We start from the raw sequence: 72,089 nt of genomic DNA, 5'->3' as shown, positions 1-72,089 counted from the left end.
AATTAGAAAATTATTTTTTAAAAAGCAACAGAAAAACAAACACGAGGCAAACTAGTGTTTAGTATTCGTGGACAAATCCAGTGCCTTATTTACTTGTGTGAGACTGAAATAAACACTTGAAAATCAAGTTGTCTTTGAATAGTTTAATTCTTTGTAAAGTTCAGCAGTCATACAGAGTACATATCAGTCTGTAAAGTAAAAAGACATAAGGTTACACATGAGTCGAGTTGATCAAAAACTAGTTTGGATGGTATCAGTTCCCAGGAGAAACACCGGTTTACAATAGTTTGGTCATCATCATAGTGCAAAGTCACCCTGCTCTACTAAGGATAGGGAGGTAACCACAAGAAGGAATAACAGGAAATGACTTTGAAGAGGGAAAAACTGTTTACATAACGAGTTCAAGTAATAATCTAATGTATTTCTACTAACACACATGTATATCTCCTATATATCTTTTTTTATATTTCTCTATTTAATGTTTGTTTATTGTATATGAGTCCATGCTCTCCCACCTCATTAGTTTTCTACCTACATTTTAATTCCATTTACAGTCAACCACACAAACAATTAACGTCAAAGTTGGTTTGCTTTGGAATCAGTTTATCTGTCTTTAACCTTACATTGTTCAGATGGAGTCATAATCATTTGTTTTGTTTCTTGCCCTTTGAGTTACTGTGGTGGTTGGGTAGGTCTCCTCCTAGTGGAGCAAAAAGGCTGATGGCTCAGGGAGCCATCTCATTGGGCCAAACCATGTGCCACCATGTCATGGGGGTGATTTCGGTTTAGTTAGTTTTGCCTTGTATTTTGTTGTAGTTGGTTTTCACCTTGTTTAACCCTTGTGCACTATTTGGTTTGATCAAGCCAGTATATAGGCCTCCTGTGTCTTTTTGTGCTGTTTTTTTTTTCCTTTCAGGACATGTGGTCTCATCTGGTTGGTTTTAGCTGGTGTGGTTTTATTTCATTGACTTGTTTTGGAGGCCAAGTTATTAAATCATTTGGTATATTGAGGGTAAATGAACTCGCCTTTCATCTACAATTCCTGTTTCCTCATTGCCTTGTTGCTTGGTCCCAACAAATGGTGAACCTTGTAGGATTCCCCCCAACATTTAAAGAAATAAGAAATGCATTGTAGAGGTGAAAACATGGACATTACTAATAATTCCCCCAGAGAGGCAAGTCAGTGGTGAAAAGGGAACAAAATTGAGCTTCTGGAGCAGTAGTAAGGTGAGGAGCCGACCATTTTGGACCTGGTCCTCATATGGAGCAGCAGGAGGCCAGAGGGGTAAGTGTTGACAAGAACACTGTTTTAAAGCACTTCTACATCACTTTCAGCTTTTGCATTCTTTTTTTCACACACACACTTGTTGAATTTTAAATGATATTTGCAAGAAACAAGCAGAATTTTAAACTATGGCAATTTAATACAAGGTACTGAAAAAACACACTTTCATTTTTAATATCAATTTTTTTAGGCTAGAACATACTACAGTATGTCAGGTAGTAAGCTGGCTTTTCATGTTATGTTATTTGGTATACATCCCAAAAAAAACATTTTCAGACAAAGAGAATAAAACCTCACATGATCTTCTATCTAGTTAGGATCTAACTTGCAGATCCAGAACTGTTATCATCTGTATAGTTATGTCTGGGAGCAAGGAAACCTAACATAAACATAACAAGTCACACTGCAGTTTGGTTGGTGTTTGACAAAGCTATTTTGTCACGGAAGTACTTTAAAGAGATTAGAAGGGAATACTTAAAAATGCAAATACAACATTTTACATAGCAGGTGCTAAATGCACAGATAACCTACATAAACTGTGTATCTCCTCTTCAACCCTTTTTTTTTTTTGTACAAATTGTAATAGTTATCCTAACACACCATGCTGTTGCCTTTCGTATCGTGCTGTCTTCCAACCAGATAACACAAATTAATTATTCTTGTACCCCATTTTTAATAGGTAGTAACTGAGACAGCGGTTTAGTGATTGCTCCTATCACTGTCCCTCTCCTCAATGTTCCAGTTGCAGGTTTATTTATCAGTCTTAACCTGAGCTGCAGTTCCTGCAGATCCTCTGTAGTGAGCTCTGTAAAGAAGAAATCTTCATTAAACACAGGGCTGCGGCAGTTCCTGATGGTGGCACTCTGCTGTTGCTGCAGCTTCCCCGGAGTCAGACACAGAATAACTGCACAATTCAGGGTTCGTCGGTCAGTATCGTCCCACAGGCCTTCCACAGACACCACATGGACTTTGACTGTGGAAAAAGATGAGAGTGTGTTGGTGGAAAATGTGGTGTGCTCAGCGAAGAGGCGCACTTTACCACGGCCCTGCAAAGGGAGGACTTGCTCTTGTTGATGTCTATCCTGGCGCTGCAGTACATCAAGTGGGAAGAGGACAGGTGGGGCTAGGGTGAGTGAGCTTCCCTTTAAGCTTGGGGGGGAACTGGAAGAGGTTGTTAAACCCGAACTCTTCCACCTCCCTCTGTCCTCTTGGCTGTCAGTTAATGAGGGACAGGATGTTGCTCCTTTAAGGCGTCCACGGCCTGATGGGATGGAGGAGGAGAATTTAGCACTACAAGGGGAACTGAGGGGAGAGCAGTCACTAGAAGAAGGTGTTTCACTTTCTGTACTTTCTGTACTTCCTGTATCTGACAGACTCTTGCATATAAACAGAGGGAGAAACCCAGGTTTCTTTGGCAGGGTTGTCTGCTTTGCTAGCCTGCGTGCTGCAGGAATACGTCTCTCAATCATGTAAACGGAGCTCTTTGAGTGGAACAAAGACTCTTTCCGTCTAGTGTTGGGGCTCTCATATATACCTACAAGACCGTACCCCTCTGCAGAGAATGGCAAAGGTTTCTTTATAGCCTTCGAATCCACTGATGCATCGCCAGCCTCCACCTTCTCATCCTTCACTTTTACATGTGTAGTGTATGAAGGAGGGCTCCTCTTCTGACCGCACAGGTTAGGTACCATTGTCTCAGCTTCCAGCAGCGGGCTTTTCTTGCAAAGCCGTGGGGGTAGGCAGAACTCTGGGATCTTATCTGGGGTGAGGATGTTGATGTGCAGATTGTGAGAGAGACTGGCTTTAGAAGAGAAAAAGATATCCTCCTCACTCTTTCCCATGTAACGACTCAGCTCTAGAGGAATGCTCTCCATGCTCTCTCTGATCTTCCCAAGCACCCACATAGTTATCTTCTGATGATTTATTACGATGTGTAAAGTCTCTGCATAAATCTCTTTGGTAACAAAAATAAAAAAAAAAGATTTAGATGAATCAAACAATTAATCAAACAGAGCACACTGAAATTAAACTCAAATGGTGATATAGCAAATATTTTCTTCTCACCTGTTGAGGTCTTGATGTTTCCACCTCCGAAGAAAGATCTGTGTGACTGTGACTGATGTGCCAGTGACAGATTTTAAAGGTGAGTGTTTGGCTCTGCATCACTGCTCCGCTGCCCCCACCTGCGTCACAAAACAGGCTGTACACGTACATACACACACACACATCAAAAACATACACAACTGTCTGTTGGAGACTGCATGGATGGAAATCAGAAACAGGTGCGTCGGTGTGCATTTAGTTGTGCTACAAGGATGTGATGTCAGCTTTTCATTTGTTCAGATCAGTCGTTCCAATCCTTTTCCCTTAAAGAAACCCATTTTTTTTTATCATTGAGTAAACTAATAACATGGTAAAGTGACATATTTTATCAATGTTACATATTATATTCAGTGTTCATGAGTGTAACAGTACAGAACACCTGAAACTGTACAATTTACCCAGACGGTGACTGCAGGACGTTTGTGAATTGAATGAATTTTGAGCAGATTATTTCCGGTGAATCTTGCATCAGAGATGAGTTTTCCTGATATTTACTTTAAAAGTTTTAAACAATTTCTTGTCTGTAATGTGTATTTATTTGAAATTTAACAATGATACAAGCTTAATAGACTTGTAGTGTTTTCTTCTCCCTGATGCCTAACTGTTGTTCTGTCAGCTCTTTGGTTGTTTTTAAGTGCATATTTTTCTAATACAGAGAGTGAAGGCTCTGTGACTATAGCTGGTCTTTAGTTTGGCCTTATCCTGTGAGATTTTTTAAAGTTTATATCTGAAATTTTAATCAAAACTTCAGACCCTGTGTGAATCTTTGGCAACCTCCATAAGGGTCGGGATCCACAGGTTGGGAAGCAGTGATTTATATCATCACTAAAATGTGCTTTACTATTGTCCTGTAAATTATTGAGTATAACATGATGCTCTGAATTTCAATTTAACATACAGAGTGTTTAAATTTAGAACACAATTTAAAAATAATAATAATATAAATAATATTTAATGCATAAGGTAAAATATTTAAAATATTCCTAATACACTAACTAAATATTTAAGGCTAAAGTGTTCAATAGAATTTAATTCTGATTAAGACACAACAATATATCGAAGCATGTGTTGTTGTTGTAGTGGTGGTGGGCATGATGACATAACTATAATCTGCTTTTGAGAAGAGCTGACCTCTCATTCAAAGACAGGAGCACACCAGGCCCACCGACAACACCCACCACCTCAAAGACCCACTGACCTTTAAACAACCGGTATAGTCCAGACACACAACTGACCTGATGTAATCCAGGCAGCTCGTTTAGGTCAAACCCCATTAACTGTGTCAAAGCAATAATAATAGTCAAAATGTGAATGCATGCTGATAAACACAAACTGTTTGCAGATAGTTTAACAAGCAACTTTTTTGAAATTTCAGACACGACTAATGGCTGCTGACTTCTGGCCTGAATTATAGGCTTGCATACCTTATATGTTCTTTTAGTTTGACTGCCTTTATTGATTTTAATGCACTTGTCACAGTAAATGCCAACTCAACATATGAATTACTTAACATCTCTCTCTGCAGTATGAATTCATCCTCCTGTCATTCAGTCTCAGACATTTTCAGGGTGCAAATGATTACATGGTAGTGGAGAATTTTATATTGAATAATCGTGTTCCCTCCCTCCTTGGTTAATGTCCATATTTTTAATTGAATCATAATTATGCGTTAATAATGCTAATAATTTATACCACATTCTGTGGTTTCCTTTTTATCCAAGCTTTAGTCTAGATCATATTCACTTTCTGGGGGCTTCATGCCTCCCTGGAAATTTGTCAACTAATTCATAAGGCAGTGTCGTTTCTATCTAAGAACACTGAGTTGTTGGTACGATTCTTTCTGAACCTCATCATGTGGAGAAACTACATATATTTCATATTATGAAACATGGTTGTGTTGTACTCTTTACACAGATGGATGCCGAACCAGAAGTCCCTTTGAATCTTCTTCAACCACCAGAGGGCATACATGGTTTAGATTTACTGTTGGGCAACCTCTAACTTCCATTTTTCTTTGATAAGACATCAGTGGGATAAAGTTAATATTTTTGTACAGCATTATTATAAGAAACAAGAATCAAAGGGTTATTCAAATTTGTTCACACCGACAAAAACACACCCACACTCAAGACACCTGTGTGGTGGTTCATTAAAAAGATCCTCTCTTATTGTTCTAATTAAACAGTAAGTTAAATGAGAAACATCTCTGCCCATGTGTGTGTGTGTGCCGCCTGTGTGTGTGTGTGACAGAGAATGAATATGAAGATGATGAATCCATTCGGGAGGAGTCAGGGGCCTCTGGAGCGCCAAGGGGTCAGGAGGCTTTTTGTGGTAGTGAAGATCGACTTTATTACACCAATAAAAACCCAGAGTGCTCTCTGTAATGGAGAGATAAATGATTGGGAGTCAGAGGAGGACCTTGCCTTTAACCGCTGTCACAGCTGCAATTAACGCTAACGAGAGAACAGTGCATTGTTGCCAAATGCTCTAATGCGGTCGAGTGCATTAGTGTTAAAACCTTTTTGTTCTGGAACTCTACATTTTTAAAACAATAATTCATTTTTTTAATATTGTGGATTTCATTTTGGTAATTCACCGTTAACAAATCAACCAGAAAACCAAACGTCTTCTCAAATGTACCCATTGTATTTTATTCAGCCTATTCACTTTCTTGTAAAAACTCAAACTTAGAACCTTGTTAACAATAACTGTTTAATTCATTCCCATTTGAAAAACACTATTATCCTCTGAAGTAGAGTGCTGTGTAATTTAACACTCTCGCAGTTTCCCTCTTTATGCTGCTCACATACCTGCAACAAAGCCGTGCTTTTCAGTGCATTACCCAAAACAAGTTTGAAGACCTTGCATGTACACTTTATCGCACCATGAAAACACTGAAAGCATCTTACTGACTTGTGGCGGTTGCTTACAGTAATATTGACTGCCGCAGGGATGAACCAGCAGCCTCTGGTTAGCAAGAGAGAGAGTTAAACCAATAAGGACCTAAGCAAAACAGCCACTTTGTTAAAAACCACACTTCACCTCTGCGTTTGTGTACGTTATAATTGATGTATCGCATCTCTCTCCCCACTGCGGGCTGTAACTTCATCCCTTTAACCAACTGCCCAGAGCTAAAAGTGACCTGCTGGCCTTCCTTCATCACAAGAAAGATACAATGGAAACTTCAACTCCGTTTTCATGGAAGTTGATTCTTTCAAACTTGCTCAGTAAGAAGAATTACTCTCATAAGTGTTTGTGGTGATTCAATTCAGTGAAGTGAATAGGACAGGAAGGTGCTTAATGATCAAACATCAGTCAAACAAGTCTTTGTAGATTCTGTGTGGTTATTCTTTGCTTAAAGCATCCCTAGCTCCAATTTCAAAGGATAAATATATATATCATAGTAAGATACATGGAATACAATTTGACAGTTTATTATCCACTGCTGTGCAGAAAATAGACAAAATGATGACACAAAGAAATGAATTTGCATTTGTAATAGTGCTACATTACATTACAAGTATTTAAACTGTTTGATATTGTTTCAATAAAAAGATTGTTTTTTCCTTTAGGTTTCACATTTTAGAAATGTATCAGAACAATCACTGATCGCTGATCGATTTGAGGCGTTTGACTGGTGCCATAATAGAAAACGCCTGCACACATTTTCACTCTGTATCTCTGTGTAACCAAACACGTTCTGCCTAGATCCAAGGCAGTTTTAGTAAGCCAAACCTTTGTCATAAGGTTTTCTCTGTAACACTGCCAATTATTATGTTTTGACATTGTGTGATGTGATTTAAAATTCCAAGTACAAACTCCGAGCAGGAGAAGAGCTGATGATACACTTTGTTAATTTCCACTTCACTTTAATCTCTATTATTGAGGAGTCAAATGAGCCTATATGGGCACTCACCCTCTTGCAGAGCACTTAACCTCTTATGAAATTGCTGAAGTTTTGTGGTCAGAGAACTTCTTGGTCTGAAGTCCTAAGAGAAAGTGAGAAAGTCGGAGAGGAGAAACATTGGGAAGGAGGCCAGAATGGCTGAACCACTGACCTGTTTTGAATTGATAATAAAATGTAATAATGGCTAATAAGGTGTAATAATTTGGGCCAATAAAGCTAGATGGCAGATTAAAGATGAGCTGCGTCAGAAGACCTTACTTCGAGGACGACGCAGACAATACACTTCAGCCAGAGGGGGCAGATAAAATTCGACCCTAGATCAGTGAATCATTGTCTAATTATTAAGAGGGAAGGGAGGGAGAGTGGGTGAAGGAAGGGAAGGGGAGCTGGGGAAACAGTTTTGGGGTATAGGTCGAGAGTCACATCCTTTATTTCTGGAAGGATTAGATAAGCTACATTTTAAAACACAAAAGAGCGTTGAGGAAGATGGAGGGGAAAAAGTGAGAATAGGGTACAATATGGAGGAATGACAGAGAGGAAGAGTTATAGCAATGCGCGGTGGTCCGGAGTGACCTGTCGTTAGGACTCTCTCCCCTGACAGCTTCTTCCTGTCTCCAGGCCTGATGCCAATATGCTAATTCCCCTCAGATGGCCTTTTCATTGGCTGATGCTGACTCCTGTCGACACATGCCAGATGACTGTCCCCCTAGTCTTACTATTAAAGACCACAGCCGTGAATATGGCAAGGCGACCATTACCAAGATAAGAGCAGATCTAGCCGTATGTCGGCTGCCTGCTTGCTCTGAATCACATAGACCGTTACAATAAGTTATTGCGTGTACAAGAACTGCAGCCCACCATCACAGGTATTACAGTAAACAGAGACTGTGGTAGTGAAGACAGACATGTACTATAAAACACATGGTGTTTGTAGATATGGTGAAAAGTAATAGGACGACCCAAATAAGGATCAAGCTTGTGACTGGATTTAATCCCCAGGTCCAGTCCACAAACTGGCAGGATAAATGTAGTTGTGGCCACTGGGGTGAACTGCCTGCGCAGTGGTAAGCAGCTCAGACTGTGGTTATACTGGGTAGCTTCCAGGTGTGAATGTGTGTACTCAGCAACATCATTCCTAGTAAAACTTCCCCGAATAAAGAAATGATATACTGTTCCCTACACTGTAGTAGGTTTTTTGATAAATGGACTAAATATAGGGCATAGAAAAATGAATAAATGTTTTAAAGGCACGATCTTACAATTTGAAATTAGGTTCATTTGTAGGCCGAACAGATGATACATATTGCCTTGAAGAGTAAACACGCAGGGAAGTTAACAGAGAGCATTCATGACTTTTCTGCCGCTGTGTGTGTCTTAATTAAACCGCAGATGAAACTGAATTTGATGTTTTGTTAGTTTAGTGCAAAAAACACCAAATTAATTGTGAGATGAAACATAACTCGTAAACACTTTATCAAAATAGATTAACAAAGAATACACTTTCAATAACTTGTTGATCATTTAAAGACAGAATAATAGGATTATTAACCAGCTAATAATAGTTTAATAATTCTAATGATAATTTCCTTAAATGTGTAATTTAAATGTGAATATGATTAATCTCTTAATTAATCTCTCATATGTTTTATGTATTTCTATGTATTAACCAATTGATTACTTTTGAAAATGTGGAAAAATATCATCGTTACACTGATGCATGCAGGTGAAAGCAGAAGAAATATTGTAAGAAAATATAGACATATTATTTTACATGTACATTTTGCGATACAAACATCGATGTTATAGACAAAAAGACAACATCATTTTAGTTCTTTCTATACCAAAATGTGACTTCTATATCTCTTGTTATTTAAAAATATACTGTATTCTTGGATATACTTCACAAAAAACACTATGATGTATTCAGTGTGTAATGCAATTTGAGTTCCAACTTAAAAAAGAATTTTAACATCATGTCATATTGTAGTTATTGTCGCCGTCTGTTTCAGTTCAATTTACGGAATTGGTTATGATTTGTTTTTTGTATAATTAGGTGGTATAGTCATTCTCTTTTTTTTCTCTCTCTTTCTGTCTGTCTGTCTGTCTGTCTGTCCTCCCTCATGGTGACACATTTGGAGCAGGAAAAAAACCTCTTAAGAATATTACAGTTTCATTATAAGAGGACAAGAAGTCTCAGTGACCTTGTATGGCTGTACATCTACTTACAATTTTCTTTCTTTCTTTCTTTCTTTCTTTCTTTCTTTCTTTCTTTGCCTCCTTGGTCTTCTTTGTCACACTCTCGCTTTCATTTCTTTCTCTGCTTCTGTTCGTCGTCCCGCTTTTTGGTTTTAGCTCTTGTGGCTGTTCTTAGAAATATGAAAAAGCCTGAGATGATTTCCAGTAGAAGTGTTTCTCATGTATTCTGATTCTGCAAATTAAGAAACAATTTGATGCATTTAAACTTTCACAATGAGTTTATGAAGTCTGTGTGAAAGACAGACTTCTGTTCTCTGTTAAAATTGTTTAACAAAGTTAATAGTTGCTATAATGTAGATTTATGCCTCCATTTATTGTCCAAATGGCTCCACTGATATTTTTAATTTTTATCCAAGCTGTGACTGAACAAGGAATCCTTGTATAGCAATTATAGGTTTAAAAAAATTAGAACAAATTTCTGTTATATGATGTTGCCAGCGTTGAATAAAAGACTGCTGTCCGGAACAAAGAATAATATTTAAGGTTGATGTGAATGTGTATGTATGACGATGGATCAGATCAATGAATTAAGCTGCTCATTATGATGGCCTGCTCTTGCTGGTCATTAAGAAAAACGCATGTAGAATTTGCCACCCTGGCCCCTATGAAGTGTGGGTAATTACCACTAATGTATCATCGTCTATTCAAGACCGTAACGTTTCGATTCTGAGGGCTGAGAGTGAAACACCTCTGACCCAAATGTTTTATTCATTCATAGGACTCCTATTATTCATTTTAAACTCATATTTAATATGATGAACAGTTTTTTCCATGAATACAGAGTTCTCTCATATTAATATCTCATACACTTTTATCAGCGCTAACAGTTTTTCATATGCTGTAATATTATATTTGGGTTGTTTAAATGAAATATCATCATATCACTGTCAGCCTAAACCTACGATTACTACAATGGATTCATGAGAAGCTTGATAGAAAACCCAAATCAACTTACAAACAGACCCCAAACTGATTTTACGCGCTGGTACACAGATTACTCTGTTACTGAACATTTTCTTTGTCATAAGTCATATATGTTTTCAGTATTAATGATCAATTTTTATGTATACTTTGGAAGTCTTTAGTGACCCAACATAAGTAGTTTTGAAACTAATTTTAAACTGTCTTTGATTCCAGCTCAGTCTTTGAGCATTGTCTTTCATCAAAAGCTGCTGTGTTGATCTTATTTGTAACATATTTGGAGAAGAATCGGGATCATCTAATCGGTTCACGTTATTTTGAATGAAATCCTCATCATTGTTTTAAAAAGAGATAAGTAGACAACAAGACAACAATGTAATCACTTTATGGCAAACCTAACAAGTATCCAACAAGTCTTCTCTGTAGTTTTCATTTTGGAGTCAGACACAACACTGAAACAACCTCTGTATTAATTTTATTAATTTAATTATTCTAAGATGTTTTACATCATGTTGACCTTCAGCTCAGGATTTAAATTCTTCAAATTCACCCAGGTTACGCGTCGCTTTTATTTCAAATTGAAGAGAATCTTGCCGTGCGCATATTTGTCTGAATACAGAAAAAGATATAGATGATTTATTTAATTGATCTGAGCTCAAAAAGTTGTCCAAGAGTGCACCTCTTTATACCTCAATCCAAACACCAACACTACCTAAATCATGTTTCTCATCAACATGTATAACATAATGCATATTATATTGAAGCATCCAGAAACTCAAAACCAGTTATAGGATGAAATCTAGCACAGTAATCTGCATACCAACATGCCTACAAAAACAAGCGCATCTAAGATTGACGCCTTTTTTTTTCCCCCCCAACTTGCTCCGGAGACTTGTACTGAAAACCATTTAACATATGCTGTTAAATGATTTGACACAACCAGCACAGTGCCTACATTTATAAAAGAAAAAAAATAAATAAACTGCACATATACCTCCTATTAGCCTGTGCATAAACACATGTGCACATTAGGGAGACCTCATGTGGTATTATGATTCCAGAGGCATCTAACATCCACTGTTGTGAGGACAGAGGATCATGGAGGGTAATAATGGCTGCATTATTACTCCTCTTATTGTGTCTTAATTAGTAGCATTTAATTATACACTAATGCAGTGAGGGCTATTAAAGACATTGAGGCCTGCTGATCAGGGAATTAAAGCAACACGCACAGACACACACACACACACCTACAGGCAGGGGTACACACTTTTCACATAGACACTTTTGTCATGCCATTGAAATTGCAGTTCCCTTTAACTAGGAATCACAGACACCCTGCAGTGAAAGTGTGTGTGAAAATGTGTGTAGACAAGAGAAAGAAATAAAAGATAAAATGTAACCTTTGAAATCTAATTGCAACCAGAGTAAAACTAGAGACAGCAAACAAATAATTTTTTAAAAATACCTGTGTCTCAGAAGAAAAAATGAGAATCATGAAGATAGAGAAAACAGGATGATAAAATAATAACATTAGGATGAAGATGAAGAAGATAAGGGCAGTCACTATTATATGTATTAAAGCTCGTTAGCAATGACACCCAAATAGGTTTTAATTCTTCACTCCCATGCCTCTCCTCCACTGGTGCATCTCAATTATTTGTTCAGAGGCTGGTGTGACAATAGTGTCGGCTGTGGGAGCCTTTGGGATGCTAAACAGGGCACAGGAGGTTGAATATAAGTCATTTTCAGTGGGCTGAACCTGGCGCTTTGTGCTGCTGGAGAGGAGAAGCTTCAAAGCTACGTTTAAAGAGAGGAAACAAAAGAGCAAGAACTTGATCTGATCACCCTGCCTTGCTTTTGAAGTTGTGAAGCAGCAATGTCGGCTGCTCGTATCCATCTTATGAAGATCACACACACCTCTCCTGGACACAGCGTGCATCAGCACATATGGCCATTCCAGATGTGATTTCATGTCATGTTGCCCACATGTGCATGAATGTGTGCACATAATGATGAATTACAGGAGATGACCTCAATTTAAACATCTCTCTGAGAGGGCAACATTTGCTTTGCAAAGTTAGATTTTTTTTTTTTAATTCTTCCCTAAAGGTTATCTTTTGAATTTTGGGGAACGTATGTGTGAAATTCACACATCCTCCTGCTGCATTATTTAATATTCAATATTCACTTCCTCTTTGATGAGTTGGAGAGCTTCTTGAATTTGAGACTCCTAAAATCTTAATATCACTTTCATGTTATTATGTTTTCATTCAGAAAAAAGGAAAAATTCAGGCAAAACTGCTGCATGAACACACCTTTCACTCATCATTATCACTGCATGTCCAGCTGCATCCAAAATGCAGTTGAAATAAAAACCAGTCTTTCTCAGTTAAAAGTGGGTTTGTTGCGTCTGACAAAAAAAGTCAAATGAACGTATCATAATTTTTGAGCAACTGGTGTCAAGTGTGTACAGTAAGCTGCGCCGGTATCGGTGATGTGAGCACTGCTTATTGCAATATTTGAATAATTATGCGTAGTAATTATCCCACACGGTGAGATCAGTTAGTAAAAGTCAGAATGCGTTTGAAAAGGTGAGTTTTCTGCGTCAGATTAACTTGATTTCAGGGTAATTTACATAAAAGAATGCCGGAATGTAATTGAATTAATCTTTTTTTTCTTCAGATGTGCAAACGGTGATCCCCCCCTCCAAAAAAAAGTGCGGAAATCAAAATGAGTAAATAACTACAACAACAAAGAAGATTCGGTTTTAAGTTCTTTATAAATATCCTCAGATAAATAGTGTTATAATACAAGCATAACGTTTTCAATGCACCGCTAAGTAACACACGGAAAAAAAAGTGCAACAGGCCAATTAAACAACATGAAGGCCTATTTGTCTTTAAGCCAAAAGGCCTGCCAATAGATTCAAATAAAATAAATAGAATAAGAGCAAAAAATAGAAACAGAGTTGTTGGTTTGTCTCCCAAATCAGAGCTTTCTTTGGGTTCAGCGTATCTACTTGTCTGATTGTATTTATCAGTGCCACATTACAGTATGTGGTAAGTGCCCTCACAAACTGTGCAAATAAATTATGATTTCAATCAACATGGGTCTAATGAAATATTCATTACACAGCACAATGTTAACCTTACTTTTTACAACTCTCCTACAGCTGCACTGAACTTAAACTATGACGTTGCTGACAGGCCTATTCTGTCTTACTTTATGCAGTGACAATGCCCTTCATGTTTTCAAAAACAACCCGCAATTTACCCAGTTAGGACAGCAGGAGTGCCGGGTGTAGAGGGTTTCCTTTCCCCTCTAGCAGATCACTTTTCTCCATTACTGACGCTGGTGAGCAGAGCTGGGTCGGGCCGGACTGCAGCCCCGTCAGACCGGGCACGGGACCCAGGGATGGGGTGGGTTTTATTGGCACGGGGACGGCAGGCAGGGTTTGCCCGTTGGCATTGTGGTACAGGCCCTTTGCTGACATGCTGAAGGGCGCGTACTCTGATGATGCGGGCACGGGCACACCACCCATGGACTCCGACAGCATCCCGACGTGCGGCCACATGGAGTTGACCACGCTGCTGAGTTGCGGTGGCACCGGGTAACCCAGGTGGTGCATGACTGATGTGAGGGGGAGCCCGCTGGCCATCACACCTTTGTAGTCCCGACCTATAATGTTCTCGATTGCGAATGGGTGTTTAAACCCGCCGGGCTGTGCGCAAGTAATACCCCCGTAACCCTGAAAGTGAGGGAGCCGACCCACGGTGCTTGCCGGGCCAGCTGAGTGGTCGTGGTGGCTGGATGCCGTTCCCAGCTTGCCGCCTGGGTGGTGGTGGTGATGGTGAAAGTAGTGCATCATCGGGGAGCTCTTGCAGGCCATATGCTCAGCGCGCAGCACCTTGAAGCGCTTCCGTCTCCTCAGGAAACTTCCATTCTCAAACATGTCACCGCAGTCCGGGTGCAGAGCCCAGAAGCTGCCTTTCCCTGGCTGATCAGGCCGCCGAGGGATCTTGATGAAGCAGTCGTTAAAAGAGAGGTTGTGTCGCAGGGAATTCTGCCACCTTTGGGTATTCTCTCGATAATACGGAAAGCGGTCCATGATGAACTTATAAATGTCACTCAGAGGCAGCATCTTTTCGGTTGAGTTCTGGATAGCCATCGCTGTCAGTGATATGTAGGAGTATGGAGGCTTCTGGTCGCTGTAAGAGTTCTTCCCAGGACGAGGCATGACTGGTTACTGTTTTCTTCAAGTTTAAATAAATAAAACAAACCAAAAAAAAACAGCAAGTTAAAATTTTAAACGCTATATTTTAAGGAGATAACTTCATATCAGTCTCCATCTGACGGATCTGTTCCAAAGTTCTGAGCCATCAGATTTGAAGCTGGCAATTTTTCGTTATATCGATTAATACAGTGTAGCCTAAAGGCCCGCTGCTGTCAGGTAAGATCCTTGAGAGGCTCCTGCATCCCAGGAGAATTTCTTCTGAGGACTTCTCTCTGTCAAATTATGCTCTTGGCGTTATGCGTGAAAGCCAGTCTCTGTGCGTAAAAGTTGAGTTGATCCTCCTCAGTTTCCCCCTCAGCTTGCTTCGCTGTCTGTCTGTGTGTGGTGTGTGTATGTGTGTGCGCTCCTCTCCTCTTGTGCGATGCTCCCACTCGCCGAGCGCCGTTTTTGTAAGACCCCCGCAGGTCGCTGGCTCTATTATCTATTATCCAGACACTTAGGGGACACGTCAGGAGAGAGCAGAGGGCTGTGTGTGTGTGTGTGTGTGTGTGTGTGTGTGTGTGTGTGTGTGTGTGTGTGTGTGTGTGTGTGTGTGTGTGTGTGTGTGTGTGTGTGTGTGTGTGTGTGTGTGTGTGTGTGTGTGTGTGTGTGTGTGTGTGTGTGTGTGTGTGTGTGTGTGTGTGTGTGTGCGAGAGGGAGAATAGACCGAAAGATGTGGGTAAAGAAATGAATAAAAATGAGGGGTGGGTGGCGCGTTTAACACACGCCTTCGCTTCTAATCTCCTGTTTGCCAATCAACGAGTCCTGCGTAAAGTACACATGGACAGAAACTAACCGTAGTGATCGTTATTAACCACTAAACTGTGTTTAAAGGGGCCATTCTTTTAAATGCCTTTCAGCAAGTCGCTGAATCTCCCAACAGCTCCATGACTGCTCCTCTGAAGCTGACCCTGACCTTTGACCCCTGGGGTTGGAAAAAAGCAGTCAGTCATTTTAAACGGGATTCACTACGTGCTGCGTATAAAGTTTGCTGTGTCATAAACATTTCTAAAAAAAAAATGATAATATGATCAAAACGTGGATTTAATTTGCCTTCCTAGTCCACTTGAGGAAATAAATAGCAAAGAATGGAATATATGAATACAACCTCTTTTTTTTTAAATAAAATTTGCTCGACTGCACTTTCAGACTTTGCAAACAATAAATCATGTCTTCCTTTGCGCACAATCATCAGCGCGCTCCTTCTTCTGCTCGCAATTACGCGGGCGCGCACGCACACACACAAACACTCTCAGGAAGAGAGAGAGAGAGGGGCGCTGTTGTTGATTAATTGCTGAGAGGGGAGTCCGGCGGCTGTCTGTCTGTTCAAACACTCTCCGGTGAATCCTACAAGGATGTAAACAAACTTCATCCCCTGCTCAGAGAAACAAAAGCTGCTCCCCATCTTTACCGTGTGTTTTTTTTTTTTCCTCCAGCCAGGTGTCATGACTGGGTCCTTGACGGCTCCTGTCTTCCCCGGTGCCCCGATGGGCCCCCGAATACATTACAATAATTAAGCCTTCCGTGATTTAGCCTCCTAGGAGAGAAGTCCAACAATGTAATTAAGGGCAAGCTCGCTGTATTAGGTATGAATATTCAAAACTGTGTCAATTAATTAGCCGGTGTATCTCTCCCGTTATGTCTCAGTCCTTCAAGCCCACTCAAAAGGTCAACTGTGTCGACGGAGAGCATATTTTAAAGACATCATGTAATTGCAAGGAAATCACATTTTAGTGCCACTTTGCTTGAAAAGAAAGAAGAAGAAAAAAAGCCGAGTGAACAATTATATATTCAAAGCTAAATAAAGACAGTCGTTGTTTTGCTTGTGTTTTTTTGTTTTCTTTGCATAATTGTATTCCCGGTGCCTGAAAAATGAGTTTTGAAACTCTGAGGCCCTCAGAGGCCAACGCGGGTAAAAGCATCCTCTTTAAACGCCCGGGAAAGATCAATATTAAATCTGTTTTCACAAAGGGGGCCGTTAAATAGACACCGTGGCTGATCTGCATAACAAAATTAATTAGGTAGTCTACGGCAGTCTTCGCCTGCACCCAACTCCTGGACAAATAACTAGTTGTAAAGCACACCTTCTGGGCATACGGAACATATGCTGGAATTATCCTTAATTGACTAATTACATAAATTACTCATTAAGTTTACAGCACATCAATTATAAAAGATGTATCAATTAATTTTGCATAAATTACAAGCGGCACGCTGCACGAAGAGGGCGGCGGAGGGAATGAGGGTCGCCAGGAGGGGGTCTAGTCTAAGGTGGAGCGTGTGTGTGTGTGTGTGTGTGTGTGTGTGTGTGTGTGTGTGTGTGTGTGTGTGTGTGTGTGTGTGTGTGAGTGACGGTCGTCTGTTTGTTTCCTGTCTCTAATAATTATTTGTTCAGCTTAAGGGCAAAGATCTTCTTTTTCTGTCTGCCATTCGCAAAGGGAAAGTGTGGGGGTAATGGCAATTAGACTAATAATAATAATCTTAAAGACCTCTCTCCAAGTAATAAGGGGCGCATCGTCGCGGAGAGAGCCATTAAAATCAATTAGCGAGGCCTATTGTTTTCAATGGAAAATTAAACCAGTTCAGAAGTGTTGTGCAGACGCTGTAAGCCTTACTTGTGTAATGGGAAATTATTTAGAGGCGAAATACGACAGATCTTTCCGTTTCCCCTCATAAAAGAGCGAGCAGGCAGGAGCATTAATGGATCAAAGCTGCAGTGTGTCTGTGCCTGTTGCCTTCAAGAGTTATCTCAGTCAGCTCAGGTAAAACTACACCATCATTATTCATCACAGCGGCAAACTTAGTATACTGCATAATACTGCAGTATAAAGCTTTAGTCTTCAAACTCTCTGACCTTAAACTTACAGAAAAACAGGAGAACTATCATCAGAACAAATTGAATATTTATTGTTCATGAGATTTGTAATTGCTCCTTATTGTGCATTGCATGCAACATTCACACCACTGGCTGCATTATGCAGATGTTAATATAACTCTATAGCCTACTTATTTTTAGATTGTAATTTGTGGTGCTGTGTTGTTGGACTGCACTGTATTTTAAAATATTCTTTTAACTGGAAAACAATTTAAACAAATTTTACCACTTTTTCTAATTAGAATTTTGACTTTACTGGGTTAGCATTGGCTGAACTTTGAGCTGGGCAGGTTCAAGTTTATTGTCATATTGCAAATAAAGTATGATGTACATTCAAATGCAATGAAATAAACAAACATGTCTTGACTCTCTTAGCACTAAGTCTGAAATCTGCAGTCTGTCTTTCTCAACATTACCATAAATCCTTTTCTCTCACACACACACTCACACACCACACGAAGAAACCAAACCACTAATCAGGATTCTTGACCTACCATTTTGCATCTGTGTTGATGAGTACAATTAAAGCACCATTGCACAGAAATGTAGTGTTTTTGTGGTTTAACCCAGTTTCATAGTGCAATACCACTGTCAGAAATAGTAACAGACGTACACATGCATTACAATTATACTACTTCTGATCAAAAACTTGCAAGTCAACAACTTTGCTAACAGCCAAACATCAAGCAAATGTGACAACACCAGACATAACAGTTCATCTAATTGTCCATCAGGAAACTGTTGATGCGGATCAGCTGGGGGACATCAGATGGAAATTCAAGAAAACATTTTCTTCATAAAATATAACTAACCCAGTTTCACTAAAATCATTGAAATAGTTGTTGGTGTGTGTTACACACAGACATGGGACCAAGTCACACATGTGCAAGTCTCAAGTAAGTCCCAAGTCTTAACCTTCAAGTCCCAAGTATTTTTTTTCTTGGGCAAGTCAAGTCACAGGCTATGTCATGTCAGGTCAAGTTAGGTCACCTTTGGCGTATTGTTGTCATTTTAGCTGCAGAATCTGATCTTAATAAAGTGAAAGGCAATATATAAGTAAGTGTAAGTAAACATCACTGGCAAATGTGCCCAACCTGTTAAAAAATATTTGTATTGTAAATACTCATGTTCAGTAAAATACATCATGGAATCAAATAAAACAGTGATGTTTTTATTAGTTATAATAATAAATACATTTCATATTCACACTGAAAACATGATGTGAATAACACTCAAGTCCGTCAAGTCATCGTGTCTCAAGTCAAGTCAAGTCCTCATGTCTGGTTACACACTTCCTGCAGGTGATCATAGCCAGAGCATAAAGTTATAGTGCAACAACAGATGCACGGGGTGCCGAGTGGGAATGACAGTGAGAGACAAAATGTTGTTTTATGGTAGAAAAGTTACACAATGTTGCTTCAAGAGCAATTGATGAATGTAACTGGGAGATCTTTACATGCGCTCTGTTTTTTTTTCCTTTAGTGCTTTTAGTAAAGAAATAAAAGACTGTATAATCCGACTGTTGTATAGTTGTAAGGTTTCTTCATAGGGTATCCTTCTTAAGGAGTATCCATTTGACCAAATTATCCCTCTGAAATATACTGGAACTACACCGTACTGAGGACTATTCCTCCCCGTCAGCTGTGATTACAGGTCAGGTCAGGTGCTGTCAGCTGCTCTGTTCACAGCTGTCACTCATCTGGATTATAATGCAGACAGATGCTCACTTCAGATCTCAGAGGAAAACCTCAAACCTTAAAATCTTTAGGTACAGTATTTTGTTTTAATAAAAAATGCCAATGAGCTTTTTATTTTGAGATGTGCTTAATGTTTTTTACACTGAGGAATCACAGAGGAAAAGAAAGAGATAGAAATGTCTCATTAATTCATATTTAATATATCCCAGCTAAAGGGCGTATTATGTTTTATATCAGGAACATGACTCACTTGGAACTCACTTCTCTAATGGAAAATGTCTCACTCCTGTTAATGTCACTATTGCTTTCTGTGTTTGGGCTTATGTTGTCAGTTTTAGTTTAACAAGCTGGACTCATTTTTTAAAGTGGTGCATGAAAGGCATCGTGGGAAATAAATTACAAATAGAGGGAAAAAGTAACAAGTGATAATAATTAGTTATTCTGAATATGTGGAGTCATCTTTCAGAAAATATTACATTACATAACGATTCCTTTGTAAAAACAAATAAATAAACGAATAATAATAATAATAACGATATAGGTGTGCGTATATTCTCACTCTGTATTACTTAAAAAATCAATGTGGGTTTTATTTTGAAGATTGTGACCGGAAGTCGTATTGATTATGTCTTGCTTGACTCTGGTCTGAGAGTATAAAGACCTTTTGGCTCCCCACATTGATAGTGCACTAACTCAGCCTCCATTACTGTAAGGCCAGAATATCACTACCTTCACCACAAATGGGAAACCACAACATCCTTTATAGATGCTTATATTGCCTAATGCAGTAAAAAAAAAAGAGAGATAGGTGGAGTCTAGTGAGTGTGGTCCAGAACTAAAAGCCATACAGTTTGAGTGTTACTGTATGTGTAATGTATTAACATGTGCTCCGGTGTTACAACTTCACTGGTCCATTTATGACCTCTTATAAGAAAATAATCTGGGTTTTTTAAAATCATTTGTAACACTCAAAACTTGTCACACAAACAGTCAACATGGTTTTTTACCAACTTTTCACTTTTCAGTGACCATATATTCCAAATTTCATGAACTTTTCTCTCATTCAAACTCAACCACTACCATGAAAATTTGGTATATCACACAATTACTGTATACTAGAGTAACATTTTCTAGACTCTGATACATCGGCATCTCATCTTAGTATTAAAAAATGAAAATTAATTAATTATTTTTGGACATACAACACTATTTTCATGTTTTGTTGACCTCAGTGAAACACTTGAGCAAAATCTGGAAAGGGGATAACTGAGGCAGAACCCAGAACATTTTGTAATTTTATGGGACAATGTGGCATTTCACTGATCTCTCCCAGTCACAGAGTGGTTTACAGCTCATCCTCAACTTCACAGATTCTTTTCCTTATGGAGGTGGAAAGTTTATGACCATCAGCCATATGATCAGTCGTCCGTCTTGGACACAGTGAATGCTTTTTAGGTCATTGTGTAATGAGTGACAGAGTGTTAGTTTTGGTAAACTTTGACACATGTTGGATGTGAGACTAACTGTTGTCTGAACTGAACTGTGTGTTACCCAGGGGCGCCGTATAGAGGGGAAAAGTTAGGACAATTCCAATGGCCCACGACTGACAGGGGCCCCAAAAAATAGGTAAACACCAATATGAAATTATTAAACCAAATTTTGTCATGGGGCCCAAAATTCCTGGCGGCGCCCCTGGTGTTACCAATTGTAAAAAAATATGGATATTATTCTTTTTAGAACTGCTATTGTAGACTAGAGATCAGTCCAGAATGTGCATAGTTTCAGTTATGGTAGTCGAGTCCTATGACAACACTAGGCAACTGCCAAGATGGTCCAGAAGCTCCGGGTTCACTGAATCACAAATGTAGAGCTCATGTGACTTTCCCTGATGTGTCAGAACATAAATGTAATACCTCAGTTATTTGTAATTTATAATGTTTGCATGGCACAGTTCCTAAATTATGATTCTGTTCAATCAAATTTCCACAATGACTCATGAAAACCTTGGGGCCATGTAGCATGGTTGGTGGGATGATCAAGAGATAGATAGATAGATAGATAGAGAGAGAGACTAATATATAAAAAAGATAAATCCAGTGGCACCCTGACCCAGTGATAAACGACTTGTCCATTTTGAATATTAAAGTTTGACTGCTGGACGTGAGTGTGCAGGAGATGGACGAGCGTTCCTGTCTTTGCGTATTCTCCGTTTTTTCTGGTTGTTACTCACAGGCCATCTTTCAGATTAATTAAAGTGCTCCCTGTCTCTCTCTCTCTCTCTCTCTCACACACACACACACACACACACACACACACACACACACACACACACAATCAGAGTCACATACACACAAGGCATTGCAGTGCACTTTGATTCTGGCTGTGGTTTTGATCATATTGCGGCAAAATGGAACAGCGGCACACCGAGACGTGTTCTGTGCGCCAAAAGTGCACTGCCAATGTGAGTCTGCTGTCCGTGATGATGCCGGAGCACTGCCATTTATCATTCACTACGTGTTTTCATTGGTGGACGCTGAGGCTATGAAGGGATAGGATAGGATAGGTGTGTGTGTGTGTGCGTATGGGTGGAGGGACGGTTGGGGTTGCTCCCTACCGCAGGGAGCGCGGTTGAATCACCGAGCGCGCCTCCGTCGGATCTCCTCTTCCTGCCGTCACACCCACTGCTCGGTGTTGTGGGTTCACCCCTTAGAGAAGGGGAGGACCGACAGCACACACACACACACACACACACACACACACACACACACGCTCACACGCAGCATTAGAGAGTGCTGCAGTGCGAGCGCAGCGGGGGTACTCGGGAGCTGAGAGAAAAACACACACACACACACACATATACACACACACACACACATCAGCATCCTTATCGTCGAAACTTGGTCTATGGAGAGATCTGCAGCGACACCGTAACAACGCAGGCCGACATGGAAGAGTATTTGCGGAGGGTCCAGAGCAGACTCGGGGTGAGTTGAGAGCCTTCAGCGGCGTTCAAAGCAGCTTGTGGGGGTGTAAATGAATGAGACCATGATGGGGATGCTGATACCGCTGTGCTACAGGCTGTTTTCCTGTTGCTGGAAAGATGCAAAAAAAGCCTCTCACGTCCCTTCGGTCCCCCCTCGAAGCACCTGTAGATCGACTATACGACAGTACAGGGGGAGGCGGGTTTGGCCCCATACAATAAGCTCGTTGTGTTTACAGGAGCATCAGTGTGTGCATTTGAATGAGGAGCTGATTTCTAATGAGGGGGAGGCGTGACATCAACAAGTTTAGCCAGAGGCTCTCCTGCCCTGCTATCTGGTTGCTCTGCAGATAGTGACTCATAATTTGCATTTGATCCAGGACTGGATATCTGTTCACACATTCATGCAAGATACTAATTTATATAGACTAAATGACTGGAGCATTGGGGGGGGGGGGGGGGGGTACACACACTTGCATATTGTTATAGATTATAAATCTGTGGGTTGTCTGTATACTGTCTTGGCCTGTATACATTAAATCTGCCAGGAGAGCCCTGCAACACTTGCACAGACTGTCACATCAGGGAGCCTTTCATGGATGATAAACATGCCTCGAGGCTACGGAGCTCCGAAAAACTGCTCTTTCTACATGTGTTGTTCAAATAGCATGACCATGTTATCAGTTGCAGTGCATGGCCATGACAGTATCTTTCAAAGGGTTTGAGCAGTAAACATAGTCGTCTCACCTCCAAAGAGCATTTGTGATGACTCAGAGTCCAGTTGACATCAGCCCTGCTGTGTTTTATAGGCATCTTTTGCATCTATGTTTTAGCTTTTTATTTGATGTCTAGGCAGTGAATGTAACAGATTGATCGGGAATAATAACAGTAATGACTCTGATGTTTTGGTTACTACATCCACTTAATCTTGGGCAAAGATACACCCACAATTATTCACATGTTTGTATATTGACACATGATTTACAGATGGTATTTTCTACAATTTCATAATTCACATTCAGTTCGCCACTATCTGCAAGAAATATCTCATCTTAAACATAAACCAATCCAACCTTAACATCCACATAGTAGAGGTTCTGGAGCTTTTGTTACTATTACATGGTCTTCATCAGCAGATGGAGTTTGCCCAGTTGTTAGAGAATTGTAATTTTTTTTGGGCACTTTTAAGACAGAACTTTAATATTCAGTTATGCGCCTTGCAAACAGCAGTTCATCTTACATGATTCATCATTCCATCCGCAGATAAAGATTGTGTATGTGTAATCTGTATGTATCTTATACTGTTTGTCACACACAGGGTAAGGAACATATATAGTCTGTGTGTGTGTCCACAAAGCTCAGACAGATAATTCACTTTCTGTACATTAAACTACAGAAACTACAAACCGTTCACTCCCTGGTCATTTAGGTAATTAAAGATGTTGTCGTGTGTGCAAAAGCTGAATTATAGTGAATGCTTTTGAAGAAATTCTGAAGAGGAACAAAGACAATGTGCGTAACCATGAACAAAATGATTATTAGTTACCGGGACTATAGAGAAGATGCGTTGATATGTAGATCAACTGTTATATTGGCCATTACTGAATGATAACAAAGTGTCAGTGAGTTATGGGGCAGTGCTTTGAGAAGCATTTTTATCTAAAACACAAAAGAGACTAAATGTTATTCGTGATTGATTGACTATTTTTAAGCGGAGTCGATTTATACAGAGATGAATGGAAATCAATGGCTACCATGAACGTAGAAAACCAGTCTACAAACGTATGTTTTTTTTTTCTTCTTAAAATGATCAGCAGTAATGTGATATTTCATACATCACTAATAAGATGCTTGTATTTGCTGTATTCTCTTAATTAATTAGTATTTCAGCCATGCAGATTATTCAGTTGATTAATATACACAGGTGTTTGTCAGCACAGTACAAATATGAGCAGTCTGTCCGGAATGAAAATTTAAAGAGGATTTTCATCTTCACATAAACTAAGGGAAAGCCAAGGAGAAGAAAAGATCAGAGAAGCAAATCTTCAGATCAGAGCACAGCGGGGTAATTGAGTGATAAGGAGGGCAACTGATGAGTGTCATGGAGGTTGCAGATAGAGTCTAACACATGTCACGATCAGCAACCATTTCTCAGCCGTGCATACAGACACACCTTATCTCGCTCTCCAATATAAACTTTGGTTCTCTCTCTTTTGCTGACCACTCTCTACTCTCTGTCAATCTCGCTTTCTCTCTCGCTCTACTCTCTGGATGGCCACCATCCAGAACATCCATACCTCTAATTGGCTTGGCTCTTAGTGCTTACTGAAATCTTTTTTTCTTGCTCAGTTTTTCTCCATATAGCTCCAAAGCTCTCGCTCCTTCTCTCTCCCATATTTTGGCGCACAGCTCAAGCAATGTGCTGAGTGGACATCCAGCATCTCTCCTTCACACACCTAAAAAAGGTTTTTTAGACCATTTTGTTTCTGGCTTTGGCTTTGTGCTTAAAGATATAATTCGAAACCTGACTATATGGTGTGCTAACATTTGTTACTCTTCATCCCAATAAATGTTTACTACAGCAGATAATAGTTGAGACGTAAAACAAATTGTCCACAGACTTTCTAAAGCACTCCATCTGTTAAAAGGAAGTTTGGCTATGGAAAGTGCAATCAATTTAAAAGCATTTATTACCATCACTGAACTAAAAGTTAAAATATATATATTGATACCATCTTTCATAAGTTAATGGATTCCCCTTTTAAAATTTATTAAACCATTTACTATTTTGTATGTGCAAAGAACATGGTGATTGTTTCACTTTCACTTAAATCACTAAATGTTTTTATCTTTTTTCTCAATACAAGGTGTAAATTATACTGCAAGTCATTACATTAGATGAAATGAAAATGGAAAAATTCCCAAAAAGTGTAAATGTATAATATATTAATGTGATATTGTTGCTCAGTGGAGGAGAACTTGGCACTCATTCTCAGTCCAGGTCCTTCCTGTGTGGAGTTTTTGTGTGTTAACAAGGTTTTCTCTGGGTGTTTCACTTTTGTGACACGCACAGTCCAAAGACATGTAGTCCAGGTGATTTTGAGACCTCCGATTTGTAGATATGCCTGTGTGTGATGCACGGGTGACTTCAATTTTATGTGCTTGGACAGGCTCCAGTTGCTCCAATGATTGCAAACACCACACATGTAAACATTTGCTGATTGCTGCATTTGCAGAATACGTTTTTAAATGTTGTATTTAAATGCCCCACAGCTTTTATACGAGGAATGATTGCTGTATATCTCCTCATTTCAGAGTGATATTTGGCTGAAAATATACATTGAGGCAGCGGAGAGGAGAGGAGAGGAGAGGAGAGGAGTTGAATGTGGTGAGACAGGGAGATAGAGCTCAGAGGAAGAGCACTTAGATTGAAGGATATCAAATGGCCAATGCATGCTCGTGCACATATACACATACGCACACACCAGTGTTCTCCTGCTGCAGTATAACAGACACCGAGTGGCCTTTTCTCCTGCTAATGCATCGCTTCCTTTCTATCTAGTATTGATTTATTCTTCTCTCTCTCTCTTCCTCTCTCTCTCTCCTATGAAGGAAGTGGCTGCAGACCTCCTTCCCCCTCTCCTTCTCGCACACACCTCCTCTTTCCCTTCAATTCCCTCTACATAGTGTCCTTTCCTTCCTTTTCCACTCTGTTGCCTCACATTTTCACTCCCTCTTATCTAATTCCTTCCTCCGCCTTTCTTTCTTCTCCCTATCACATTTTTTCACCTGTCCATCCCCATGTTTTTCCTGTACCCCCCTCCCTTCCCGCTACCTCTTCTACATGTCTGACTTATCAACCTAGCTGCCCATAGCTCACTCCCTATATTTCAACCCCCTTTTTTAAACTCATTTCCCTCCTTTCTCCAAACCTCACTACACTCCTTTCTTTCTCATTCTCTGTCTAATCAACAGCCTCTAACCTCTCTCCTCCCCTCCCTTTCTGTGCTTTGGCCTCTAATTCCCTCTCCCTTCATTTCATTTATCCATCTGGCTTTAGCAGCAAGCCTTTATGAACAGAAACAAGACACTAACTACACTGTGTACGCTTTATTCATAGATCCCAGGCATTAAGCTCCCTTAAATCACCAGGGCTCCATTATATATTTGACATGTGAACAAATGTGCTAAGTGGAAGCTAAGATTCCAGTGTGATGATTTTAGAAAGCAGGTTTGCCTAGTTAAATTCAAATGTAAGAGTCTCAGCAGTTTGTGGGCCTCAAAAGATTGAACATTGACATTACCGCTGAGTTTGTAGACTGATTTTGCAGCCATTGACTTCCATTCATTTCTCTATAGTATGAAATCGATGTGCAGACTTAAAGTCTGCTTAAAAATAGTTAATCAGTTACAGATGGCATTTATAGAAAAGCATGAAAAGCATCTCATAGAGCTGGCATGTAACTCACTCACAGTTTGATGTGATTCAATAACATCCAATCAGCTGTAGATTGTCCACAAGGGAAATCTGTTCATCCATCCATCCATTTTCTATAACTGCTTATTGCAGAGGGATGGAGCCTTTTCCAGCTGACATTTTACAAATGGCGGGGTATAACCTGGATAAGTCGGCAGTTCATCACATCACATCAATTTAGACTCACCAATTAACTGACTGACTGCATGTCATTGGACTGTGGGAGGAAGTTGGAGTAGTCAGAGAGAACGCAAGCAGACACAGGGAGAACATGGAAAATCCACACAGAAAAGCCCACGAGCCAGGAACCGTCTTGCTGTGAGGTGACCGTGCTAACCACTGCAACCTGGAAATCTGTTCAGGCACTGGCAAATTTTAATCTGTGTTACTAAGAGGACAAGAAAGTAGCAGCTGTGGTAGTTTTTCACAGCTCCACATGCACATGCAATGAGTGTCTCCTGCATTTTTTGTAACTTCTTTTAAAATTCACATTATAATACTGAAATCAAACTGTTGATTTTGATTTTGAATTATAAAATACTATATATAGAAGGAGATGGTGAAGTGATGGGTTTGCAAATAGTAACTACACTGCTAGGTGCCACTAAATCCTACACACTACAAAACATTAAAAAAAACATTGGTTAGTTATTCTGCCTGTGTTAAGAGGGTTAAATGAGTGGTTGAACAGATTTTTTGCACCAATATCTGATTCCTGAATAACTTATGGAGTTGTATACTACTTCATATACCCACTCAAACAGTTCTGATGAACTTCTGTCAAATTCATTGTCCATAAAGCCAGCATATCCCATATTACATAAAGTTGGAAGATGCTTGGAGGATATACAACTGATCTTAAGGCCATAAAACTGCCATTTTGGGCTGAATCCAGCTAGACAACATGAATAGTCCAGGCTCTCTCTGTAAACTTGTTTCTTCCCACTCCACTGCTCCATTCTCTCTCATCAGAGCATCCTACAAGACCCATTAAGATAAGCTACAGATAGCCGGAATATTCATTGTATCCACATTTTGCTTCTTGATTAATGGTGCGGGCTACAGGGCAGTGAGTCAGCTTATCTGTTGTAGATAAAACATTACAGACTGACAGAGAACACCCGGTGCAAGCTGGTTGAGGGGTATTTTGTTCTCAATTATCAAACATTATAGCACTGTTTCCTTTGACTTTCAGTAAGTGTAATTAATGAGGATGCATGTCATTAAAGAGGAAGCCTTTGCTTACTTCTATTATGACGTTTTAAATTCCCAAAATGTTTTAATCGTTTTTTTCCCACAACAAATACAAATGTTACGTCCGGTGACCTGACCTGTAGATGTCTGTGCCCATATAACACAATGTAAACACCTGAATTTACATACCAATTCTGGCTATGCAAGTCAGGAATGATTTCATAAAATATCCACTGTATTAGAAAGCGAGAAACTTAATTTTCTGCCTTTTTTCACCCAGAAATGAATTTCTAATCTCACTAATGGAGCTGTCATTAATGTCCACTTAACCTAAATGAGGAGTGTTTGTCTGCATTGTTAAGTGAAATTAATGGAACTCATCACTCCTTTGATAAAGCGTTTTAGCAGTGGAAAAGTTTCTCTTGTTAATTTAGACCGTTTCTTCGCTCTTACGACTGATTTTGCCTCTGGTGTAGCACATGTTGAATAATATTCTCTTTCAAGTATGAGCTAAACCTTGCAGCACCATGATTGCATTATTAATGCATACAGTTACAAAATGCTGCAGTCATCTAACACAGTCATGCTGGCTCATGTTTCATGTGATACAGTTATATCAGCTATCAGATTAAACAGTAATCTACAAGACCGTCACCTGCTTCTGCTGTTGGAAAACCAAGAGTTGACTGAATGATGTCTTGTCAGGCATATTAAGGAATGAAAAAAGCCAAAAAAGCCACAGGCACAGTAACATTTTATGTTTGTGTTTGTGTGTTTTCAGGCAGATGCATTAGAGGGTCCCATACATGCTGTTTTAGGCGGACCAGAGCCAGATGTTGACACTGTGGCCGCAACACTGTGCTTAGCACTACACCTTAACCAGGTAACATAAATCCTGTCTTTTTGTGTGCGTCTGTTTACTGTGTTTTGTACCTAAAAACAGAACTTGCTATGTCTAGCATACTGTTTTATCAGTTAGTACACAAAAAAAATCATTATAATTTGTTGAATTTTTTCTCCACCCATGAGAAGCTCCTCGATTTTCTTTGTGCATTGCATTATGGAAGAGTGGTGTCCATTTATGGGACACTCAAAAATCAACCATATATTTATAATGCATACTTTAATGTTTTGAGTGTACTTTTATGGCTGTCAGTGGCACTTGCGTAATGTTATCTGATTTGTGTTAATGTTTCAGGTACAGTGGTAACTGTGGTAGCTTGGGCTGATATCAGATTTTCACTCCGTGGTTATCGTGGCCAAAAGAATTCACAATAAAAGTCTTATCGCAATGACTATAGAGAATTGATTACAGTCTGTAACCACACAGACACACTCAGAAAGAACCAAAAATCCTGAATAGAAAGAAACAGACATTGTTTAAGATGTGCAGAATCATTTACACAATCAGAAGATGTGTATTATTAACAATAAATCAGTATTTATTATTATTATTATTATTATTTGTCAATACGGATATATCACAATACAGCTGCTGGTAGCTGTTGCTCAAATCTTCTTTTCTGTTTCAAGAAATTCTGCGCTGTTTCCCAAAATTTCATCTTTCAGAGTACAAATCATTTAAACACTGGGGACATTGCTCTGGATTTATTTAGCTGCTTGCCAACTAACTATTTTTATGGAAATACACAAAAATAAAAAATAAAAATGCTGGCATTCAGTACAAGCTAAAGGTCTACCTTGGCCAGTATATTTTATGCTCATCTATTCCAGTGAGATTCTCCTGAAGTTCAATCCACTTTTCCTTTGTCAGATACTTTTATCATAGAGGCAAAACTATTGTGACTAAATTTAACCGAACCTTAACCACAGTGGTGTGATATGAGAAAACGTTTTTATTTGTGAAACAATTAAATTGTTGGCTCTTGACTAAAAAGTTGTTGAAATATCACTATAACTATCTGTAGGCGGACAATCCAGATACAATCTTCATCTTTCATGTTTGTGTGCATCAGAAGGAAACCTCAGGTGGAGTGTGTGTGCCGGTGCTTTGCGGCCAGCGATGTGACGATGCGTTGCCAAGGGAGACGGTGAGGTATCTGCAGCGCGTAAAAGTTTGTGAGCGCTCGCTGCTTTGGAGGGAGGATGTAGACCTCGTGAAGCTTCAGCGCACCGGAAAACTCTCGCTCACGGTGCTGAGAGATGGACTGCTGGATAGGTAAACACACTCACATATGCAAATCATACCAAAGCACACACACCAGGTCAGTTTGTAGACAACTTCAGCTAATATTTAACTTCTTTATAGATGAGACTTTATAGATGTGTTATGTTTCACTGACCACAGAACACCAGAAACATATGCGACAGACCACAAACATATGCGGACACATTGGGTTCTGGCTGAGAAGACTGTATTTGTTGATGCAAAAATGAGATAGAGAGTATGTTTGAGTGTGTATTCCAGGCCTTGCATGTGTTCATCACTCATGACCCAAAGGGGAGTTGTATTTATGCAAATGCCTCACAATCATCGCTCGTCCCCCTGCAGCCATTCGTATCTCCTTCACCCCCTTCTCCTAACTCCCCTAGCTCTGAGTACCGCACTTTGGAGTCCTGCATCCTGCGAGTGGTCCATCACGACGGGCAGCAGGACGCAGGGGATGATGGGGCATCGTCCGCGTTGACAACAGTCGCCAGGGAGATTCTTCAAGAAGCAGCAGAGCACATCGGAGCAGCACTGGGGGAGACTCTCGGAGGTGAGGGAGGCGCAGGCGCCCCCCCAGGGGGAGTAATGGGGCGGTGAAGGAGGACACACACAAATCCCCTGACATGACTCGCTTAACACCCACCAGGAGAGATGGAGAAAGAGAGAGATGAGGGGTAGTGAGTGTGAGTAAGGAAGAGCGCAGAAAGACACACAGAGTCCCATAATGTGACTCTTTTTTTATTGAAGTTAGTTTAGTCTGTTAAGTTGTTTCTGTTTTTCATGTTCCCACTAAAGTAAGAAAAGTTGTTAGAAGAAATTTTAAGAAATCAGTAAATGTTTGAAAGGGATAAAAGGCAGGTAAGAGGAAGCAGTAAAAAGATGAGCAGGGTAGAGAACAAAACTTTATGTCTGTATGTGTGAGAGGGAAATCTGTGTAGGCTTGGGTAAAATAATGTCAATGAGTAACTATCATTTAAACTCACTGCAGGTGGCACCTCAGTGACAAAACAGTGAAGAAGTAGCATTTCTGTGTGTGTATCTAAATGTGTTAAGTCCGTAAACAGCCTGCCAAACAGGTTCTAAAATTTAAGACATGACTAAGTCTCAATAATGCGTTTCTTTCTTCTCTGCCTTCTCACGCTGTAATTTACAGAGACAAGCAGAGAGAATGGATCTATATAGGTCTGATAGAGGGAAAGTGAATTAAGGTGGATGGAGTGAGAGGAGAAGAGCAAAATAAAGTGCAGAAACAGACAGAACAAGCAGGAAAGTGAGTTCTTTGGACAGGGCATTTTCAGGATAATTGATTTCTAAAGAGTCGAGTACATCAACTCGATTCCAGATGCTCATAAGAGAAATGTGATCTGAGGACATGAAGTCATTTTAAACTGGCCTTTAACAAGATTTGTTTACAGTATTTGTACTTTATTTAATTGTACCCGTTTGCAATCTTTGTTGAGACCAATCGGAAATGTTTCGTGGAGCATAGATAGCACAAAAGTTGAAGACCATAGTCCCAAATGTTGTTATTGTTGCCTTTCATTTAACGTGAATGATTTACTAACTAGCACTACTAACTTACTAACTGGCACTGTACAAACAATATAAAGTCTAATCTTACCTGAATGTCCCCACACAGTTTCAGCAAAAGGACACAAGTTTTGGGCAGAAGTTGTTCATGATGATGGCAAATTTATACTCAGTAACTTAATTACAAGTATGGCAGAATTCACAACATTAATTATGGAGTCCAGCTCAGGTCATAAAGGTCTTCAGTAATGGATGATTTTTATTGATCAGTATTGGCAATTGAGGATCTGCCCTGGATCGGTCTCTGGAACAGTTTAGGATTGTAGATTTCTTTCTGAAAGGCAGAAATGAATCAGAGAGTCAAATATCAAATATACAGTCATGGTGTGCTGAATTATTGAACCTCTATTGAACTTACATGAACCCTAATTGGATGCACCCATATGTGTTTATGTGTCTACAGAGGCCTTGCGGTTGCAAAGCGAAGCTTTGTGGAGCAAACATGGCTGTCGGTCAGCACAACTGGAGGAGCTCATGAGATCCTTGGAGCAATGGAGTGACGTCACTGTGAGTCAACATGATGAGGCCAAGTTACAAGGTGAGTTTATACATATAGCAGTAAGAGAGAGAGGGAGAGAAGGGTGACAAGTGTCCAGTCAAAAGTTTTATGATGTGTTTTATAATGGTGGTGTACGGGGAACATGCTTTCTGGGCGACAGGGGATTTTTGTGACAGAAACAAATTGTTTGCGAGGCTGGTGTTAAGTTGAATATTTTAGTGGATCCAAAGTGCAAACACCAGCCAAAGGACAGTTTAAACAGTTTAATATTAACAGAGATGAAGTGCAGGGGCAGGTTGAAATCTTGCTGAGAGGAAATCCAAGAGCAGATGCGGGGCTGGTGGTGGCAAAAGTCCAAAGCAGGAATGAAGACGAGGCAGCGCTGTAAGTGGTTTATGTAGACGGCAGGAGAACATCCTGAAGCACAGGGAGATCGAGGTTTGCAAAAGCACAGAAAACATGAGTTTCAAAAGAATAGTCGGCTGTAGCATCTGTGACCACAAGGCAGACTGAACAATCTGGTGGCATCTGGGAGTTTAAGCCAGACCTTTGTACTGCAAGGGCTGATCGGATGATGAGGAGCAGGTTGTGAGGTGGTCAGACAGGTGAGAGGGAAAACTGAAGGCCACGCCTAGCAACTCACACAAACAGAGAAGGACAAGAAAGGCAGAAGCACAAGGGAAGGGAAAACAATGGGAACTAGGAGGCAGACAGCCTCATCATAATAGCAGAGTGGCTGTGCCATAGCCAGCTCTCATAACTTGTATTCCCATATGTGCCTCAGTAGTATGCATGCAGCTTAGACTGACATAAGCAATGTTATTTCATCAATTAGTCTAATGTTTTAAGGTGTTAACGTTTGAGGGCATCTCTGTTACTCCATGTTCAACTGTCAAAAGTTCAATGTCACATTTTATATTATTATTATATTTTTATATTGCAAGTATTGAAACAATCCTTTCACTTACCTCACCAGTCGTCGAGAGGACATTCATGTTTTGTTTCTTTCTGTCTGTTGTGAAATTGTTTTGTACTCTTTTTGTGTGCGTTTTATATATAACTGTTAGTCTGTTTGTGTGTGCTGACTGGATGTAGACTTGGAGCAGCTGCTGACTATGGAGCTGAAGGAGTTTTCTGATGGAGAGATGACCATAGCGCTCGCTTCAGTAAACACAGATAAGGAGGTAAGTTTTTATCATGAAAAGCTTAAAATGCCTGATTCCATTTAGTTAATGGTTTCATTTTTTATGACTAGATATTTTTGAATGTTGAAAAAAGTTCAGTACTAACTGTTTGATTTAAGGTAGATTGAACCCATCTGTGCAAGGCAGAAAACCCATTAAAGATTAAGATTTATCTGAAGCTCACTGGATGAATCAACTGGGAGAGTTTCAGGTTTAAAGACCACAACTTACAACTTCAATATTTCTAACTACACGGTAACAATTAAAACTATGCATATTCTGCAAATGAATCCAGCACGTGATATGTGAAGATAAATGTTCTGACATAGAAATATTGGCTAATTAATACACTTATTACTTCAATTAATGGCCTCATTAGCCTGGCTGGTTCTTTTTAATATATCATGGTGATTATATTGGGATATAATGTAGTCCACTTCCCTTTGTTAGTTGTTTTCAAAGAGGATAACTTGTCTAGTAAAAACAGAATAAAACAACGTGTTTAAAAAAAAAAAAAAGTTACTCTTGATGCTTCGATATTTCGAATATATATCATACCTGCGCTGTGTCATTTTGTTATGGATGTAGAGAAGCCCCTCTGATGTTGTGATGTTCTGCATTTGGATGAGATGCAGATGGAGGCCTGAGTGTGTCTCTCTCATACACACACACACACAGACACAACTAGGTATCACCTCACTCCCCACTGATATCTTAAAATCCAACACACACACTGAAACATACATACATTTTCACACACATTTGTGGGATGTTTTTTTTTTTTGTTGACTTTGCTGTCTTTCTATCTCGGTCGCTCTCTTGTTCTTCCTCTTCACTCACTCACTCACACACACACACACACACACACCACACACAGAGGGTGCTTTAAGCCTTTAAGCCTACCCCTTGCTTTTCTCCCTGCTGCAACTTCTAATGTGTTCGCCCCCCTCCCACCACCACCACTACCCCCCCACCCCAAAAAAATCATTCATTATTTCTTTTATATCTCCTTCTCACTTCCAAAGCCCATTTTTCTCAGCGGCTGCCTAGCGTGCGGTATTAGGCTATGTGTAAAATAAATGATGTCTGTAGCCGTAGGGGTATGGCTCTGCCTCCCCCAGAAAACTACCTAACGTCCAAGGAACATTAAACACCCAGATCCTCGTTTAGCGAATAAATAACCATTCATTTGAATGGCTTTGTCTGCGTGTGCGCACCGGACTTTCTGTGCATATTTTACCAGCGCTGTGCCTGCATGCTGTGTGTCAGGAGTGAGAGAGAGAGAGCGCGAGAGAGTGTGAGCAACGGAGAGAGAGAGGGGGCCCATTAGAGACTTAATATAGAATAAATGGCCAGGGGCCTCTGTGTCGCCAGCGGACCCTCCAACTCCACAGCGTCATGGTGGGTTACTAATGACCTGAGATCGGGCTCCAAAATGAACTCCTTATATGCATGTCATTTGCAGTGTGTATATATTTATATATTATTTTTTAATTGTGTTTGAAAAGAGAGTAAAACGGTATGAGTATGTCATTTATTGAGGAGGCTTAGGGAAGTTCTGCCTTAAATGATTCTTTCCAGAAAACTAAATAAATTAGATTCAATTAGTCTTTAATGGTTTATGTGTTATGTGTTCGTCAAAGTGTGTTTTTTGTCTGTGTGTGTGTGTGTGTGTGTGTGTGTTAGATAGCTCCTAAAGAGGACAGAGTTAGATTTGGGGGGTAAAAAAAAAACAAGATCTGTCTGTGATTGCCTAGTTAGCAGAAGAAAAAGCTTCAGTGTGTTTGGTCTAACGATATGGACACATCGTATAGACTGACTAATGTATTGTTGTATACAGTACAAACATACATTAGTCAGTCTGTGTGCTCCTCTATTACGGAAGAGAAACGTGGAAATGAATGAGAGTTTCACTGTTTTAAAAACACAGCGCCTGTGTGGATGTTTCTGTGTATCTGCTCATCAATGTGCGCTACATTTGAAAGCGCCTCGAATCATTTTACAGTGTTTACCCACAATGGAACAAAACACTGCTTAAAAACTATCAAGACAAAAATGTCCCGTGATGCTGCACAATTTACAACAATTATATGAATTTGTCTGGGAGGCTGTTTGATGTTTTTTTGTAATTTAGCATATATAAACAGCTCTATTAAAGCTATCACACTGCATATAATTATCACAAAGGAGATAAAGCTGTGAAAACAGTAACGTATTTGCCATGCCAACTTGTGCTTTGCTTTATTGCATATTGTAAATATTGTTAAATTCAGTTAATAATAATGCACTGTCTGTAGCATAAGAATGAGACATTTCTGGCTGTCTGGTATAGCTTGTTTGTTGTTTAGTTCATATGGTACATATTTGCTGCGGTCCCTGTTGCAACTACAACTGTTCCCGTATTGCTGCTGTATATACATGTTGTAACGTCTGCTTTCTGAAGCAGTCAGTATATCAATAACCACTGAATCTTCGTGAGTCAAATCAAGTGAAACAACTCACAATGGATCAATCCTGCATTCAAAGCATAGACTGTTTATTGCTTTTAGAATAGGTGCACATAAGCATTACAGTGTTACTGTACAGGGACGACTAAACATAAATACACACTCCTTTTTAAATAGACCCACATTGTTATCACTGTTAAAAGTGTATTGTATAAAATCCCTGATAGGTTAGACATTTTAAGTATTTCTGAGAAATTAAATCGAATAAATAAAATACTTAATCTGTATTAGCAATGATCAGTAGCCTTTAGAATAATTTCTAGTTAATATGTATTGTGTCTTATGCATCAGAACAGTTTCTTCATTTGCTGTTGTTTCGCAGCATCTCGCTGTAAAAAAAAAAAAAAAAGACAAAGTATTCAGCCAGCACAGTGTGGTATTTACTTTTGTGTGGTCAAGCCAACTGGGGCTTTATATATATATAAAAAATGTCAACAATTTGTCCCTGTGTACAGAGCATACAGGAATACTACATTGTCTAATGGACTGGTAGCAGCACTGTGTCAGAGGCTCCAGAGCCAAACAGAGGTCAAGTGCCTTGCTCAGGGGCACACAGTCAGTGCGCAGCATCACCTGTAGACGTGAAAGACGTGAAAGCGTTTCTTTCTCGTATGTAAGAGTTTGTATAACAAAGTCTGTTTCAAAAAACACACAAACGCACTAGAAACACATTATTCACATGTTCATGTCAGCGAGGGTGTGTGTTTGTGTATCAGGGGTTTTCATGGCTCAGTAATTAGCGCTGGCAGATGAAGCATTGGTCGGATAAAGAGTTGTCATGCTGTGGAGTTGATGAACTGTGGGAAGGACAGGAGCCCACAGCCTCACACACACACACACACACATACACACATAGTCATGAATATGTGAATAATATGTTTTTGGAGTGTGTTAATATGGACTTCTAAGTATAACAATATGCTTTAGACTTCTTTGTTTTCTGTCCTTTGCAAACTATTGAGGCTGTCGAGAGGAGAAAGTAATAGAAGTTTGTCTCATATGAATAGAGGCTAATCTAGTTAATCCCACCAAGATATCCGAATAATTGTAATGTTGTTTGTTTTCTCTGTGTGGTAAACAAAATCAATCATCTTTTGTTCTGTGTGAGAGCCGTTATAAGTAATGTTTTATGTTGTTGATTTGTTTGTTCTGTTCTTTCTGTGCATGCGTGTGTCTGTGTCCGTCTCTCCAATCCGAGGTACGCTTTAGGTTTCATTTTGGCGACGTTGATTGTCTCTAATGTGTTGTTTGTTCACAGTCCTCCGGCCCTTCTGTTTGTTTATGCGGGGCCAGTTTTGCCCTACGCCACTTGCACAAATAATTATGCTTGCTAATGAAGGGGCCCGCAGCCACGGCACTCGGTAAATGCCTTTCTGATGAGAGGCACTATGAGACAGCAGGTGCAGGGTGGGCCTCCCAGGGACTAAGATTGAAGACCAGGAAGTCAGGCAGGGTGCCCCGCCCCTCCATCCCTCCAATCTTTATTGTCCCCTCTGACTTCCTGGTTCCTCTTGATATTTATAGTACATACTGCTACTCCTTCAGTTTCAGGGGAGGGGGGGATTGAAATCTTCTGATTCTGAATCTACATGCATAAACAAAACATCCTATTTACAGAAAGAAGAGATTTATCTGTGCCATCAGGACACTAAAGCACGTTTCCTTATTCAGTTTAATGTTGTTTTTGCTGTAGCTCTGGGAATACATTCGGCATTATACAGAAATACATCACTTTTATCTCCTCTGTGAAAATATTTTTGCTGGAAATTGGTTTGGCTGTAGCGCACATTATATGAACCGTTTCAACCACAAAAAATATGCCGTTTGTATAAACAGGTTTAACTGCCGCACAAGATCGTCTGCACACTGTATCTCAAGTTACTTACACTGATGTTTCTTCTTCATCATCATCTCTTCTGAAACACTCATTCTCTCTTCCCCCATTTTCATTCTCCCCCTGTGGCTTCCTTGGGCTTTGAGGGCAAACAAATAAACAAAACAAAACATTTATAGACTCAGCGCTTGCATCTTGGCCCCCAAATCCCTGCACTTAGAGCTGAGTGAATGAAGCATGCGGAGAAGGCCCATATGAGAAAGACAGACAGAAAGACATTTGGGCTTCTTTCTCTGCAAACTTTTAACCCCCCCTCCCTTTTCCCCTCTGTCTCTCCAAAAACTTCATAAGCAGCAATACTCTTGTGTATGCTGTTTGCGGGTTTGTGAGCACATGCATGTGTGAGTTTGGCTGTGCGTGCGTGTGTGTGCGTGTGTGTGTGGTGAGTGGTATATGTTGCACGTGTGTGTGTGTGTGTTTGTGTGTGTGTGTGTGTGTGTGTGTGTTTGAGCAGGGTGGTGTCAGCTCGCTCCTTGCCACCCCATTTGCTGTAGCTGTACCGCTGTGATCACAGACAGATGTATAAATCAAACCTCGCTTGATGGATTCATCAGGGTGGCGAAACGATCGCCTGAGAAGAACTCGCAACTCTCTTAGCGTTCTGTGTTCTGACGGAAAGGGTATGCAAAGAGCCTAAATGGATGAACGCTTGATTAATTCTTTGCCGGAGATGTTTGCGACAGCAGGAAATGTGTTTTTGCTTTGACTGTGTTTGCACGGGAATTTACGCGCGCGGGGCGTGAGTTATGAGGCCTGAGTTTTGTACCTAAGGCTATTGTGCATAATGATGGCAGGTTGGGAGAACTGCAAGCAGCCGCTAAAGACTTGCTACCTGTGGAGCAAAGACAACCAAAGAGAGAGGGAGGGTGTGTGTATGTGTATGTGTAGCCTATGTGTGTGTGTGTGTGTGTGAGTGTATTGCGGCCTAGTGTGGGAGAAAGATGAAGCTGCAAGAGCAAGAGATGAAGATGTAAAGTGTGACAGGGAAACAGAGAGAGACACAGGTGAGGGAGGGGAAAATTAGATAAAGGAGGGACGAGGATGCTATTAGAAAAAAAAAACAAGAGATGTAACACACAAAGTTTATTTTTTAAGATAAAAGGTAGAATAATTTCCCCTTTGATGCTCAAATGATCTTCATAATGAGACAATGAACATGGGTTAAGCCTGCTTTTGATTTTCGGCAGCAACTGTAATTAGACAAAGTTTTGATTATTCTTTTATGGTCAGTGAAAAGTTGTCGTACACTGCAGTGAAGTGTCCTGGCAATCAACAGGATCAGAAATCATTTCTGAGAGAGAGAGAGTTACAAGAATGTCACCATCTCTCAGGTTCCTTAATTAAAACCCATAAAAACTTCCCAAACAAAACCAGGTCAGACAGTTTATGATGACACTATCACCAACACAAGTAAACAGATTATTTTTCCTTTAGCCATGGGTGTAAAAGTTGGAGTGTTTATTGTGTTTTAGGTGTTTCTTTCTCCATACTTGTATTACTATTTTTGTTTTGTGTTGCACGTTTTCTTTGTTTGAATATTTATTTCATTTTGTTGTCTTTTGTTTTTATGTTGGGGGAAAAAAAAGATTGCTTTTATGTCAGAGTTTTTCTTTTTGAGTATAAATAGTGGTTAAATGCAGATAAAACAAACTCGCACATCAGTTAAACATCACTTTTGATGACTACTTACTTTTTCATCATTTCTCAACAACACACGTGATAAAGTACTTTCATTGCAAAAACAGTTAATATTCAAAATATCTACTACTATTGTTTCCAGTAACTTCAATAAAAATGAAAGTTCATAAAAAGTAATTCTGAAGATTTTAAAGGGAAATCCTTTATTTTTGATATCTCACTTACCAAAAGCTCAACAAATGAGAAACAGGTTTCTAAGTCCGGATGCTAAGGTTCTTGGAGACAGTTAGCAAGTGGATTTTTATAGCTAATATGTTGGTAATTTATAAGAAAAGGCAATCTGTGTATCTGGGGGTGGCAGAAAGAGGGAGGAAGAGGAGGGGCGGCAATATGAGTAGTAATTTACTCAGTTAAGAGCCAAATGGCAGACAGACTGTCGCCCTGCGTGTTATCTCGGAGATTTGCACTCTGCTCGTTTTCTGACTATATTTCCCTGCCTGTGTGTGTGAGTGTGTGTGTGAGTGAGTGTGTGTGGAGTTTAGTGTGCATATGCAAGCATTTGGGTAGTAGCTTTAGAGCATCAGCATCATTTGAGCATTTCTTTGTATATTGTACTGTAAATCATGAAGACTTTATTGCTTTACCAGAGCTCATATGTGTACATACTGGTACATGTTTGTTCATACGTTGAGATTACAGTTGACGACTGCGGGCGAATTTATGTGTGTGTCTGCATGTGTTACTGTTCCATGTGCCTTTTACTTGTGTGTTTGTACTTATGTGAGTGAATATGTGTGTTTTAACGAATCTTGGGAGGCTTCATTGCACTCATCAGGATATCAGTGTTGAGAAATGGCTGTGTCAGTACAATGACAGTTGTGTGTGTGTGTGAGGATTGATGGGCCTGAGTCTGACAGCAGCCATATTGTGGAGAGAGAGAAAGATGGGATGGAGGGAGGATCAGGGGGAGGAGTACTGTAGCCCCCTCATCCTCACAGGTTAATATTGACACAGCCTGGGCAGATACAGCGCCTGCAGCGTTCATCAATCACTTTCAGTGGACCCATACAAATACACTCACACACACACACACAGGCTCGAGCAAAGAGATGGACCACACACACTGTAAGACACAGCACACAGGAAAAAAATTTAAAAAATGCAAACACACTCAAAGTCTGTCAGAAACCATGTGAAACAAGTCAGGCAACATGTTTTTAGAGGCATGTTTTGAAGACACACACACACACACACATGAATGTCAAACTCAGAGTTCTTCTGTTAGCTTTACTAAAACTACATATTCTCTTTTGTTTAAAAGTTCCACTTAAATAAGCACAACGACAATTTTGAGAAGTTCACAAAACAAACAGTTGTACAACAAAGCTAGATTAATCAAGCAAATATGTTTTCAAAAGTATCACTTTGCACTCTTTATGTGTAACCCTGCGTTGCAAATTATGGTTTCCATAACATTGTTGTTAATCATTTCAGAAAGAAAGAAAAAGCAAGTTCCCTTGACAAACAAAACAATTAATTAATGCAACTTTCCATCCATCAATCATTGTGCCTGTCATTGAATTACCATAATCTGTTCATGGTAGCTGTTTTAAGAGCAAACAGTTAATTTCCAAACAATAAATCACAAAGTGTCTCTCTACCCCTCTGTGCGCTTTGACAGCTTCGTCTCTCATTGCTACAGATGAAGGCTTACTTTAAACCACTTCAGTTTTACAAAAAAAAAAAATTAAATCATATGCGCAATAAAAAGCAGGGGTCTAACAAAGTTTTCCATACAGCTGTAACCAAAATGTTTGTGGAAATGTTTATTAATCATTTTTGAGACTATTACGATGAAATGTAATGATTGCATTTCTCAGTTCATTAATAATATAATTTCAAAAAAGTTGGGAAATGTGAGCATCTGTCAAGCAGTTTGTGTTACAAATATCTGATCCCGATTCGTTCCCTCTAATTGTTTCTTTTTTATATCTCTCTCTTCTCCAGGACTGGCATAGTTATGTGGATGGGCTGAAATTGTTCAGTGATCACCATGGCTATGATGGTGTGGTGGTACTCTTGTCCATTAATGATACACTTCATCATCCCCGCCACCAGGTGGCTGTATACTCAAACAACACAGATATGCTAAACCAGGTAAATAAAAACAGGCACTTCTAATAGACACCACCACCAATCGCTGTTAACTGAAGAGGGGCATTGAAATGACCCTAGATATTTTTCTTTTGAGAGTTGTGGGCTGTTGGTGTGGGTAAAGTGTCCTATGGGAAGGTTGCTGTAGTGAGGATGTTCAGTAACAACACAGGTTGTTCTTTGCTGTTTCCAAACCAATAATGTAAAAGGAATATTTTTAAAACATTTTGGAAACACACTTATTTTAAGTTAGGATAGTTTGATAAGAACTCTTCAGTTCGTGTAGAAATTAAAGAAGCAAAAGACGCCATGTTAATTATAAAGAATGTATTTTGTTTTTTAATTAGTAAGCTTTAAAAGTACAGGAAGGCAGATTTGTTTATGTTGTGACATGTTAACTGTTTCCCCAACTATGTGCTAAGCTAAACTAACCAGCTGCTAGCTATATCCTCATATATTGAGCAGACAAAACACTCATGTGTTATCAATCTTCTCAAAGTGGCTTTCATTTCAGATCTGCTGTGAGTTAGAAGAGTCTTCCACCTGGTCTCTTTCTGGTGAACTGGAGGCCAGGGAGAATCTCCAGCTATACAACATCCCTTTAAATACCTCCTTATCTTCTGGTACTCCTCTGCTGGTAGAAGAAATACAGGGCCTCCTCAAAGACTTTGTTTACAGACGGAGCTCTGTATTAGCCTGCCACCCCAGCAGTAGGACCTCTTCCACGGAGGGAGTGGCAGGCAGTGTGGAGTTTTCCCAGGGATCATCTGGTATCAATGATATGGACGGTTCTGACATAGAGAGAGCCGAGGGAGGCAGTGGAGATGTAGTGACAATAGCAAGGTAATTAAATGTTCCAATTTGGTTTCAGTGAAAGTCATCAAAATCCTAAATACTAGATTGAATATTATTATTTGCAGTCTTGAAACATTGACACAATTCACTGACAGTGTTGTTTTATCCCTGTATATAGGGTGATGGCAGATGGTGAAGAGGACACAGGAGGTGTTGGAGTTGGTGGTGGTGGAGAGCTTGTGAGCCCTGACAGTGGTATGACCACCATCCGCAGCAGCCGCTCCTCCAAGGAGAGTTCAGTGTTTCTCAGTGATGATAGTCCAGTCGGTGAGGTTATAGCAGGAGGAGGGCAAGCAGCAGGACCAGGAGGACTCTTCCTGAGAAACCCCTCACCCCTGGGGTTATTATCTCTCTCCCCTCCTGTCCCACCTGAGAGGAAAAAGAACCGCTCTAGCAGAAATAAAAGTGACAACTTTGACCTGTTTAGTTTTGACCCACTACACAGCAGCGACCACTCTATGCCAACAGGAGGGGAAGTGGCCAACTCTGGAGTAAGAGGAGATGAAAGAGGAAAAAGAGCAGAGAGCTCCAGTTTTTCAGAACTTGACGAACTGAGCTTGCTGGATTTCTCTGCACCCAATTCATTGGGTGGGTGTGAAAGTAGAAATTCTTCAATTGACCATCATGGTCAAATCCACCAGAATGACACTGTGGTTCCTCCAACCCCAGTCAACAGTGTGGTAGGTAGCCGCCCACCAAGTAGCTGCGGAGTCAGGTTCTTTCCAGAAGATGTAGTTGAAAGGATCAGTGGCCTGCAGCACAAGGATAGTGTGTCATCATCGTTATCAGAGACTTGGGATGAACTTGGATTTGACACAATGGGAGCATTGTCCTCTAGTGATAATAATGCCTGGAGTAGGACCAAGGAATCCAGCAGTCCACATAATATTATGGAGGAAGTTACAGTGAAAGAGTCAGTTTCGACAGAAACTGACTGTCGTTTCGACAGTGAAACGACAGAACGAGAAAGCAGAGAAGAGTTCATACAGTCAGAGAACCAAAGGGGAAAGAGCCTTGAACCTCAGCTTAGTCTGATCACTGAGCAGACTGAATCATACGACAACTGGAACCCAGACTATGTACTTAAGGATCAATGGAACCCTGTCACAATGGCTTATCTGCAATTGACACCACCAGAAGAGGAAGTAACTGGAAAATGCAGAGCTGGTATCATTGGAGTTAAAGAAAAAACTTCCTCGCTCTCAAGGAAGAAAGCAATCCTTAACACTTTAACGCCAGACACGTCTAAAGAAGAGGATGAAGGAGCACAAGGCAAAAAAGGAGACAGACAGAAGGAGCTCCTAGACTTTTGGACGTACTCAGCTCAGAAGGGATTTCTCAAATCGGATAGTGGGACCACCACATCTTACCCTGAATCACTCGATATGTGGAATATGACAATCCGAGATGACAGTCTATCACCTCTCACGACCCCTGACAACTTGTCTGAAACCTCTGGCTCTTTCTGTGGGGTGAACCCCAATGTTAGGGCTGGCACATCCGTGGAAAGTCCACCAGGATTTTCTGATGGTGGAATGGTGATGTGGAACACCACCATACAGGAAGACAGCTCTTCCACAATAACGAGCCCTGAAGGACCTGACAATGGAAAGGACCTCAGTCACATGGGATCATTGGATGCCAGTGATTCTCCCGAGACACATGCAAGCAAAAAAGTGGAAGAAGACAGAGTTTTAGAGGAGGACAGAGGTATATATGAAGTGCTCAGTCAGGATATTGAAGAAGTGGGGTGGAGAGGTACTGAACACAATGTGAAAATAGTCATAGAAGTAGCTGAAAGTAAAACACAGGATGAAGAAACAGGCGACATTGACATCGAGGGTGTTCAGAATCAACAGTCTGTCTTGCAGAACTTGGCATCTGAACATTCAGAAGCTGGGACTTCCTCCTACCATGATACTGACATGTGGGACCTACCTGTCCCTGGCATGGTTACGTCCACTTCAGAATATGACAATGTAGGAGCTGACACTTGGAGTCGGACATCCTCCCCTGAGACCTATTCTAGTCCTGTAGTAGACATGATACAGCTTGAGGAACAGTCTAGCCCTTTTGTAGCTGTGAAAAATCCTGTTCAGCACGATCAATACCAGGATGATCCTCTTGGAAAGATTGAATACTCAGCAGTCTTTTCAGACAAGGAACAGCCAGCCAACCAAGTGTTCCTATTTAAGGGAACTAGTGAGTTAGATCGTATGACTGGGAGTGGGGGAAGTTCAGTCGAAAGTAAGTACGACAACAAAAGTGGAGGAGGATCAGAGGAAGCTGACTGGCTAGAGCAACCCGGTGATCATTCCCCATTCGTTCTGGTGGACTACTCCACTGTCACTCAGGACCCTTCAGCCAATCATCGTTCAAGTCTAAGAGAAGATGTCGAGTGTCAAATACAGACTGACCAACCATTATCTCCAAGCCTTCTTAACTGGGGCAATCTTGTTTCTGAGAAACATGATGGCTCTGAATCAATGTCATCATCACATGATCTGTCAATCACAGTGGCACACAGTGAAGATAGACCTGCTACTGAAAGCCAAGGTGATCCTAACAATGACAGCATTGGAAGCCTGGAGGGTAAAACAACAGAAACTATGTCTCTTGACACTAGTTCTGCAGGGGGGAGAGACACACTAAAGTATAGCCCCGACAGCCTTCAACCATGTAGTCGAGACGAACTCAGGTCCAACTCTGATGGAGATTCATCGTCAGGTCTAGAAATGGAATACATAATTGTATCTGGCACAGTAAAAGAAGCTGAGAGAGAGTGGCACGATAGGCCTAAACAAGGTAATAGGCAATCAAAAGGAACAAAAAAGTCTATGGAGACATTTAGCATGCTTTCATATGCTGCCACAATACTGCAAACCCAGGCCCAAGCTGCACATCGAGAGCACCAGGAGAACACTGAACAAAGAGGGCAAAACCAAATGATCGGAAGTACTGATGGTGCACTTAGTGCAGATACAAGTCTTGATAATGCCACTGAGCATTACATGGCGCCAGAAATGTTCACTACCAGCCAATCAAAAAGTCAGTCAGATTCAAGACCAACAGGTTGCAGTCAAGCATGGGTTGAAGAAGGACACTACGACGATAAATCAAGCATTGTGACCAGAAGTGTGTCGCCATCATTAAGATATCCATCAGATCACTTCCTGAAAACCAGAGAGGAGGTTTATGTTCATTCACAGATCTCAATGGAGGATTCAGATGAGGGTGGGCAGTCACCCTCAGCACCTCCATCATGTCCTTCTTCTTTGGCTGACTTGAAGGTCTGGAGGGGTCAGTTAGCGAGACAAGACACACCTCAAACCACATCAGATGTACAATCCCCTGTTCTTACCAACAGTTCAGTCTCTCACACCAGCTCCTTGATTGGTACTCCATTAAGTGAATCTGGTATTTCTAGTGACAGAGGACTTGGATTACCATTTTCTGGAGATTTAATGGAAGAGGAGAATGATGAGGAAGAGCAGGAAGCGGAAACTGATACAGAGCACACTACCATGACGAAATGGACTTCAGAAGTGCAAAGTCAGAGGGAAGAAAGACACCAGCCAGGATCTTCTGATCTGCTAAGTTTTTCTGATGAGATGATTGGAGGTTCTTCATTTCAACAAACAGATTTTCAAATATTTGAGCCAAAGAGGGACAGAATCCGACAGAATACAGAGGATTTCTATGACGAACGACCTGTAAGGACTGTTGATCATGGTAAATGGTCCACTGAACAACAGATTGGAGAAGCTTCTCAAGATACCTATTCACCTGTTTTAAGGTAGGCAATGCACCTCACATCATATGGTTATGTCTTATCCACTGTATTGTTCTACTTCTGTCACATTTACAGGTATGCCACCACATGCAAAGTAATTATTTTTGCATAAAAAGATGATAATAAAGTTCTATTATCATCTTAAATGGTTGGTTAGCCTAAATTACAACATTTTCCCATGTACATGTAGTGTATATCTCACCATGCAGATAGTTTTGGTGTGATTTTAGTAATCTGTCTCTGATATTTCTGCTCCACCCCAGAAGTATCTTTCAATTATTATGGATTTTATGCATGACAGACTTTTTATTCTCAAGCTGCTAACAGGGAGTGAATGCCTGTGCACACATTTGCCTGTCCTGCACATACACCCACACACATGCCAACCACCCCTCCCCTCTCTCTGTCTTAACTATCTGCTGGGTTTTGAGTCTTTGCAGCTTTCTCAATGGAGTCTGTACATCAGAGGAATATTAGCATCTCTGAACAGACTGTTGAAATCGAGCTTGAAGGCCCTCCTGAGGAATTGAGTCTGATGATCTGTGTATGCGGTTGTGCGTGTGTGTGTGTGTTGTATGGGTGAGTGACAGACTGGGACTGACGGTGCGAGAATGAATATTAGCGGAGTGACGTAAATTATATGTGTGTGTGTGTGTGAGTGTGAGTAAGAAACAAACAGTGCATGTGTTTGTGGGTGTGTTCGGCAGCAAGCTTTGATCTGCAGCTCTGTGTGTGTGTTTATAAATCTGTTTACGCCTCATTAAATATGCATTACCTGCCTCATTACAGCTGGAGCCCCACTCACAGCTAATGGAAACAGCTCCCCTAGCGCTCTTACAAGGTGTGGGTGTAAGTGTATGCATCCAAACCTGTGTGTGAGTGTGTGCATAGGTAATACCCAATGTATCAGACAATAGAAGTTTGTCCATGCAGCTTCAACTTCCATTAGCGTACATGATATAATTTACGGCTGTCTTCTTTGTTTTTGTGTAATTTTTATTTTATGTGAAGCAGACTCTCTTTATTATTGCAGGCACATAGTACAAGGTATGGTTTTATATGAATGAATGGCATTTATTGTTGAGAAGTCTTATTTCATTTAGTTTTTTTGTGAATTGACACATTGTACCCTGTGGACAGTTTACATTTAGTGTTACTCACCAAAATACATTGTGTGTGTCTTTGACCTGCCTGACAAACGTGACAAGTCCATTTCCCTCCTCAGAAAACATTTGCAAAGAAGATTTGTTATTCATGTTTGAACCCTGCATTGTTTCCGTCCATATTTTCCTTGCAAGCAGTCCTCCTCTTCCCTGCTTTTGCCGGAGCAGTGCTTTATTTCCTGGTACATTACCACCACCTGTTGATCAGTAGCATAATGGCAGGAGTGTATACCAACACTTGCATGTTCATGTGCAAGTGATTTTACAAGAGCAAATGAAACATTGCTCTATAGTGCTAATAGTGGTCAAAAACTCCACAGGATACCTTTAATATGTAATTTAGATATTTAAACTCATCAGTCTATTGAACAGCTAAAAAACAGAAGTTTCTTAGTTTAACTGTTCTTGCAAGTCACTAAATTGTCCTAATGTATACTGGGCAGTTTAAATGTGTCTGATATATAGTTTGAGCCCCCAAATTTTACACATTTAAAAAATACTTAGACATAGATGGCTGAGGTTCACTGCATGCAGTCAATATTAATTATTTCTGAATGTCTCCTCTCTGCTCCTTCCCTTATTCCCCTTGAAGAAGACACCAAGACGTGACATCGCAATTTTCCTCCCAACCAACCAGCGAGAATGCTGCATACCAGTGGATGGAAAGTCAGAATGTAACTCAGGGTCAAACCCAATATGGCTACAACTACCACCACATCGACCAAAGAACTGAAAACCAGAGCGCCCATTCAGCCTGCGTAGATGTTAAATCCAACGACCAGCTAAACACCACAGATGTCTATGCTGAGTTTACAACTGATGCCACAGCTATACAATATGGATCTGACCAGGCTGAGAGCTATTATGAGGCTGGAGTTAATGCCGAGCTCAGCTTGAATGATCCAGGTTCCAAGTTTCAACATATAGCTGAAAGCCAGTATGGAGATGACTCTGACTCCATGTGCACTTCTGAACTCCAATGCTCTCAGTATCAAGCCGATGGCCAGAGTGAATATGAGTCCAGCCATGCTCATTACCAGTTTGATGAACAGCCACTCTACCGATCAGATGTCCACCCTGAGAGGGAAGATCATGCACGGTATGTGCCAGAGGAATATGTCCACTTTCTCCTGGAAAGGTGAGCTTTCGATTTAGCCCCTCAGTAAGTTCAACAGGTTCAGCACTTTGTCAAACTTTAATTCTTAGTGCTCTTTGGAATCTAATAATACTGCATGTAGTACGGGTAGGCCCATCCGCTTTTCAGGCCAGCCTTGGCGAGCTGATGTAATTTCAGAGAGAGGTTTTCTTTCATTGGTCTTCCTTAAAAGCTGAAATATGATTATTGGGGTTTTCTGTCCATTACAAATGTGTGAAAGTGAAAGAGAGATTAACAGCAGACGTGCTTAGGTTTTTCAAAACCTAAGAGCTGCACTACTACATTTTGCCACAAAGAGGCAGCACAGATTACTTTAAAACTGTGATCAATTCTTTAGATATTTTACAACATTTGGTATTTTCTGCTAAAGCATTTGTCGTTGCATCATATTACAGGATATGTAAGCTCATAAAAATTAATAGACATTGGTCTATTTCTGATTAATAGATTGCAATATGTTGCTGTGTTGCTGTTCTTTCTTGATATAGACCCCCATCATAAAGGATATGTCATGGATACATACGTTCACATGTTTTCAATTCCGTCCTACGACAATACTCACATGCACTCATATAGATTTGCTGTATCTGTATGTTTTCTGTAATCATTTCTCCTGTCCATACTGACCATTAAAGATCCCTCCCTCATGTAGCTTTTAGTGGAATAGCTTGCGGATCAAATCCACAGCTCCCATGCAAAAACAATCCACTCCAGTATGTAGGCATAGAGTTTGAAAGACATTTGGCAGTCAAGGAAGGCCTAACATTTTATGTTATTGAGTTGCATTATGGGAAATGGAGGACTAGTGCTCAGGATTAAAAGAAAAAATAAAATCACAGATTCTCTTTTTTCTCAATTAAAAGTTATGTTTTGAAACCAACATGAGTACAAGAATGCTATGTGCGTGGGTGTGTATGCAATTTCTTTTTCTTTTTTTTTCTTTTTTGCCCTACTTTGTAATTCTGATGACCCTCTTCCACACTGCCCCCCTTTGGGCCTTTGGGATACATGACCCTCCCCTGTTTTTTTTTGTTTTTGTTTTTTGACTGTGTGTGTCATTGCGTACGTACACGGGGGACCTTTCCATAATTATGTGGTCATGTGACTTGGAAAGAGTGGTTCAGTCATGCTAGAAGAAGAGTGAGGGAAAGCTACATGTCCGGAGAAAGAGATGGATATGTGTGTGTGTGTTTGTGTCTGTATTCATGTGCACGGTTTTCTCTGTTATGCTTCTCTCTATTGTTAGGCCTTTATGTTAATCAGTCTGTTAGAGGGGCTTTGGTTGGGGGGAGGTAGCAACACTGCTCAGTATTGTTTCCTCAGCCCACACGTGCAGCCTGGGAATGAAGCAGTGAGTCGCTTTTTCTCCGTTTGCTTTGTCACTACTGTAATCTTTGGAGTCAAATGAACAGATTTCTTGCTCAGTGTCATGGGAAAGATTAGATTGTTTTTCTTTGTAGATGGTTGTCTTTGTCTTGTTTGGCCCAATACTATGTGTAGTTGTGCCTATGCTGGCAGTGATGATAGCACTGATAATTTATGTTGTGGCTCATTATTGTATTTCTGTGCCTCTGAGCAGGCACTCCCAACAGGGAGAAGGTGCAGCAGGGATGATGATGAAAATAGCCTCCAGTGAGGAAGCTGCTGAGGAGATGGATAACAGAGAAGGTAAATAAACAGCAAGATAAACTAAACTTATATTTCTCTTGTTACTTGGATATTTAAGTGCTGATTATTTTTGTTGTTGGATGGATATTGATATTTAATGCTTTGCTGCAGTTTAAGTAACTGTTTTGACTTTGTTTAAGGCATATTTTAGCTATCTAACAGGATGATTTAGGAAGCTAAATCATCTGAATCCTATTGATTAATGCCTAAGTATAAAAACTGTCTGCTGCTCTGAGTTTTGTCTTCTGTTGCCACATACTCTTGTGCTCACATGACAATCTATAGAAATGTAATGTAAACTTGTCAGTTCATTCCAGATTTGACTTTAAACCTAAATATACTTTACTCTAAGTCCAAGGCTTCTTAAAATGTGGTCACCTGAAGTGAACCTACAGTGGATCTACAACCCAAATTTACAAACTAAAAAATAAACAATCTCTCTTTGACCAGATCCACTCTCCTCTGCAGATCTGTCAGGGGGATCCAACCAAAGGAGAAAGTTGGTAGCTCCACCAATGAATGTGTCACTGGACCGCAGCGAGGGGTCTCTTCTCTCAGAAGATGCTCTGGACACTGAGGATGAAGCTTTAGACACTGGTGATGAACTAGATGTCAATATTGATGACATGGACACACCTGATGAGGCCGACTTACACGGTCAGACATACATGTTAATATGCAAACATGCTTAAATATGCGACACATTAGTAAAACTTAAGGTTCATATCAACTGTCTTTATGTCACAAACAGGGGACTCAGAAGAGTCTGATCTAGGTGCAGCAGCAGCATCATCAAGTGATGCTATTGCAGGACACATAGCAGCTGACCAGAACAGGGATAGCAGGCTGTGGAGGAGCGTAGTGATTGGAGAGCAGGAGCATCGCATTGATATGAAGTGCATCGAGCCATACAAAAGAGTCATTTCTCATGGAGGTAACCAAACACCAATGCTCAAAAACCAAGTTTCTCCTCTGTGTTTTATAGCTTTTAATCATTTGATCTCTGCTGATCCCTCTTTACACTCCCCATTCAATTGTATCTTGCTGCTTGAATTAGTGGGTCACAATAATTAATTAGATAAATAAATCATAGTTTCATACACGATGAAAACACAGGTTTGTGCATCTGTAAGTCAGTGACACTGTCTATGTTTATGTTTTCAGGTTATTACGCTGAACAGAATGCCATCATCGTGTTTGCAGCATGCTTCCTTCCAGACAGCAACTGTGACAATTACAATTATGTAATGGAAAACCTTTTTCTGTAAGTGAAGTGACACCACATGATGAATTACAGCCGTCACTCTTCTAGCAAGGCTTTCAATGTGACGGTGTGGTGGGAACTCTCAGGGAGTGCTCACAAGAGCAGAGGCACTCCCTAACTGTTTCAGTTCTACATAAAGGTGTCAGATGGAGTATGTATGCAAATATGTGAAGTATGGGTATACTTCACATATTTGCATACATACTCCATACTCCTAGTGACTTGTTTTTTCAGTAGGCATCAGATACACCCACTTCTAAATCCCTCTGATGAATTTCAGTTCCTAAGATGACAAAGGAATATTTGCATAAGTGTATAGTTGTCTAACCTAAATCTGCACCTCTTCTCTGGTTAATGTTGGTTTCTTAATGATCTTTACTCCCTAAAGACAAGCAGCAGAAGTTAAGTGACGATGTGTAAATACTGCTGGGATATGCAAGCATTAGTCTTACATGTCACTGTTGATAATACAGGACATTTATCCTTAGCTAGCAGGCTGCTTTAAATTATTACACCATTACGCAACTAGGTTGAGGTCAAGTCAGTGAAGTAATACAGCGATTTGGTTTGCTGTCAGTGTATTGATCCAAACCAAACAATAAAAAAACATTGCTTTATGGACTTTATGTTAAAAGACGAAAGGGCCTTCTCTTTTTATCATGATTATGCTGCATCAAGATTTTCCTTTTGTGTTGCTTTTGTTACAGCCTTTACTTGTTAACATATGACATATGTCATATTTCATCGTCTCTGTGTGTGGGCAGGTATGTTATCAGTACCTTGGAACTAATGGTGGCAGAAGATTACATGATCGTTTACCTGAATGGTGCCACACCTCGCAGGAGGATGCCTGGCTTTACCTGGATGAAAAAATGCTACCAAATGATAGACAGAAGGTAACTATTATTTAAATATTGTATAATGTTTAACCTCTACCAACATTCATCCTCCCTCAGCACATTAAACTACTCTCTCTTCTCTCCTTCTCTTGGCTTCTTTTTTAACACTTTTGACCTTTGACTTCAAACAGAGTACAAAAAAGTATTTTTATCCAATTATATTAATCATGTGTTATTTTACTTATTTCATGGTTTTGATGACTTCTCAAATAGATATCACTATTTATCAACAGTTTTCATAGGATACTTTTTTTTTCTAATGCAATTACGGTATGTATTATGAACTCAGTTGTACTGTACCTTTTGACTATATTGTTGTCGCTGACAGTTAATTGCATAGGGAGCAGTAAATTGAGATTTGTAGGCTGAACAACCTCACTGTGAAAAACCATGAGCTCTGCCTATCAGTGTCACTCTGCTCCTCCTGTAGTAATAGTTAGTCATTAATACTTGATAATGAGTTAATAAGATATAGTTCTCAATTAAGATTTTACCAGTTGCTTCACTTATCCCTATCCTCTTGTCCCACAGATTGAAGAAAAACCTTAAGATGTTCATCATTGTCCATCCTTCCTGGTTCATACGGACTTTGCTTGGAATCACCAGACCCTTTATAAGGTCTCAGTGTTGTAGTTTACATTACAGAACAGGATGTACGTCACGTCACAGGTTTTAGTAATTTCAGGAATTGCACATGTTGCACAAGTCTACCAGTAATTACAGTACATCCATGCTGCCAGTTCATACCGGAAAGAAATTCTCTTGACACCATCTCGGGTTTCCAGTATTTCACTATCCTCATCTATGAGGACTTACTGATCTATTAACGCCTTACACCAACACAAATAAGACACAACACTCCTCATGGTCTTTTCTATTTCCAGAAAGTTAATGTGATTACTCTGGCAATCTAATAGACAATTTACCCCATTACAATACTAGAATCAGCACATTACTGACACAAATATTTATCATTTCTGTTACAGCTCCAAGTTCATCAGTAAAATCAAGTATGTGAATAGTCTGCAAGAGCTTGGAGAAATCATCCCAATGGAGTATGTCCACATTCCACCCAGCATTGTCAAGTGAGTCAGTATCAGTATTTATTATCTGAATCTGTAGATTATGTAATGTAATGTAGATTAACACTGAGGGAATTATAAAATAATGTGGGAAACAAAAAATCTCATAAGAAAAAAGGTAAATATGCTATGATTCTTCAAAGAAGCCACCTTTTGCTTTCATGACGGCTTTGCATACTCTTGCCATTCTCTGAATCAGCTTCATGAGGTGATCACTTGGAATTATTTCCCAACAGTCTTAAAGTAGTTCCTATATATGCTGAGTACTTGTTGGCTGCTTTTCCTTCACTCTGTGGCTCAACTGATCCCAATACACCCCCCTACACCATTGAAGGCAAGAAAATCTACTAATTCACACGTGGTGAGGCACCTGTTAATTCAAAACTATTCCCAATGGTTACCTCATGAAGCTGACAGAGAATGCCAAAATAGTCTTTCATAGGAGTCATGGTCAATGTCAAATACTGCAATTTCTGCTGTAATCATGTCACAGATTCTCTCAAGAAATACAAAATGAATTTCTTCCAAGAAAAGGGAAACAAACACAGTGCAGACTTTTATTCCAAGTGCCTAAATTAGGCATGCTCATACATCTCTCACTTTGCCCCAAGGTATGACGAGGAGAGGGGTATACACAAATTTGCATGCATGAGGTAACTCACCTAACTATCTGCCTGTCTCAGTTGGTTGCGTAGAATCTTCCCTGAAAAATCCTTCAAAGCTACTATGAATTTTCTCATGCTGGGACTAACCTTTGATTGACCTTTGGCTGTTTCCTTATTCAACATAAAAAATAAGCCAGATATTGATTTCCTTACTTCAGTCTGTGATGCTTGCTTTGTTTCACCTCTCTGTGACATTTTAGTAGAAACTTAATGAACATAATACCCTGACGTAGCTTGCACTAACAACCAGATACTGTCACTCCCAAAACTAGGCTGGATTGATGGTTTGCTATTAAAGAACTTACATGTGATGCATGTCCAAACTGGAAAACACAGATTTCTCTGTCAGTATGAATAGTTGCAAAAGGTTCAGTGTGTCAGTGGACTGTACAGACCAGCAGTGCACACTGGGAATATTCCCACAGTGTAAAAAATATGAGGTACAGTATTTTAATTGTAGCTTGCTACAGTGGGATGAATTACAACTATTGGCACAAAGCAGGACAGTTATGTATATGATGATGAAGTGGTGTATAATCATTGCTCATCAGTCATAAATTACTCATCAATTAAACAATCTATGGTGAGGACAGTCTCTGTGTAACATTGAATACTTTGTAAAATATGATACATGAAATTTTATGGATGAAGCAATTGCTGCACAGGAGCAGGAGTAGGAGTTTCAGAATGCAATACCACTTTCAAAAATATGGACAGCTTTTATGCATTTTTTATATATTTTTTTTAATAATATGATTATATTACTGTAGCCTCTTGCTTGGCCACTCTCTCCTTTTCTCTTCTTAGCTTCCTCCATCAATGTCCTCTTTGCCTCTGCCATTATGTCTATAAAGGCTGCTGAGCCCAGTTACATTGCTCGCTTGCCCAGCTCCAGTTTTGGCACGACACCGGCTTTGCTTTCTGTCAAAATTCCCCTATGCTCTGGGCCTGAAAACTTCCTCTTCCCAGTGGTCCAAAAGGCCAGTGGTACAAACACTAACTCCCCCGCGGTGTTGTGAGCTCACAGTCCAGGCAGTGCGGCTAACAAAATGAGCTAACATTGACTAACAGTAGCTACAGTTTGCAGCAGTTTACTTTTCTGTCCATCAGAAAACTCTGTCAATTACCAAGAGTTGAGATGGAACAGCTGGAGGATATCAGAGAACATTTTCTTCATAAAATATTGTCAGTTTCACCAAAATCTGTGAAATAGTTTGTGGTGTGTGACTTCATGCCAAAAAGCGTTACATACTTCTCACGGGAGATCATAACCGGTGCAAAAAGAAACATGGTGCAAAAACAAGCATAGGGAACGCAGAGTAAGAATGACAGACACCACTCACCTGATTACATGTGTAATTAGTGTAGCATCAAAATGACTTGTACCTTTCTGCCTTCATGTCTTGTGCCACTGAGCATGTATCAAGTCTGAAAACCACAGACTGACCTTGACCCACTGCTTAAAAAGGGTTGAATAGTGACTCTTCTGACTGTTAATTGTTGTAAAATGATTGCACCTTATGCATTGCAGTGCATCCATGCCTCACTCCTTTGACCTTGAACACTTTCACTTTAGAGCACTGATGCTTGTTTTCCTTTCCTTCCATTCACCCTTCTATGGCGATGTATATTCAGATTACTAATCCCCAGCACCTGCATGTGTACTGACAATATTGTCACCCCATGTGTTTTCTACCTCCCTCAATAACTTTTACTTTCTGCTTTCCATCCCAATTCTAAACCAGACTGGATACAGAATTGCAAGACACTGCAGAAAGGTATGTATGGTGATAGAATAGAACTTATTTCTAATTTATGACTTCCATTTTCTTTCTGATCTGACAACAATACTTCTCTTTTATCTTCTCTTTCACTCAGAGCCTACAAGAAGGGGAACTCTGTTGTTTGACAATTACAAGATACCTGACTGCTGCCTCTCTTCTCCCTGCATTATGCTGTACTCTACTGCAGCATCTCTGAATATTAGCCAGCCTGTAGCATGATGTATACAGCACATAGTTGCTGCACACCAACAGCTAGCAATGGGTTAAAAAGAAAGATGCTATGGTAAAAAACATCAGGCAGTGTCTTGTTCTTTGAGGAAAGTACCAACACGAGGGTGCTTAACATAAAGCTGTATCTACGGTGCAGAGACTGTCACTGTGCTGAAGGGAAGATGCTTTATCCTGTGCTACTGTACGTTACACGATTGTGTTCCCCATTCAGTAGCTTTTATTTTCTTTGAATTCATCTTTAATTTGAACAGTGCTTTGAGTCTTGTGTAATTCACTTTGGAGAAATTAACTTTGTTACATTCATGTATTAATCTACCCTGTGAGTTGTCGTCTGTACATTTTGTAACCCATGGTAACACAACTTCTGTTTGCATTTATTAGAGTATTAGGTGAGAGTCATGAGGGCTAGTAACAAAATACATGCAAATAGAAGTTGTATTACAGCCGATCTGCCCACAAATAAACATTTATGTTCCCCAGATGATAGTGTACTGTATCTCTGTCAGCTAACTGTGATGGAGGAAGTTTTCTCTTGACACTTTCCATATTTAGTACCTTAATTATAGGTTATAGGCTCTGTCAAAAAGAAACATCAACAGCTATCTATTATCAGTGGTGGAACTAGACTTTTATACAAAGGGGGGTCCATATACTCGACCTAATAAAGGAAAACACTGTGATACTTTAACCTGGTATGCCTTCTAATTTTCATAACCCACATGCGTCTCTCTCTCTCTCTCTCTCTCTGTCTCTCTCTCTCTATCTCTATCTCACACACACAAACACACACACACACACTATTGTGATCATAATCTCGGTCACCAAGTGGAAATATTTTCATCAAGTAAAGCTCGAGCATACAGGAGATTAGTGAGAGAGTTTATTTATTAGTGAGTTTATTTAAGATAAAAATGTACAAAATGTTATGTACTGTATGTGCCTATGCAAAAGCAGATACAAACCAGATAATTTTACATCATATTAAGTAGTTATGGACACACATCTAAAGCGATTAAATACTAAAATACAAGATTAAATATTATGGCTAACAGTCATATTGACGTGAAAAGCTTCTGTTCAATTTAAGTTAAGCTGAATCTGGACCTTCGGCTAATTAATGCCATTAGTAGCACCTGCGCTTGCCTTATTATATCATGTCAGAATAGCTGCTGTTAAATAGGTTCATAGATAGGTAAGTCATTATGGGCCTACCACTTGGTCTTTTTGGTGCACGATATGTGGTGCTTGATGTGGATATCAGGCATCTCAGTGGCATCTCTCACTGTCTATCTCCTCAGAGGCAGAAGTTTCTGTGTCACTCTCATCCCTTGATAAGACTGCATTGTAATAAAAAAAATATAGATACAGTCGAAATAAATAAAACAGCAATAAAAAAAAAATAACATAACAATAAATAAAAGACATCACACACAAAGTCATCAATTTATACAAGCTCAATTAACATTCAAAAGGAGTCAAAATTGACTTGGTCCTTGTGTCACACTGACTTGGCTGGTTAGTTCCAGGTTGGGAGCTGCCAGGGCTGTTGATATGTGGGCTGGGGCCTGATTTGTGCTTCTTTACAAAAAGTGGTAAATATTACCCTTTCTATTCATTGTAAATTGTCCCTATACAAAATAACAGCCTGGTTACACCTTTGTGTTAGTCCAGATCTTGAACTATTTGCACACATTCTCATGCTGTAGCTTCAAATTAACTACCAGGTTAGCTCCTATAAAATTAAACCGGATCATGTAGGCTAGTCAGTGCCAGAGTAACTTGGCTAAGATTTAGAACTTCAAACAAGCTCCATGGACTTTGAACTAATCTTTGGGATTTCATTATAGTTTATGATTTGTTTGGGTTGTGCGCGCGTGTGTGTGTGTGTGTGTGAGAGAGAGAGAGAGAGAGTTACAGTGCCCACTGCCCACTGTGCAGGTTTGCATACTTTTATTATATTTTTCTTATATTTGTATATATTTCTTTGTGGCTTGCGAGGTATTTATTTGTTGAATATGTCAAATATTTAATTGAAGATTAGTTCCTCCTCAATAGTCTTTTAAAAAAAAATACCATCATGAAATTGAAAATAAAACAAACAAAAAAAACACCATACATATAAGATGCTGCATAAAATGGAAATAAAAACAGAATGCAGTCATTTGCAAATCCTCTTCAGTATATATTTAATTACACACAATACAATACAAGGACATGGTATTTAATGGTCAAATTGAAAATCTTTTTTTAAACATACAGCAATTCTTAATTTCATGCTTAAAACAAATTCCAATAAAGTTACAGGATAGGGACAATGCTCAAATCATCTGTTAATAAAATAGTTTAATAAGTTAATAAGATAACTTAAAAGTAAAGGTTAACCTGCACAATTGTGAAGATACCATTCATGGTGAATAATATATACAGGTTTTTCAAGCAACATATGTATCTTTAAACCATTCTGCACAAATTTCACATTCTGCACACATACAACAGCATGTCTCTAAGGGCTAAACTTTACTACCTGCATTCCCGAGTTGTAACCTACTGACAATATCTGGCACATTTCACTTTCAGTAGTTTACAGTAAATGGTCTCTTCAGTTGGCAGATGCTTAGAGTGTTATTAAAAGGAGAGCTGATAAACAGAGTGGTAAACATCAGGGAATTAAACAAATAGGGAGTGATGAGAGATTTTCCTAAAACAAGAGTGTTTAATGAAACATTTAACATTAATACAAATTATAAAACAAACTAAGTGGCATTGATATCAGGACAGCGGAAGGAACATCACAACATCCAATCAACATCAGCCAGTGCCTTATGTCTCAGATACTTCTCCAGGCAGTAGACAGCAATGGGATCTTTGTCTGTGTCAAACTTGTTGGCAAAGAGGTGATGCTGCTCAACCATCCACTGCAGGTCTCCAGCACCATACACACATATTCCCCTGACATGGTGGCCATGACACTCTGTGTATACCGACTGCAGTGAATCCTGTGGACCCTCATGGCCCTGCCACTTCACCAGCCGTGCAATTGCATTTATGTCTGTCATATCATATTTGCGATGGGGCCGTGTTGATCCAGGAACTCCAGGTATTCGTTGAATAGTCGCCCAGAAGAACTCATCAGGACTGTAGGTATCTTTGGACCACTCGATCAGTGTCTGTATTCGGTTATCCTCCAACACGCTGCGGATGTAGCCTCGGCTAACGACAATGTAGGCATTACCCGACAAAATAGGCAGGTTGAATGGAAGTGGCCCCTTTTTCTTACTTGTCCTCTGAGACAGACAAAATAGAGAGTTAATAATTAAGATGTTGTTCAAATAATCAATATATAATATCACATGATGAAACTCTCCAAAAGAAGTACCTGGATTTCCCCATCAACTATCTGGTAAACATCTGTCACCCTCTGCTTCTTATGTTCAGGCATTTCTTCTGATTCCATGCTGTTGCCACCCCTCAATGAACGCAACATCCTTACAATCTCCAAGTTGGTTTTCAAAGGGAAATCCTGGCCACAAAGGTTGATTAAGTATTTCCATTCTGTGCTAATGTTATAGAGATCAGCCATACAGTTGAGGTCAGCCTGTATACGTGACCAGTGACCATACACCACGTTCACAGCCTTGCTGACCATGAACACATTTGGGAAACAGGAAGTAATGGCCTGGATGGCAGCGAAGACTGAGACCTCTGATTTTCTGTCCACATGGACACAATAAATATTTTGAGGTGCGTAGATGGCTCGCAGCAGTCGTTCAAAGTTCTGCACCTAAAGCATATCAGAAAAAATTAGTAGTGCTCCTCCACAAAGCTGGCAGACCCACAAGAGATACTTTTTTTTTTTTAATGAAGCAGTGGTGGCAGAGATATCCTGACTTTTAGTTCATGGGACAATTTCCAGTGACACCTGGATCATACACCTCACATTATGCAACAAGACATGACAGCAGTTTTAATGGACTCATTGTAACATTTGTGAATTTCATGATGAAAGTGAATTGTTTAAACTGCTACTGCACTGTTTTTAAAATGTCCATACCTTATGATGCACAACAAGAGAGTAAGCCAGAGGGAAGTCCTCTTCTTCCTGGCTTAACGGGGACATCAAGTATTTCCTGCTTAATCTGAATTCACTGTAATTAAAAATTACATATCACAGGTAATGCATGCTGCCCAAGAATTTCTGTTAAATAATGGCTTATAGCTCTGCAATTATTGAAACATGTAGTTAAAAGAAACACACCTGCAGTCTTGGGTTGCATTAATATAATACTCATCTGGGATGCGAACATTTTTCTGGAAGTCTTTAGTGATGCTCAATAATTTTGCCTGATCCAGAGCCTCCCTCTCTCCCTGCAGGATCGCTGAACAGTTACACACTTTCTCTGGACCGCCATCATCATCTGTATACTCCAACCAGCTGTGCCTGAGGCTGTAGGTAGCCTCCAGCCTCCAGCCTGTTCTAGGCCAACCGAGTAGATAAAGCATCCATAGTGACCCCAGTACAACAGTGAGCTTCAGCAAAAGCTTCAGCCGACGTCGACGCAGGAGCCTCATTACTTGACAACAGGACCTCAACCAAGATGTTTTTACAGTATGAGTTCTATATGGAGTCCAGCTGAACCTATCCTTTATATTGTTTTCATAGTTTCCTTTTTGTTTATGAAAAGAGATAAAAGAGATGATTTGCATACATCCATTCTTCAGACAGAAAACATTGCCAATAATTAAAAGCAATAAAGATAAAAGTAATTTAACTCAAATAATGGATCAGGTAAAAGCTTCCTACCTGCGACGTTACAAGCTGCAGGTGAGTGTTCTCCTAACTGCAGACTGATGTTCTTGGTGTACCCAGTTGAAAATGCCAGGGAAAGTGTACCCATGACATTAACTGTACAAACCTGTTCAGTCAGTATGGACATATATGGGTAGGAGTTGCCTAGCAGCATAGCAGCAGAGATGTATAGGTATGTAGGTTTATTTCCTTCTTTCATTTTCCCATCAACTATCTTGTGAACATTTGTCACCCAGCCTTGGACAGGCTGTGAACTCTGGTGCTTATTGAACTTCCTAGAGAAGTAGCAGACAGGGTGGTCGATAGCCTGTTCGTCCTCCTGTAAGAGCACAGCAGCCGTGCCGCACGCACTGGTGTCGACCTCTAATTTAAAGGGTCGTGCAAAGCAGGGTGCTGCGAGGACAGGTGTGCTACACAATAACGACTTGGCAGACTTGAAGGTATCAACTTTATGTTGTAAGTTGTCCAAGTTGTTTTACCTTTTTATCCCTTGCCGATTCAACTTGGATAATAGAAGTTTGACCAAACAACTGTTTTTACAAGAACAATTACACATTTGTCAGTACAACAGAACTAGAATACACTTGCCGTTTGGTCTTGAGTTAATTCAACATAATAATAAACATCACAAACATTGTTATGGAATTTTCTATCCTTAGGTTACTTGAGGTCACGTGTGAGCCTTGTGGTCCTCGGCAGTATTAATTGTTTGTCTTTGACTAGGTGCCACCATATCTCAACACTGTGGTGGCCAGGGTCAGAGAGACCTGTTGCTGCATTCCTAGACATAACACATAGCTAACTGTTGACGTTCCATTAGCATGAACAGACAACAGTGTCTCCAGACAAGAATGTGTTGAAGGTAAACACGTACATGGTAAAGTATTTGTGGCCCTATGAGGGTTTAAAGTGTGACCACCAGCATGAGTTCATCAGAATGCGAGACCGACTCAAGCACTTCAGGTGTACTTTGAGAGTGTCTCTAGTTCTCCTTGGCCAAGCGTCAGTAAATACAGCATAAGACATCAGAGGCTCCTGAACACTTTCTTCCCTCCTGACCTCACCATTGACCTTTGACTTCAGCAATTTCTCCACAACAAACATAATATACTTTAATTAGCTGGTTGAACAAACACACAGTTGAGCATTGTTGTAACTTAATTTTTTTAGTTAAAAAAAAAAAAAAAAAAACTTACTATGGTTGATTTAAGACTTTCCATTTCAAGTTGAGATGATTTAAACAACAAATTTAATATTGCGGTCACGTTTCACCCCATTAGGTCTGTTGTGTCTATATCCCAGTAGGTAAATGCAGGTGTGCCGGGGCCGGTAACGGATTGGTTCCTGGAAGCCCAGAGGTTTGGGATTGGTGCGACGCCCTCTGCATCCTCCCCGGCCTAGCCAATCCGCTGTGTCCAATTGTCCTGGCCCAGGACATTTAAACTGCAGCCGCAGGAGCATCGTGGCGGCTTTGTGTGTGTGTCTTTCAAAAGCTTGCCTTGTATTTTGTGTCTAGAAAAGGTTGGTGTCGGAAGTTTTGGGATTGGGCAGGGTTTAGTTTTGAATTCCACTGATTACTCATTGTGGCGGCGCCAGCTCTGTAGACGGCACAGCTTTTTAAAAAAAATTTTTATTAAATTGCCTGACAACGCCACCCTGGGAATTTCACCCAGAGATTTCTTTAAATGGACAGATTTCAGATAGAAAGCACTCAGGTCCATTTTACAAGGGAGGGCAGAGACTGTGGTCCAAGGATGCAAATATTTTATTACAAATGAATTTTCTTTTTAAAACTCTAACATTAAAATCATTCACTCTGGATATAAAAAGAGGGAAGGGGACAACCAGGGCTGCGACCTATTGTGACAATCGGGTCAAAAGAACGGGGATCCCAGGGACACCACACATGAAGCTATTAAGAAAAGTCAAACATAAAGGAAAACCAAACGAGTGCAAACCATATATACAAAAACAGGGACACCACCACCGGGACACCAATCCACCACCATAGGCTCAGCACCTGGATGTAGGGGACCAGAGACAACAGATTAGGAATAAAGAAACAAAATTAAACAATTGTACTTTATCACAAAAACTCAATTTAAATCTACAACACAAGCTATAATAAAACACAAATTAAGCAAAATCTAAGTAATCAAAGAAAGAAATCAATTTAATCTTTCAGCAGTCTATAAAAATAAACAAAATCTATATAATCATAAATGAGAAAGCAACTAAGAATAACCAAATAAACAAACTCCAAAAGAAAACAAACCAACAAACACAACAGAACAAAATTAACTTCCACACTGTTCCCTCGCACACACGCACACAGACACACTTTAAGACGCGGCTGCGCTGCACTGCACTACCACGGGGCCAGCCGGCAAATAGTCAAGGGTTACGGCAGTGACCCAATGATAAGCAACCGAGTTGTACATAAAAGTTAAAAACGGACCCAGCCAAGGCAAACAGTTCGCCGGGGGGTAAAGCAACGGCGGGAGGCAAAGCAGCAGTGATTTGTGGATGGTTCTTCAATCCTACAATTAAAACACAGGATGAGCGACTTACGAGTGGCTGGAGGAGGAAGCTGAGGCCGCAGGCTACATACCTGTCAGGCAGTCCCGGACAACACAGCGTGGAAGTGACGCACCAGAGATGAGCAGCGAGCAGGAACCACGGTGGTGAGCAGCGTGCAGCCAAAAACACCCAATCCGACCTCTAATAACACAAACAATAATCTGTACTGGACAGGCAACATGAGGGAGCTACAGCCGCGGTCAACAGCCCACCTACCACACTGAAGGGGAAGTGGTGGGCATCAGGATGTGACGCGCACAGGTGCGTCCTGCCCGCCTTTTTACGGCTGTCTCCCGCTGTGATTGGCCGAGGCTGCGCCACCGGTAAATATGCCCAGGACCAATGAGTCCGTCCTGCTACATCATGAAGAGATTTTCTGTTAGTTTCACTAGACTAAGGGGTGCTGTTTTTGATGTTTTTTGTTATTGATAACAGTAGGTTAAATAGTGAGGTTTTTGTTTATGGTTTTCTCCTGTGGTTTAGTAAGATATAGGCTCTGTTAGAGTTCTCTTTTTGTTATATTTGTTTGTTATTTTAAACAGCACTCGTGTGCCCTTTCTGTTCCCTTTTCCCTCACCTCCTTTTGTTAAATTAAGATAAATAAACGGACAAGTCTAGAGCAAGTGTCATTTTTCCTCCTTATTTCTTATCTCATTCAGTGTTACGGCTCACATACTGAGCCGGGTCGTAACAGTTGCAACCTTACACTAACTAGTTACATCAACATTTCACGTTTTACCAAAAGCATGGTCGGTTAGTGTCCACCATATCAGAGACTGCAGTTACTATCTTACAATCAAATAATCGAGTTTAGTTGACATATATCTATTTAGAGATTGTTAACTTACTTGGCAAAGACTTTGCAGGTGAAGATCAAACCCCTCTGAAGCCGTCTCGTCTGCGGACTCTGATTCGAAATCAAGTGAAGTTTTTTTTTCCTCATACAGTCAACTGAGCTTTCACTTGCAGTATCCCTCCGTCGATTTCAATAGGTTGTGTTGTGGTGATTCAAACCACCCCGAATTCTGTAGACCTGATGTAGAGCAGAGAGATATTGAGTTTAAAGAAGACAAAGACAAGTACTCCAGTTTCACCTGTTGCAAGAGGGAGAACACAGCTTTGACAGACTCCGCAGTCTGTTCACCATCACACCCAGCTGAGTTCTGCCCGTTTACAGTTTAGGCTTGTTTTATTCATTCACACAGAGAGGGAAAGTACATTTGTTGTGACCAATCATCTTTTGTCAGCTGTTGCTATGCCTTTTTGTGCACAGGCAGAGTGCAATTAAAACTGATTTACTCTAGCATGATAGCAAAGTTTGATAACAGGTCCTGAGTCTTCTGTTCTGTTCTCATCTCACCCCTCCCTATGACTGTCTTGGAGAGCATCCTGACCTCGCTCTCGCTGGTAGCTGGGTGCCATCCCCAACCTGCACAGTATGTTCAGACCACAAGCCCTGCTTTTCTGTAACTCTTTTGCAAAGCACGTTAGTTATACTTTCATAGCAGTCCTGAGGCACAATTCTAATGATTACTGTGTTGTATATAGCTGTCAAACATCACACATCTTTTGGCGTACACATAGTATAATAAAACATGTATAAAAGTATAATTAAACATCATAACACTGCATAATCCACAGTTTGCACTCAGACACAAACTGCAACTTCTGCAAAAACACTCTGCTGGTTATACAACATTCTTAAAAGCAATAGTTCAACATAATCACACAGTTTAATATCTCAAATGATTATTAGGCACTTCAGATAATATAATCCACAATAGTAAGATGTTCTGTGTCTGCTTTCAGTTCTAACCAAGGGGAGTCTCCTATTTCTCTGCTTATCTGCTCGTCTCTCTCTCTCTGTGTAGGCCTTGAACCTGCAACTCCTGCAAAACACTTATACTAGTTACACAACACTCAAAAGCAATATACTCTGTGTGACCTTATACTTACCCAGATGCATTTAACACACATCTATTTTAATTCAAACATTATTATACATTTCCACAGTTGTAACTGCCAGTCTTCTTCAGCCATGGGAAATAGTCCCTTCTTGTTGCTTCAACAATGCATGTAGCAAGTAATTCTCTATGACGTATCAGTGTATAGGCCTACATTGTTTCAATTCTTCAGTGTTGTTAAAAGAAGCCAGTTTAACTCGAACGCTGCAACGCACTGCAATTAGTAGCCTATAGTTTTTTTTCCACCTGTACAGTAGCTCCCATCCCCCAACTCCAGCATTTTCCCCGCTTCTTTTATGACTTACAAAACCAAGTTCAATCAAATCTGAAAAATTCCAAATAGTCAACACAATGAATTACTCAAGAGTTTTCAGTTCCCACGTTTTTCCTCTTTTTTTCCTTCAGACGACTTGTCAACTTAAGTTCAATCAACCATACCTGTAACGGGTGTAGTAAGAACCCAAATGCAGCACACTGGACGAAGGTAATAAATGAAAGTCACTTTTATTGCACTTGGCTAGTAGACGAGAAGTAGCACAGTTCAAAGCAACAGGAGGGTGAATAGAAAAGTACTGAGAGGCAGGTGAGAGAGGAGCAGACTGTGACAATACTAATCTGGCAAAATTATCAAGTAGTCAGTAGAATGGACAATTGTATGTTTTATTTACAAAAAACTCCTAAGGTTAAGTCAAGATCCAAAAACTTATCAGGGCTCTTTGTGTTGAAGAGAGATAGGAGGCTGCAATGTTTTACGGTGCACCACATCGGAAAAGTTTTTGACAGAAACCACGATAATACCCACACATCCCCAGAAAACGGCGCAGCGCTTTCTTGGACTGCGGGACCAGAAAATCAATAATCGTCTGGACTTTCTCAGCCAACGGACGCACCTGTCCCTGACCAACCTGTTTACCCAAGTAGGTGACAGTGGCCTTGCCAAATTCACATTTTGCTAGGTTAAGTGTGAGGGAGGCCTCACGGAGATTGAAAATGGGAGACAGTGTGTGGAGATGGTCGGACCAGGTGTAGGAGTAGTTTAAGTTCAGACAACATGCTGTGTGCCTGAATATCATACCGGTGTATTGGAGGAAAGTGTCGGGTGTGACAAAGGCGGATATTTCGGAGGCACATGGTGTTAAAGCAACGTGCCAATAACCTTCGAACAGGTTCAGTTTTGTCACATATTTGGCGGAGCCTGCACGGTCTATACAATCCTCCATTGGAGCGGAAAAGAGTCAGGTGTTGTGACTGAGTTGACCTTTCTATAATCGTTGCAAAAATGAGGGGTGCCGTCGGGTTTCGGTACCAAAACACAAGTGAGCTCTATGCACTCGTACTGGGAACAGCTAACCCATGCTCAACTAGATAACTTACCTCCTGCTGCATCATGGCCCGGGTTTACTCTATATACATGTTGCTTAATGGATTTGTGGCCCTCCACGTCAATGTCGTGGTACAGGACAGACGTTGACTGGGATGATCCGAAAAAAAAGCAACAAGTTATCCCCAATCAGTTCTATAATATCTGCACGGGCGAGGCAGACAGATGGGACAAAAAACTCTCCAAATCACTCAGCACATCTGAATTCTTAAACGAGTGGCCGGCATCAAGACACTTTTCTCGGCCAAACCGTCTTCAACAAGATTGTACAGAAGAGGAACAGTGGACACAGACATCACGGGCACAGTAGGAGACTGTGGGAGATCACTAGGGTTAGGGTTAGAGGTTATTTGATTAGGAGAACCAAAGAACCGTCAGGATGACGTCACTGTCAAGTGTGTTAATGTAAGATGTATTTTAATGTATGTTAAAAGAGTCATGGGAGATAGGGTAGCTTAAATCCCATATGGTGATTTTTCCTGTCTGTGTTTCCTTTAACATGGTTAAGAGCTATCTGTTGGGGCATCTTGGGAGAGGGGCTTCTCATTGCCTATCGTTTCCCCTTATTTCCTCTTTTCCTCTCTTACACAAGAATTATAATGTTGTTATCTTTGACTTTATGTTTTGGGGCATAATCTCCACGGTATATAAGGGCTTGCCCTACTTAGTTCGGAGGCCGGAGGCTCTCCAAGTAACGTTTTACTTATTTACGATACTGAACTTATTGTAATAAATTTGTTATACAATTAAGACAGTGTTGGCGGAGTTTTTCTTCAAACATCTTCAACTGCATCGACACTGAATATACGACAAAACTGACATAATCCAGGACATTATGCTCACGTTTTGGGCGACTCTGACAGCCATTTTTCTTTAAAGGAGCCGAAGGGGACTGCGCACAGTATGGCCAAAGACCAAATCACAAGGACTGAAACCCTAACCCCTCACGCACGGCAAACAACAGAAGAGGGAGGCCCTCATCCCACTCTCTGTCAGACTGGAGGCAGTATAGTATCATGGATTTCAAAGTTTGATGGAACCTTTCAAGTGCGCCTTGGGACTCTGGATGGTAAGGACGGGATGTTATGTGTTTGATTTAGTTCTTTCATTACTTGTGCAAACAGTTTGGATGTGAAATTTGTGCCTTGATCACTTTGTATTGTTTTAGGCAAACCAAAAGTTGTAAAGAATTTAGTGAGGGTTTTCACTACGGTTTTGGTTCGGAGAGTGCGCAGCGGGATGGCCTCAGGGTACCGCAGCGCACATCACTGTCAAAATGTACTGATTTCCTGATTTAGTTTTTGGCAAGGGACTATCAAATCTATCAAATACTTTGTCTTTACTACTTAATACTTTTTAAGGCGGGCCACAAGAAATTGCACAACACACGTGGTAGTTTTTTTAATACCAAGGTGGCCAGCTAAAATAGAATCATGTGCAAGACTCTGTGCCCTCTTCTCTCTTCACTTCTATCACTACACAACCAAAGCTATTTTTCTCTAAATATTTCTCAAATGCCAACACTATATAAAAAGTTACAAATTTACAGTGTTGGCATACAACATACAGTGGAAGTGATATTTGAAAATAAAACTATGTTAACAAGAGTTAGGCAAAAAAAAAAAAAAAAAAACAACTAAAGGAAAATGAAAGTAATTTAACTTAAACAACAGATCATGTCAAACTTCCTATCTGTGACTTTACAAGCTGCAGATCACATTTGAATCTATGACTGTTCTGCTCTCACTGTTCCGCCTGAACACAGCTAAGCAGACAGATAAACTCGTGGACAGATGACAGGTGTATTGTCTTCTTTAGACGTTTACCCTCGAAGACCACAGAGTGAAACTGCAAGAAAAATAATAAAATACAATTTTTTAGGTAATTTACCCCTTTAAAGTATCAGATAAATTCACAAACACAAGCTTATTCATTATTATTATTATTGCATAAGGTTAAATAAAAATGCAAGCAACAAATCACATGCTACTTTTTACATAGCTAATTACATCCGTAATGCGAACTCAATCAACTGTGTTAAATTCAAACATCTTCAAACTGCAAACAGCAACAATATTGCTCAAATATATGTCAGACACTGTAAATACTCACAGACAATGCCTGCTGAAAACAACAAAGATGGAAGGACGCAGACACAGGAGCACCTCAGTCACCTCTCTTTTTCTTTCTGTCTCTCCTTCACGTTCCCTGTTAGCTGTTGCCACACATCCAAAATGAACACACATATGAACAACATAAAACAGTGTCTCCTGCTGGCGGGAGACAGAACAATGACTGTTGCCCTTGTTGCAGTCTGATGTTTCTGACCCTGTTGGGTTTTTAATCAATCCAGCCATGAATGCAAGGAAAATAAAAGTACAATATCCTCTACCCTGGTAGAGATTGGCAAAGACGTTGTATAAGAGTAAAACAAATATGAAATATCAAGTATAATTGTAGTGATAGAATAAAATATTGTTCTCTGTCACTGAATCATTTAGACCCAGCAGGAATTTGCCTACATAAAAAGTTACTGGCAAAAGATTAATACCATCATAAAACAAAAACAAACAAACAAACAAAACACATATAACATACATACATATATATATATATATATATTCCAACTACAAATCATAAACTAATAATTGCCAGTAAATGCACAGCGTAATTTATAATTATTGACACCAAACAAATACTAAGCTAACAATCTAAGTTCATATATGTAGGAGAACAACTTGATGAAGACTTATTTCTTTGACAAAATCCTTGAAATCAGGATTTCTTATTTTTATTTTTTATTATTTTCTCCTTTATTACTGATAACAATTTACATGTACAGAAGATTTGCACCAAAGAGAGCACATAACAAAAATATATAATCAAGCTGCTGTGTTTCATTGATTTTTGTTTTAGAGTGTAAGAAATGAATAAATGTATTGCTTGAAGTTGAACTCCTTAAATTATGGCTTCTTACCGGTGAATTTACATTCAGTTATGTGGAATTTGGCCAATATCCTCTTGGCCACATACGAGTCCTTTTGTGCATCTTCCAGGCGACCAAATACACAAAATACAAACACACACACAAAAAAATCTTTCTAGATGAGAGGCTGTGACAGAAAAGTCTGACAACGTAAAAAGGATTTACAGACAGGAAAAAAGTGTGAGGCACCAAACTTAGATAACACTGGGGAGCACAATTTTTAGATCTGACAGCTGTTTTTAACAAATTTTTGGGTGTGGTATCCAAAACTGATCTTACATTCTAGGAATGATACAATTTATTTGGAAGCAGTTTGTGTTGTGTGGCCTGCCGCCTGGGCCTGGGCGACTTGCCTCTTCTGATTACACAAACACCTCTATGACTCATTAGCCAAATTGCCCATAGGAAAAACCGGCCTTGCTTGGGGCATAGGCCCCCATTCATCTCCCATACAACTGAACAGGTTTGTACAGTTGTCTGAGTGATTTTCCCTGACATTTTAACTGGGTACACCAAGAACATCAGTCTGCAGTTAGGAGACACTCACCTGCAGCTTGTAACGTCGCAGGTAGGAAGCTTTTACCTGATCCATTATTTGAGTTAAATTACTTTTACTTTATTGCTTTTAATTATTGGACATGTTTTCTGTCTGAAGAATGGATGTATGCAAATCATCTCTTTATATCTCTTTCATAAACAAAAAGGAAACTGTATGAAACAATATAAAAGGATAGGTTCCACCTGGATTACATACAGAACTCATACTGTAAAAACATCTTGGTTGAGGTCCTGTTGTCAAGTAATGAGGATCCTGCGTCGCGTCAGCTGAAGCTTTTGCTGAAGCTCACTGTTTGTACTGGGTCACTAGGATGCTTTATCTACCCGGTTGGCTCAGAACAGGCTGGAGTCCTACCTACAGTCTCAGGCACAGCTGGTTGGAGTATACAGATGATATGGCGGTCCAGAGAAAGTGTGTAACTGTTCAGCGATCTGCCAGGGAGAGAGAGAGGCTCTGGATCAGGCAAAATTATTAAGCATCACTAAGACTTTCCAGAAAAGTGTTCGCATCCCAGATGAGTATTATATTAATGCAACCCAAGTGCAGGTGTGTTTCTTTTAACTACATGTTTCAATAATTGCAGAAGCTATAAGCCATTATTTAACAGAAATTCTGGGCAGCATGCATTACCTGTGTATGTATTTTTTTTTACAGTGAATTCAGATTAAGCAGGAAATACTTGATGTTCCCGTTAAACCAGGAGAGAGGACTTCCCTCTGGCTTACTCTATTGTTGTGCATCATAGGTAATGGGCATTTTAAAAAACAGTGCAGTAGCAGTTTAAACACATTCACTTTCATCTTTAATTAAAGGGACATTCACTAATTTTACTCATGAAATTCACAAATGTTATAATGAGTCCATTAAACACTGCTGTCATGTCTGTTGCATAATGTGAGGTTTGTATGATCCAGTGTCACTGAAAATTGTCCCATGAACTAAAAGTCAGGTATCTCTGCCACACTGCTTCATTAAAAAAAAAAAAGTACTCTTGTGGGTCTGCCAGCTTTGTGGAGGAGCACTACAATTTTTTCTGATATGCTTTAGGTGCAGAATTTGAACGACTGCTGCGAGCCATCTACGCACCTCAAAATATTTTTTGTGTCCATGTGGACAGAAAATCAGAGTTCCGTCTTCGCTGCCCCAGGCATTACTTCCTGTTTCCAAACTGTGTTTCATGGTACAAGGCTGTGAACTGATGTTGGTCACTGGTCACGTGTCCAGGCGACCTCAACTGTATGGTGATCTCTATAACATTAACACCAGAATGGAATAACTTAATCAACCTTTGTGGCCAGGATTTCCCTTTGAAAACCAACTTGGAGATTGTAAGGATGTTGCGTTCATTGAGGGGTGGCAACAGCATGGAATCAGAGAAAAGCCTGAATATAGAAGCAGAGGGTGCAGATGTTTACCAGATAGTTGTGGGAAAATCCAGGTACTTCTTTTGGAGAGTTTCATCATGTATATTATTATTGATTTTTGCAAATCTTAATTATTAACTCGCTATTTTGTCTGTCTCTAGAGGACACAGTAGAAAAAGGGGCCAATCCATTAAACCTGCCTATTTTGTGGGTAATGCCTACACTTGCCGTTAGCCGAGGCTTACTGCCAGCGTGTTGGAGGAAATCGAATACAGACACTG

General features: G+C 40.1%; 3 protein-coding genes and 2 long non-coding RNA genes across 8 annotated transcripts; 2 read left to right on the top strand and 3 right to left on the bottom strand.

Annotated features, from left to right (window-relative positions):
* The first annotated feature begins 2,308 nt into the window (after positions 1-2,308).
* LOC113745672 (uncharacterized) lies at positions 2,309-5,607 on the top strand. The gene is made up of 3 exons (XR_003462309.1): positions 2,309-2,413; positions 3,358-3,428; positions 5,303-5,607. It is a non-coding gene; the product is annotated as an uncharacterized LOC113745672 (long non-coding RNA).
* Positions 5,608-13,282: 7,675 nt separating this feature from the next.
* foxb2 (forkhead box B2) lies at positions 13,283-14,712 on the bottom strand. The gene has a single exon (XM_010732498.3). The coding sequence runs from the start codon at positions 14,710-14,712 to the stop codon at positions 13,753-13,755; it is 960 nt and encodes a 319-aa protein (XP_010730800.1). The 3' UTR covers positions 13,283-13,752.
* Positions 14,713-21,916: 7,204 nt separating this feature from the next.
* Positions 21,917-56,855, top strand: LOC104920348 (uncharacterized). Of its 4 annotated transcripts, none has more exons than XM_019276009.2 (20): positions 21,917-22,304; positions 28,753-28,854; positions 29,948-30,150; positions 30,525-30,691; positions 32,135-32,269; positions 33,326-33,414; positions 41,461-41,610; positions 42,122-42,450; positions 42,581-46,258; positions 48,011-48,556; positions 50,154-50,242; positions 50,711-50,899; positions 50,994-51,176; positions 51,407-51,506; positions 52,271-52,402; positions 52,937-53,023; positions 53,392-53,490; positions 54,099-54,140; positions 55,898-55,930; positions 56,031-56,855. In XM_019276009.2, the coding sequence occupies exons 1-20, from the start codon at positions 22,266-22,268 to the stop codon at positions 56,059-56,061; spliced, it is 6,423 nt and encodes a 2,140-aa protein (XP_019131554.2). In that variant the 5' UTR covers positions 21,917-22,265; the 3' UTR covers positions 56,062-56,855. The 4 variants fall into 4 exon arrangements, with proteins under 4 accessions (XP_019131554.2, XP_019131553.2, XP_019131557.2 ...); XM_019276008.2 differs by having other exon boundaries at positions 50,693-50,899; XM_019276012.2 differs by lacking the exon at positions 54,099-54,140 and having other exon boundaries at positions 50,693-50,899.
* Positions 56,856-58,423: 1,568 nt separating this feature from the next.
* LOC104920350 (beta-1,3-galactosyl-O-glycosyl-glycoprotein beta-1,6-N-acetylglucosaminyltransferase) lies at positions 58,424-61,649 on the bottom strand. Its single transcript, XM_019276013.2, has 4 exons — positions 60,423-61,649; positions 60,219-60,312; positions 59,544-59,948; positions 58,424-59,451 (listed from the first exon to the last, which is right to left on the bottom strand). The coding sequence occupies exons 1-4, from the start codon at positions 60,869-60,871 to the stop codon at positions 58,957-58,959; spliced, it is 1,443 nt and encodes a 480-aa protein (XP_019131558.2). The 5' UTR covers positions 60,872-61,649; the 3' UTR covers positions 58,424-58,956.
* A 133-nt stretch (positions 61,650-61,782) lies between these two features.
* Positions 61,783-65,298, bottom strand: LOC113744463 (uncharacterized). The gene is made up of 3 exons (XR_003461555.1): positions 64,403-65,298; positions 63,586-63,910; positions 61,783-63,514 (listed from the first exon to the last, which is right to left on the bottom strand). It is a non-coding gene; the product is annotated as an uncharacterized LOC113744463 (long non-coding RNA).
* Positions 65,299-72,089: the final 6,791 nt, after the last annotated feature.

This window comes from Larimichthys crocea, chromosome III, assembly GCF_000972845.2.
Source record: "Larimichthys crocea isolate SSNF chromosome III, L_crocea_2.0, whole genome shotgun sequence".
NCBI classification, from domain to species: domain Eukaryota; kingdom Metazoa; phylum Chordata; class Actinopteri; family Sciaenidae; genus Larimichthys; species Larimichthys crocea.
The sequence above is the reverse complement of the archived record's forward strand: the minus strand, read 5'-3'. Positions and strand labels throughout refer to the sequence as shown.

Bases quoted from the DNA above. Each gene is read 5' to 3' on its own strand.
- foxb2 (XM_010732498.3), bottom strand. From the start codon at position 14,712: ATGCCTCGTCCTGGGAAGAACTCTTACAGCGACCAGAAGCCTCCATAC.
- LOC104920348 (XM_019276008.2), top strand. From the start codon at position 22,266: ATGGAAGAGTATTTGCGGAGGGTCCAGAGCAGACTCGGG. The intron at 46,259-48,010 runs GTAGGCAATGCA...TTCCCCTTGAAG, and splicing joins ACCTATTCACCTGTTTTAAG to AAGACACCAAGACGTGACAT. The intron at 50,900-50,993 runs GTCAGACATACA...TGTCACAAACAG, and splicing joins TGATGAGGCCGACTTACACG to GGGACTCAGAAGAGTCTGAT.
- LOC104920350 (XM_019276013.2), bottom strand. From the start codon at position 60,871: ATGCAAATCATCTCTTTTATCTCTTTTCATAAACAAAAAGGAAACTAT. The intron at 59,949-60,218 runs GTATGGACATTT...GATATGCTTTAG, and splicing joins CTCTTGTTGTGCATCATAAG to GTGCAGAACTTTGAACGACT. The intron at 59,452-59,543 runs GTACTTCTTTTG...TGTCTGTCTCAG, and splicing joins TAGTTGATGGGGAAATCCAG to AGGACAAGTAAGAAAAAGGG.